This window comes from Ochlerotatus camptorhynchus, unplaced genomic scaffold (genome assembly GCF_037179485.1).
Source record: "Ochlerotatus camptorhynchus isolate MF236.1 unplaced genomic scaffold, CSIRO-AGI_Acam_v1.1 ptg000434l, whole genome shotgun sequence".
In the NCBI taxonomy this organism is placed as follows: Eukaryota; Metazoa; Arthropoda; class Insecta; order Diptera; family Culicidae; genus Ochlerotatus; species Ochlerotatus camptorhynchus.
Genome location: NW_027040920.1, coordinates 484,541 through 556,629, shown reverse-complemented (window position 1 = coordinate 556,629; position 72,089 = coordinate 484,541). Strand labels below are relative to the sequence as shown.

The 72,089-nt window shown below is 39.3% G+C and overlaps 2 protein-coding genes across 2 annotated transcripts; both read left to right on the top strand.

The window, feature by feature from the left end:
• Positions 1-24,241: 24,241 nt before the first annotated feature.
• On the top strand, positions 24,242-36,620 carry LOC135711533 (uncharacterized). The gene is made up of 7 exons (XM_065234402.1): positions 24,242-24,597; positions 24,675-24,807; positions 35,035-35,181; positions 35,240-35,367; positions 35,430-35,624; positions 35,841-35,917; positions 35,982-36,620. Exons 1-7 carry the CDS (start codon positions 24,535-24,537, stop codon positions 36,529-36,531), a joined length of 1,293 nt encoding a protein of 430 aa, XP_065090474.1. The 5' UTR covers positions 24,242-24,534; the 3' UTR covers positions 36,532-36,620.
• Positions 36,621-49,998: 13,378 nt separating this feature from the next.
• On the top strand, positions 49,999-61,869 carry ppl (pumpless). The gene is made up of 4 exons (XM_065234696.1): positions 49,999-50,328; positions 61,201-61,280; positions 61,342-61,537; positions 61,604-61,869. Exons 1-4 carry the CDS (start codon positions 50,211-50,213, stop codon positions 61,699-61,701), a joined length of 492 nt encoding a protein of 163 aa, XP_065090768.1. The 5' UTR covers positions 49,999-50,210; the 3' UTR covers positions 61,702-61,869.
• The last annotated feature ends 10,220 nt before the right edge of the window (positions 61,870-72,089 follow it).

Genomic DNA, 72,089 nt, shown 5'->3' with positions numbered 1-72,089 from the left:
GTTTTTAATTTTTTTCTAGGAAGTTCCCCGGATTTTTTCCCAACTTTTCTAAGAACTTTATTATTTACTTCAGAACAATGGCTTTACTCTCTCGATGAGTCTCATCGTCGCCCACTGGTCACCATAGCGAGCTCCAGACGAAGCTAGAACCGCACTACCGTTCATATTGGCGACAACGCTCTGATGAGACAACGAAACTTCACCCTCAAGCTCCACCCCTGATCCTATCCTTCGACAATGTACTCCTCTAACCTCGGGTAAGCTGCGAGTATTCGGCCCAACTCCTACTAGACATAGAATTAAGTAAATTTTGTTACAAACTAAGAACAATGAACTATCGGCTCCGTAAAGCTAACGCAATTGACCCATCCAAATAAACGAAATAGTTAAAAAAAATAATTTCATACCGATTTCTTGAGGCTAAAATTCATAAATGGTTCTTATGGAATTGTTACGTTCTTTTGCCTCAGTGTACAATGTGCTGATATTTTTTATCGTATACTCATTTACTAAAGGTGATGAGCTTGGCGAGATGGACCGTCACACGGTCTAAGCCAGGGAAAAGAGGAGCAGCAAAAAAAAAAAAAAAAAAAAAGGTGATGAGCAGCAAATGCCATGCAGGTGGCGTCAACCACCGAGCTTTCCCGTAATGGAATAACAAGAGCTGAAAATTCAAGCACAACCATGTGGATTTGGACCGGATAAAGTGGCCAGTCACGGCACCGCCATTTTCTGGGGACGACAAGAGCTGCAGTGGAGGTCAGAACGATTTAGGTTCGGCTTTGAGCAGTGTTCGTCAGGGAATTAGCAAAAAGGACAGTACTTACTTCACCGCTATTATTTTCAAACTTTGGAATATCCGATATGCGCAGCTGAGGAAGAGTTCACCTGTTAAATAATCACGGTGGCATTGGAGGAATCTTTGTACAACAGCAGTTAAATTTGACCAAACAAACAAGGCTGAAGTGCGTAAGTTTTAAAATTTGCTCTTGTCGTTTTAATTTTTAATAAAGACTCTACTTATAGGCATCATCTGCATTCATTCCTTTATTTAACGTCGGTCTCTGTTCCGCAATCTAGTGCCAATCACCGACGGACATCGATTGCCATCCATTGACGACAATCGAATGTGCAGGAGGGCAGCTTCCACACCTGCGTAGGATATCGCACCCATTCACAACACACATGGGCCGGGACCAACGGCTTTACTTCCCTTCCGAAGGAAGACGTGACCTGAGATTTTTATGCCTCAGATCCCACAAACCTCGGCTCATTGGAGTGAGGAGAAAGCAGTTACGCTTACCACTACACCACCGGCGCCGGCCTTATTAGGTACTGCAGCGTGACGTGAACTCAGTGTTATTGGCTGAACCTTTTTGACAGTTCAGTGGTACTGTTTACAAGCACTTAGTTGTTTTTTTTTCAAAAAAAAAATTGGGTAACTGATGATGGTTGGACCTATTTAGGCCGGTTTCACACGACGTCAACATTCATGTAGCATTTTTTTTATGAATTCAACATATAATTATAAAAAAATGCGTGATTAGGGGAAAGCAAAGAATTATGATGTTGGTTGGCCCTATACTGATCTTGGTTGGATCTAAAAAATGATGATGGTTGGACCTGTTTTTGCAAATGCTAGTTTAGCCCATATTTGTTCAAAAACTTTGCTTAGAGCTTACGAGGGGGACGACTCTATCTACGATGAAGGAAAGATTGGGTTTTGCTGTGGCTAGCTGCGCGCACGCTGAGTAGATAGAAAGAAGATTGACGTCGATTCTGAAGATTTCCTGGAAAAAATGATGCGCGATGCAAGTAGATGCGAGAAATGAAAGAAGATTTTTCGAAGATTGATTCGCTAGTGGGAGATTTGTTGAGCATCTAGACTTGAGATTTAGATGTGTCGCCCCCCCTCGAGAGCTTATTGGTATCATGAAAAAACCCTTTTTATACAGTTTTTATGAATTTGCTATTTAAAAACATCAAGAAATTTGAGTTTAACTTCATTTTTAAAAAAGTTCACTTTCCACGCATTAGCTATTCATCATGGCTCATTTTCTCGGAAATCATTGACCCGATTTGGAAAATTTTTCGCTATCGAATATTTTTGGAATCAGTCAACTGGTTCCGAAGATAAGGCCGGAACAAGTTCCAGGGTATATGGAACATGGACCTAATTTTGACATGGAAGGAATAAAACCTATCATGCGACACTTCACATTACTTCCAAATTCGATAACTAGATCAATAACAAAGTTGAGTGCCTTGGACCACATTGCCCACTTCCGGGCAATTTTTAGTTTGTTAACATTTTATTTCAAGTTAATTCACACACAGGTGGTGTATGAGAAGTGCTTAATGTAAATTCATATTAACAGATTCTTTCGGCGCTTTCGTGGTAGTTCGGAAATCGGTGGTTACCCTTTCAGCAAAGATATTTCATTAACAAGATATTCCACAAATCAATTCCTCGAACAAGGCAATGGATACACCACCCTTATGTGATCGCAGTGCCATCTCGTGAGTGCACATTGAAACTATTGTCACCCGCCAACTTCACCACCAGGGCTCAATAAATGACAGGTGTCAGTATGACATATGCCAGCGTGGACGTTGATGATCAGCCGAGGGAAGAGGATGATCGATGTCATCATCATTGTATTGCGATAGCAAGAATTTTACTTCGTTATAATTGCTTCGATTTTCAATCATTACCGCGTTATACGCATCAGAAAAGCTTAAGAAAACAATAATAAATGCAGATACGTCCATTCGAAAAAGTCATCGAGAATTGATGATTTATGAAGCTGTTGCTCAACATAATAGAAGTTGCATAGAAGTATACATGGAAAAAACGCAACGTATCGAAATCATTGCTAAACAAACGTAATAAAATATGCCGCCTTCCTTGGCCAACGCTGCACGCTACTGGCTATTCAAAAATTACGTTGGAATAATGATAACTTTTCTATTTTATAAAGAAGGCATTTTTCAATGACGGCGAATGAAATCGTAAACTAAAGCTGCCGAAGCTGAGTGATGACACCGCTTCGTGTTTTGATTTGCGCTGTGCCCTCCGCTCAATGGTGTGGGTTCGTACATGTATTGATGATGGTGTGCGTGTTTTCTTCCAACGCTGCAGTTCAACGTTGAATCGTCAAAGACCTATTGGCGCTATTATCTGTCTCTATAAATTCCAAAGAGTGAGGGGGTCTGCTTTCAGCCAACCTGACGATGGAGTTCCTCCTTAAAATTTACGCCCAACTAGTGACGCAAGGTCTTTAGCAGCTTCGAAGATCTTTTTGGACGCCTTGGGACTGCCTGAAGCAGCGCACATACAAACCCAATCCCCTAGCTGGTTCTCCAAATCAACACTCAACACTATTTCCCTTCCATATTTCTTGCCGTGGCTTCCCTTAATTTTTGCATGAAGTGTCGTTTTTGGAATATTGTACCTTTTCTGTGCCTGATACACGGTAAGTGATTTATTTCTTAATAAAAGAACAGCCTCTTGAAGATTTTCGACCGTATAACTCTTTTCTTTAGCCATTTTTTCAATCGAAGAAACTGATCACTCGGCCAAAACGAAATCGAATTTCAAATCAGCTGCGCATGAAGGATGTAGACAAACCGAAGCGCACCTAGCGGCCGTCTTATGAAACACATAGGTCCAACCATCATCATGCGTAGGTCCAACCATGATCATATTTATCTATTCGAATTTCGTCAATTATGCAAACATTTTAGTGAAACCAATGGATAAATGGCGTCTAACGTGTTGTTTACACCTTGAAGCAGTATTTTACTGCATGAAAATAAAAATAAATGGAAAATATATTGCTTTTTTGTATGTTTGAAAGTAAGGCATAATGACGAGCTAATGCGTGGAAAGTGAACTGTTTTGAAAACACATTGAAACTCAATTGTTTTGAAGTTTTTTCAATAAAACACCCATGCAAATTGAAGAAAAAGAGTTCTTTATGATAGTAAAGTGATATTTGAAAAAAAAAAATTAGCGAAGATTGACTAAGCTAGCGATTGAAAAAATAGGTCCAACCATCATCAGTTTTTGGATAGGTCCAACCAGAATCAATTACCCTATTCTAAGCTTTCCGAATTTTAACTTGAAAATTGTCGAGGAACAGCGCGGTGAAAAGATGTTGCTCGTGGACAATGCAGAAGTGTGGTTTACATCTCACTGCATTCTGAAAAATTATCGAGAAAATCTACCCAAGAAAAAATCAACTAAGTCCACATAAACAGTACCACTGAACTGTCATTCGATTGAGGTTAACCCCGGCGGTGCAAAACCTAATAGGCATCAGAATTGCCAAATTTAACTACAAGACTACCCTTAGTCAGCTGAACCAGATGCTCATGGTCAATAAAGTTTTTTTTTATTAAACAACAATTGAAAATTTCAATTGACATACATAAATGACAAACAGCAAGTAGCACTAATGTTCCTCGTGAGTTTCATACGATGTGCATTATGAAATCATTGGCCTCAAAATAGCAATCACTCGTAGCTCAATCTTATGAAATTCAAAATAAATTATAGTCGCAAAAAAATTGAAGATAAATATTGTTATGAAAATTGTTCGATTTATTTTCTCAGTGTACTAATTTCAATGTTAGTGTGAATTTCATGATTTGATCTCTGAACATGTTTTTGACAAGAAATGTAATGGTAGATCTTGCAAGGGATTGAAGCAAATGAGCTAGTTGTTTGTTTGAATTCAGCCCTGCCAACCGCATTACAGAATTTGTATATGTGGTGATTTATTTCAGATGTCGTAGGGGAAATTGATTTTATATCGGCCTAAATACCCCTAATTTGGGCCCATACATAAATTCAGCAATCGACTAAATTTTCAATAGCCACAAAAAATATCCATTAGTACCGTCCCAATGACGCGTTCATCTAGATAAAATTGATAAGTAGCATATTTTGCGATGGACCCCATCTTAGATCCATAGGCCAACATTAGAGCCATTTCCTCTTTATCTTAAACTCAATCTTGCATTTTCCCATCCCGCTTTACATCTGCGAATACAATCGTTCATTTAATTTTTTGAAAATTAACATGGACCGTAGAAGCTCGCCAATCTCCCAATAGCGTCTACATGGTTTAGGAACAGAATCGTATACCGTGCGGGACCGAAATCCGTACACCTAAGCACGAGTGTTGCGTGAACAAACAAGATTTATTTCCGATTTTATAACCCGTTTCAGAATGGTGAGGGAGGGTTAAAAAATTCCTTTAATGACAAATTCAATACAAGAATTCATTAGGTTTAAGTGGATGTCCTAATTGTAAGTGCCATATCTTTTAATTTAGATTTAGGCTTTAGGAATAAGGATAATTAATTGTAAACAGCTTCAATGCATGATCATAGTTGGTAGTTATACATATTACTCACGTTTAGTATCTTTTTAGCCTTCGCAACTTGTTCAGCTATTCGTACCGCTAGTAGGAGGCCTTTGCCTACAATGTTCAAATTTAGGTTAGTTTTTCACATTATTTTCACATTACAAATTTACCTGTTATATTAGAGTACAATTATCCGGAATTTCTTGCTAACGAATCACTTTCTTTTTAACTATAAGTATTACTAGTTTTTCAATCAAAAAATTAGAATTATAATAATTTCAATGAAAAAACTAGCCAGAAAATCTCACCGTGACTTTTGTTCACTTTTTCTTCTGTTTTCTTTTTTACTTACGGTTGGGCGCTTCGTCATTGACGATGACAGTTGATGACATCTTTAAGTCGGATGCAAGGTTGCTAAATAGAAGGAGGTTCGTCACACTCCGCAGGGGTGTAACACTCCCCCACAGTACGCCGCTGGTGTTGAAGTGGCTTACTTCCTTCTGAACCGACGTCCAGAATAGCGATCTTGATCGCTGGTCGCTCCAGCAGTCCGTGCTCCGTTTGCACGGTTACTCGTCTCACCTGTCCGTCGCTGGAGCGAACGACCTTCACAATGCGACCCCTCGGCCAGCAGTTCCTTGGAAGATTGTTGTCCGCAATCAAGGCCAACTCCCCTTCTTCGATGGGCTTCGTAGGTTGGAACCATTTCGTCCTCCGGGTTAGGGTCGGCAGGTATTCGGTCACCCATTTCTTCCAGAACTCGTCGGCGTAAAGCTGAGACATCTTCCACGACTGCTTCAGGATAACAGGTCGGTCGTCGAATGCGATCGGGGGCTTGCTTCCATTCGAGCACCCTAACAAGAAATGGTTGGGCGTTAAGGGGGGCTCAGTGTCAGTGTCTAGCGGTATATGAGTGAGCGGTCTTGAGTTGATGATCATCTCGATCTCCATGAGCATTGATCGAAGGATCTCGTCGGTCGGTAGCCGCGGAGGGTTGAACTCATACAGGATCTTCTTGACTGCCTGCACTAATCGCTCCCAACAGCCTCCGAAATGCGGAGCAGCCGGTGGATTAAACGTCCACTTGGTTTTCGGCCCGACGAAGGTGGTCATTAGTTTCTCCTCGTCGACATTCTTCGAAGCTTCACGTAACTCCCGCGAAGCTCCAACGAAATTTGTGCCTCGGTCGCTAATGATCTCGAGCGGGGATCCTCTTCTCGCGATAAAGTTTCGTAGGGCAAGAATACAGGAATCCGTCGTGAGAGAGTGTGCGAGCTCGATGTGAACGCCCCTTGTCGTCAAGCAGGTCAGCAGAACACCCCACCGTTTCTCAACTCGTCTTCCGACTACTACCAACATCGGGCCGAAATAGTCTATTCCGGTGTACGAGAACGGTCGCTGAAACGCCGCTAGGCGTGCGGGAGGAAGGTTTCCCATGGCAGGGGGCTGCGGATTTACTCGGCGTACCTTGCAATGTTGACAATTTTTGCGGACACGGTTGTACTCTGATCGAAGCCGGGGAATGAAGTATTTCAGCCTTACTTCGTTCATCACCGTTTGGTGGTTTTGGTGACGGTACTTGTTGTGATAATCGGCGATCACCAAATCGGTTACGTGATGACGCTTCGGAAGCAGGATCGGATTCTTGACGGTTTCATCTACCCACTCACAAGCTTCGATCCGTCCGCGCATCCGTAGTACACCGTGTGCGTCGATGGCCGGGCTAAGCTTGTATAACAGGCTGGTCTTCGGGATGATGCGTTCCCAGGGCTGTTTGTCCCAATCCACGTGGCTTAGCATTTGAACCTCGTCCGGATAGGCTTGCCGTTGCACTTGACGGTAGATGGTTTGTTCGGCACTATTCAGTTCCTCTTGCGTAAGCGGTCCTAGCTCGACGGGTATCTGGTTGGTTCGATTCTGGAGGTTCGTGATGAATCGGTGAACATATGCGACCGTTCTCAACAGCCGCTTCCATTTGGAGAAACGCTCGAAGCACACCAGCGGTTCCGTGATCATGTGATGAAGAACACTGGGACGAATCTCTTCTGCAGTCGTCCCCGGATCTCCGCCTTCACCTGGCCATTCGGTTTCCGGTTTCCATAGGAAGTCTGGTCCGCGGAACCAGCGACTTGTAGGTTGTAAGTCCGGCAGCCTCTGCCACTTCGTTCCGTCATCAGCCACATTCGATCTCGTAGACACCCATCTCCACTCATCCCCTCCAGTGCTTTCCAGCAGCTCACTGATCCTGAACGCTACGAATTGGCTATAGCGTCGGTGATCGGATCGTATCCAGCATACCACATCGCGGGAGTCCGTCCAGAATATTCGGCGTGAAATCTTGATCCGGTGTGAGCCTGCAATGCTGTCTGCCAAACGCGCTCCGACTACAGCAGCTTGTAGTTCTAATCGTGGAATTGAGAGGAATTTCAACGGTGCTACCCGTGTTTTCGATCCGACCATGGCGCATTCTATCACTCCAGCTTCTTCGAATCTAAAGTATGCCACGGCAGCTATTCCATTTTCGCTTGCATCGCAGAAGACGTGCAGTTGAACAGTGTTTGTGGCTTCAGCAGTCGTGATGTATCGATAACACCGAGGAACGCTCACCTTACGTACGTCAGGCAACACTGCGATCCAAATCATCCACTTCTCCGCCAGCTTTCCAGTGACTTCATCGTCCCAAGCACACCCAGAGCGCCAAATTTCTTGAAGGAGAATTTTCAAATACATCAAGAAATTGGCGATAAGTCCCATTGGATCATATATCGCCATCAGCGTCCGTAACACTTCCCGCTTCGAGGGCATTCTGACTCCGGACAACAGCTCCGCATCATGTTTTGGTGATATCCTGAACGTGAACGTGTCGGTGGCGGTGTCCCACCACATTCCAAGCACCTTCTCCGTTGCCATCTCCGTACATAGGCTCATGTTTTTCTCCGTGGTGGTGCCCTCCTGCAAGGACGTCGTGACTTTGCTTGAATTCGATAACCAGTTACGAATCTCGAAGCCTCCTTGAGAATGCACGAAACGCACTTCATTGGCTAGCTGCACGGCTTCCTCCTCGGTCTCCACACTGGATAGCATGTCGTCGACATAGTGTTCGTACTTGATGCACTCAACCGCTCGAGGGAACTGCTCCATGAACCTATCTGCGTTCAGGTTCTTCACATAGTGCGCGGAACTTGGAGAACACGCTGCGCCGAACGTCATAACATTCACTACGTACACGTCCGGATCTTCATTGGGTTTTCCGCTGCTCCACAGGATCATTTGACTTCGCTGGTCTTGCAGCCTCATCAGCACTTGGAAAAACATTTCGCGGATATCCCCAACTACGGCGATACGGAATTCACGGAATTTGAACAGAACTGTAAGCAGCGCTACCAGTTGATCCGGTCCCGTAAGAAGTAACGAGTTGAGGGACACGCCGTTCACCTTTGCAGCTGCGTCGAAAACGATCCGTATCTTCCCAGGTTTGTTCGGGTTAGTGACCGGGAAGATCGGCAGATACCAATCGTTCGGATGCTTTTCCGCCTTCTCAGCCGCTGAAAGCTTTCGAATGTACCCCTTTTCTTCGTACTCTGACATCTTAGCACGTATTGCTGCTGCTAGTTCGGGATCCCGTCTCATCCTCTTCTCCAAGCATGCTAGACGCTTCAACGCCATTGCTCGGTTGTCGGGCAATTGCACCTTATCGTACCGCCACAACAGGCCAGTCTCATAGCGGTTCCCTTTCAGGTGTGTTTCGGTGGATAGAATCTTCAGCGCTCGTTCTTCGTCCTTCGAAACTAGTGGTTTGGACGATCCAGAGATTCCCAGCGACTGAATCGAGAAATACTCCTTCAAAGCGCCGTTCAGGTCCTTATCCATTTCCGTACTACACGGGCAAATGTGAAAGCTGTGGTAGCCGCTGTAACCTGTATTTGCTGCTCCAGATATCATCGAACACGGTCCGCACACGAGCCAACCGAGACGGGTCTTCGTTGCGACCGGTCCGTTCACGTTTCCTTCGGTGCTTCTCAACGCGTGACCGAGGCGGCAATTGTCCATCCCAATCAGGATTCTTGGAGACACGCTTTCGTAGGATTCGACTGGCAATCCCTTCAGGTAGTTGTATTTGGCTGCCAATTGTTGTACTGACACCGACTGCTTCGGTAGAGAAAGGTTCCGTACCGTGTGAACCTTCGGGAGTTCGTAGACCCTGCTGGCGTCGTGTGTTCCGGAAATCTTCAGCGTTAGCTTCATCGATTCCTTTTCCTCCCTTTGTTGACCTCCCGTCCAGTTGAGGCACAATGGATGCGATGTTCCTTCAAGATCCAGTTCCTTCGCCAGGCTGTGCTCCATAAATGTAGCCGACGACCCATCGTCAAGAAAGGCGAAGGTTTTCACAGACTTCCCTTTTCCGTAGATGATCACAGGCACATATCGAAACAGAACCTTCCCAGCCGTATTCGAATGAGTGTTACAGCTCTGCGATGATGAATTTCCGCTCGTAGACGTCGTCGGTTCCGAAACTGCGGGCTTGTTGTACCGTTTGTCGTCATGCAACAATTTGCTATGCATAAACAAACAACCATTCTTTCCGCATGCTGTTTTAACGTGACAGGCGCCGAAATGCTTCCGCAAACACTTTCGACACAACTTCTGCTCCTTTACAACTGTCCAACGGGCTCCGATGTCCATGTTGAGGAATTTACGACACGTCTCTGGACCGCTGCATTCCTCCAGACATACAGCGCAACCTTTCGGAACTGGTAGCGAACGAGTCTTCGTGGCGAGTTCTTCGGTGGGGTTGCTATCCGAGTGTACGTTGAGGTAGTTATCCTCCTTTCGACCACGTCTCTCCGATTTCGGGACACCGATGGATGGAATCGTGACTACGCTGGCTGCTTCCACCAACTTTCCGAGCCAATCTCCAAAGTCCGACAAGGTGACCCTATCCAGCGTCTGCCGGTGGTACGCCCAGTTGAGCCTAACAGCAGGTGGCAATCTTTCCGTCAACTCTTGCAGTAAAGCTACGTTGCACAAATACTCGTCGAGACCCGATGCCTTGATGGTGGCACAGACGTTTTGAACAGCAACTCCGAAATCGATCAATGTGTTCAGCTTTTCTGCTTTCGGTGGTGGCATCTCCCGAATCTTGCTAACGAAGCCTTCCAAACAGCGTTCTCAGTGTAGCGATAACACCTGGCAAGTTTGAAGGATGCAGCAGTCGACAACGCACTGCTTCCAAAGCTCTTCCTTTAAGACATCGTTGAAGCCGTAGAAGATTTTCTTCGTCGCTGTATCCACAGATTCGAGTAGAGTTCTCGTAGCTTGCGAAGAATAGGGGCCACTCTTCAGGATTTCCTGTGAAGCTCGGAAGTTCCTTACTAACAGCTTGGCGCGCTGAAACCTGGCTTTGGTTGAGTGTAGAGACACCAAACAGATTACTCCGATTTGTTGGATGAAACGCGTTCACCTGAGGGTTGAGTCCGGATGCACCTTGAGCTGCACCTCCGTCGAACGCTCCAAACCGTTGAAGAAGCTGACTTTTCTCCTCCAAATGTCTCCTTTCTAACGCTTGCTTCTCCTCAAGCAACTGTAGCTCCTGTACCAGAACATTTCCCGCTTGGTCGGTACCGTTCACATGAACTTGCGGTACCGGATTGCCCGTTGAGCTCGCTGTTGGTCCTCCTTCGAACGCGTCCACTATTCGATGACGAGCCTCCATCCGTTCCCGTACACGTCGCTCGGTATCCTCCATTTCCTGTTCGTATTTTTCCCGTTGCTCTCTGAGGGCCCTGTATCGGTGCTCGTCCTTCTCCTTCATGACCCGTTCGAACTCCTTCAGCTGGTTATTCAACTTCTTCTGCATCGCCGCTAGCTGCCGTTGAAGACTGTCGTCCGGACCAAGCTCATGTAGCTTTGTTTTTGTTGCCTTTGCTGTAGCTCCTCCGGTGGTGGATGATGTTGAATTTCCAGCTGGGACTTGAACTGCTGCTCCGGCTCCGGCGCAATTCTCGCAGCTCCAATCACGGTCCTGGACACCATCATCAACTTTCACACACGCGAAGTGGTACCACTTTCCGCATACATCACACGTTACCATCCGACTATCATCCGGCATCTTGCAAATTTCGCAGCTGACATCGGCGGGTGGATTATTTGCAGGAGACGTTGCCCGCTTCTGACCGTCACCCTTTCTCGACATACCGACCGACTCACCAACCGACTACCGACTTTGCCTCCCGATCGCGTAAACGAATTTTTTAAATTGTTGCGTGAACAAACAAGATTTATTTCCGATTTTATAACCCGTTTCAGAATGGTGAGGGAGGGTTAAAAAATTCCTTTAATGACAAATTCAATACAAGAATTCATTAGGTTTAAGTGGATGTCCTAATTGTAAGTGCCATATCTTTTAATTTAGATTTAGGCTTTAGGAATAAGGATAATTAATTGTAAACAGCTTCAATGCATGATCATAGTTGGTAGTTATACATATTACTCACGTTTAGTATCTTTTTAGCCTTCGCAACTTGTTCAGCTATTCGTACCGCTAGTAGGAGGCCTTTGCCTACAATGTTCAAATTTAGGTTAGTTTTTCACATTATTTTCACATTACAAATTTACCTGTTATATTAGAGTACAATTATCCGGAATTTCTTGCTAACGAATCACTTTCTTTTTAACTATAAGTATTACTAGTTTTTCAATCAAAAAATTAGAATTATAATAATTTCAATGAAAAAACTAGCTAGAAAATCTCACCGTGACTTTTGTTCACTTTTTCTTCTGTTTTCTTTTTTACTTACGGTTGGGCGCTTCGTCATTGACGATGACAGTTGATGACATCTTTAAGTCGGATGCAAGGTTGCTAAATAGAAGGAGGTTCGTCACACTCCGCAGGGGTGTAACAACGAGAGAATCATTAACGGTCAATACTAAATAATGCTATCACATTATGCTCTGTATCACATCTTTTTCCTTTACATTTATCTTTATTTTTCCAATATTTGCAAACACCAGGTCTTAAAATTACCTTTAATTATTAGAAAAAAGGATTTAAATTGCACATATCTTGAATCAAAATCCGTACAGCGTTTTACGATTGAATCAAAATCCGTACAGTTTTGAATCGAAATCCGTACACTGTGTTGAGGATGAATCAAAATCCGTACAGTCATGAATCAAAATCCGTACATGAATGTAAATCGATCCAAAGCAATGAAAAAAAAAACGTGTTGCTATCTTGAATAAAGTATTTTTTTGTAGTTGCTTGGCTAAGAGTCCAAAACAGCTATATTCGTTTAAATACACTAGTTTACAGCATATTTGAACTTTGTACGGAGATGGTCATTTCCCATGTAAAATCGTGCGCTGAATCCAAAAATGTAGTCCAAAAAAATCTCGGTAGGATAGTTTTGGAGATATAGGGGTAAGAGAGGCATAGTGAACAGGTGGGGCATAGTGAGCATCGCGCGTGCTCCAGCTTGGACTTCCGGCCGTTCAGAACAAATTTGTTGGCTGTAGGATCAATATCTTAATGATATTGATCCTACTACCAGTTGATTTGTTTCATGCAGTTGGAGATCCAGAGCCAAAGTACGGGATGCTCACTATGCCCCACCTGTTCACTATGCCCCTCCTTCCCCTAGCTAAAAAATGAAAACTCACGTTAAATAAAACTAAAACACAAATATCTCTGGCTGCAATGAAGTGATATTAATTATTTTAACGCCAAATTAAACGTGATAAAATTTTATTTCGATCGTTATAACACTATTTTTCCGTGAAAGTAATGGTAGAACCACCATAAACATTTTAATTTACATTGCTTAAAAACTTAGCAGAAATTCAATTTTTCTTAGGAAAACTTAAAAAACAAACTATTAACTAACAACAATACCATCAATCTCACTGACAATTGATGTTCAATTGATCGAACGAAAAATGTCTTACCTCTAATTCAGCGTTAAAATAATTGATATAATCTCATTACAACCGGAGATATTTGTATTATAGTAATCAAACTTGTTTAAAGTAAATTTTCATTTTTAGCTGTATCTCAAAAACTATCCTACTGACATTGTTGAATTCAGTGCACGATTTTACATAAGAATCATTCGTCAAAGGTTCAAGTTCATTTATTTTACTTTTACTTTTTTAACTAATGATATCAGCGTTAGATTAATTGATGCTCCAATCGATTCAAAGTAGAGGTAACTGAATTCTTTTTATTTAAGAAGGTAACTGTTCTGGATTTTTATGCTTACTAATATCATGTTTAAGGATTAATTTCTTCCAAATTTTATTCTATACCAGTGCTTTGGGTTAAATATTCTTACTGGAGTTTTCCTCCGATCACAACTTCGAGGTTTTTGAAATTTACATGTGATAAATTAACCGGTTCCTAAGATGGTAGATGGTAGATAAGTAAAAGAAAAATACAACCATCTTAAAAACCAACAAAAAAAGACAATGGCAAGGATTAGTTTTTCGTTTTGTGCATTAAAATTAAAATTGGTAAAATAACGACTTTAACTTAATTTAATTTAATACGTCAAAAGAGTAATAATCCTAAAAATACAGATCTTTCATTGCTTCTTTTCCACAGCTTTCTTCTGCTTCTTCTCCATTGTTACCATTGCCTTTTCAAGTTATAATGCTTTCTTGCTTCCAACCCTAATAAAAATAACGATAATAGAGAGAATCCTGATGAATGTGGGCGTCTTAGTGGAATACCTGTATAATGAGAGAGAGAAGGATTAGTATTTTCCATTTAATTCCACTACTTTATTTGCTTATCCTTGACAGATACGCGTATTTCGTCTACAATGTGCAGACTTCTTCAGTGTCTTGTACTAATACTCGACTGGTACAAGTACAAGTACAAGACACTGAAGAAGTCTGCACATTGTAGACGAAATACGCGTATCTGTCAAGGATAAGCAAATAAAGTAGTGGAATTAAATGGAAAATAATAATCCTTCTCTCTCTCATTACATAATAGAGAGCTTAACGACGTGTTCGGGGTATCATCAAAAACATTTGTGGGAAAGTTTACCCCTCCGGGATAAAGTTCGTTCATGGTATTTGTTTATTAGGGAACTTTCTTTGCTCTTCTTCCTTTTCTTCCTCCTCTTCCTCTCTCGCTCAACCTTTTTCTTTTGTCGTTCCTCAATCCTTTGTTTCTTTGCGTTCTCTTTATCAATTTTCGCCCGCACTACTTTCATGTTTATTTCCAGTCATTCCTCGCTGGTAGCTACTGCTGGGAATGCTCTCTGTCCCATTTCTGTCTGCTCTCTGTAAGGGAGCATCCAAAAATGACGTATCATATTTTTGATCAATTTTATACTCCTCCCCCCCCCCCTCGTAGCGTATTTGGCTATATCCAATACATGGCCGGTCACAAATTCTGAAACCCTCACCTCCCCCCTCAAATGCTACGTCATTTATGCATGGTCTCTAATTTGTATATGCGTGTTGGTGATATCCTGTAGGGGAGCTGCGTTGTTTTACTTTTTGGCTGGTTCTTGACGCTCTTCATTAAAAGATATTAATAATATAACGTTTACAATACGAATAAAATAAGAGAGTAGCGATTCAATACGGCATCTCTTATGGTGGTGAATGGAACGGCAAAATCCCTGGATGCTTCTCGGTAAGATTTACCCGCACGCATCATTGCCATAGTCTTCTCCAAATCCTCCGGCGTGTATTTAGTTTCCATGATCTGCTGAAAAACATTGGATATAGTATAATCGTCATTAGTGATGCACAAGTGTACGGATTTAGAATCAGCTGTTATATATGGATCGAAATCCGTACAGTACTAATTTTGATAAATAAATACCATATGAACGATCCATTGCTTAGAATTGAGATATAAAACGATAAACACTAACCTTTTCGATCGACCTTCAGGAAACTACTTGCAAACATCACTGAAATACGCTTAACAAACTGAAGTAAATCCGAGAGATTTTCTTAGAAAATCGTTAAGAACGTAACCGATTGACAGAAATGCCCGACACGTGTTAAGGTTTTTATTTTTCTTATTTCAATTGCATGACATTCTGCTTAATTGTTGACGTAAACATTAAGCTAATGCATGAATGAACATGAATATGTATTCATGTATAATATTTACATTGTTATGATGCATATAAATAAACAAATTCAACAGGGTGTACGGATTTCGGTGCTGTACGGATTTCGGTCCCGCACGGTATGCTATCTTATCATTTGTAAATATTATGATAATGCAGCTCATCGTGACCACATACATTGCATGCCCACCGGGCGCTTTATTTGAAACTTTATTCGAGCAGCTGCTATTCTTGATATTGTTAGTCATTGCGATACCGTGAAAAGAAAATTATTTAATTTTTGCTACAGTTCATAGAAGGAGTTTTTTTTTTCCTCTGTTCGGGACCTAACACCACTGCGACCAGTAATTTGATCTATTGTAGTATATCCCGTGTCCTTAGTTTAATGCATGTCGTATTACTCCATCACTATTGACCACTTTGTCAAGCAGTTTTGGCGTGACTTTCTACCAGCGATTTCACAAAGCTGGACCAATTAATTTCTTTTTTTTATGAAACGCACAAATATTGACCACTTTTCTCGTGGTTCTAGAAGGAAAAAATCTAAAAATGATGTTTTATTTCAAAGTTCGAGTGGTAGTAAATGTCATTTGAACTACTCGAATAAAGTGGTTAATTGAGAAATTATGAAGTAGTCGATTTTTTTACAGTTGCTATTGACTCTAATTGAAAGGTCCCGCTATTTATACCCTTTGGAGTGTTGAAACACCCTCCAAAGGCACGCCCCTTTGTCAGTCAATTGGATTCCTTAGCAACAAAATTAAGGAATGACACCGATAATGACCATGCATCAGAACCCTAGTCTTAACCACTTCAAACTAGGGAACAACGAATAGAAGATTAGCAATTACATAGATGAAGACTAACTAACTGATTTTTTCCTTATTTCAAGATCATCCTCGGTGGACAAAACCGAGTCTTGTCACTATCAACAAGGCATAAAAAATAACAAGGACTAAGATGTGTTTCTTTGATTATCGAAAAATCTTGTTCCCCTAGTTAGAAGTAGTCAGGATCGGTGGTAGATCGGTGGTAGATCTTACATCCCGTAACGTAACACGAAAAGGTGATCTACCCACGTTAGTTCACATTGAATAACAATTAAGTTAACATGAACGTGGTCTATGTTTACGAGTTACATATTGTCTGAGCATATTCAATGACAAGGCAGTATTCCACGAGTAATTTTACGTACGACGAAGATTTATAGCAAATTTAAAAACTATAAAAGTGTGAACATGGATGTGCTCATAATTTATTACACCAATAATGCTCATGCTCATAGTTGGTCAGACAAGTGTATCCGTGGAAATACACTCCACACTGCATGATTCTCTTATAGATTTATATAAAAGATATACATAATCTGTAATAAATCATCATATATTTGTTTATTTGTTTATTTGTTTATTTGTTCTTCGTCTTCGACAGTGTCGTACAGACTAGTTTAACTTATGCTATGTTTTTAATCCTATTTTTAAAACAATTTTTGGACACATTAAAATCAAACAAATCACTAACATTGTTGAAAGCTCTGAGGCAAGAACTGAGCGGGTTGTTATGACCATAACATGTTCTATGTGCGGGAACTGCGATAAGTGCTGAGTACCGCAGCTGACGCTGTGGAACGTTCAGTGATACTTGCAGGAGAAGATCCGAACAGTCGACGTTATTCTGGACGATATCGAATATAACCAGCCGCTGCAATTTCAGCCGTCTTGCCGATAGCAGTTCCAGATCAATTAGTTGACATCGTTCTGGATATGCAGGTAGATGGACAGGATCATTCCACGGTAGGTGCCGAAGAGCAAAGCGAATGAATGATTTCTGCACACGTTCGATGCGGATCACCTGAGATGTATGGTACGGTGCCCAAATGGGAGCAGCATATTCCAGGATACTTCGCACTAAAGCACAGAACAAGGCTTTTAATGTGTGCACGTCGGTGAATTGAGATGCATTGCGGCGAATGAACCCAAGAACGGAGAAGGCTTTGGCAGTAACGGTGGATATATGTTCGTTGAATCGAACCTTACAATCCATGATAACTCCTAAATCACGGATAGACTGCACACGTTCCAGCGGAGCAGTGTCAATATTGTAAAGATGATTGATGAGAATCCAACAACGGCTAAAAGTGATCACCTTGCACTTATTGATGTTCACGCACATTCCATTTTCCTTGCACCATCGTGAAAGGGCATCGATGTCAATCTGCAGAGCAACACAGTCCAAAACAGACTTGATGACTCGATGATCTCTATAACGATTTACCAGACCCACATTAACATTATTCAGATATAAGCTGACTTCGATTTTTTTCCATGAAGGTTCGAGCCTTTCCGTTGGAATTGAAAGGGACAGATCTCAACAAATCCTACACGTTAAGATCCAACTACTCAAGTCGATGTACCCAAATTAAAACTCTTTTAGTAATAATTCATTTGAAGTAATTGATCAGATGCATTAATTTGTTGAGTGGTTGATTATGTTTTTATCAATGTTAAATTAACTCAAATGTTACTCTAATGTAGTCTATCTCGTCTTTCTTCTTCGGATAGGACTACGTCGAATAAATGCTGTGCTTGTGAATTATGTAGGAATTACTTAACTGCAGTGTGTCGGAAGCAATACAATCACTTGTAGGAGTGGATATTGCACATCACATCCTGCTTTTGATATGTCCACGTTGCTGGTTTCACCCGTCAGTTTTAAGCAGTCACATGATTGAGGTTTGACTATCGGCGAGCAACAAAAAGTTTCCCTACCTGATGATGCTGTTGGATTGCGTGTGGGGCCTATACGTTTTGCGAGGCAAGAGCTTACAAACCTTTTGGTTACAAATGCTGATTCTATTGTTGCTCCAGAGTTTACAATATTCATAGTCCCGTAAAACTTCAGAATTGCCTTTGTCCGAGACGGATTATGTTGGTTTGCCTTTGCGGACTTTGGTTCGCGAGAAAATGGCCTTACAAGGTTTGTTTACAAAATGGAGCTAAGGCCATTTCAATTGTTTATTTGTTTATTTGTTATGGTTGCATCAACAGACTAGGAATAGTCCCAATGATGTGTTGTAAAAAAAGTACAGATTATACAGACGACATACATATACTACAGTTACTACAGTTACAAACGAAAATAACTAGGAAAGCATTGTCAAGTTACTAAAAATTTATAAGTCTTAAATTTTACACTTAGCTGTTGGGCATCAAGCGCCTTCGGTCAGCAAAAAAGGCAGAGAATCTTCGGCGAAGCATATTCCGTGTCAAGTGGAAATCGAACATCGACGCTACTCGGTTGAACTGAACACTCGCTGCAAGCCGTAAATAGCGCTCCCTATGCTATAATTAGTTCGAAGAAGTGGAAGTCTCAGCATAAGACTGTTGCGTAGTGATCGAGGTTGAACATTAATGTTCACTTGTTGTAGAATTGCTTCGCAGTCGATTCTTCCTTGCAGAGTATCGGCGACGGTTAAGGCTCTGAAAACATCTCTTCGAATACGTAAGGGCTCGACATTGATCAATTGGCAGCGATTCTCGTAGCTTGGAAGACGAACTGGGTATCTCCAAGGCAGCTTACGGAGCGCGAAGCGAAGAAAACGTCGTTGAACAGATTCAATTCGCTCGGCCCCATTATTGTAGTTCGGGCTCCAGACAGCAGAGCAGTATTCCAACGTAGATCGTACGAGAGAGCAATAGAGCGATTTCAAGCAGTAAATGTCCGTGAAGTTCTTAGTAATTTTGAAGACAAAGCCAAGCGTTCTGGACGCTTTTTCGACGACATACGATATATGGTGTGAGTATGTCAGCTTTGAGTCTAGAAAAACGCCTAAGTCTTTCACGCAGTGCACCCGTTCGATAGTCGTGCCTAGTAGTTTGTAGTTGAAAATAATCGGTTGTTTCTTGCGTGAGAAAGTAATAACTGTACACTTAGCTGGGTTGACCACCAGTCGGTTTAGACTACACCAGTCAGCAAAGATGTCAATCTGGTTTTGGAGAGAACGGCAGTCGGCGAGTGAGCGGATGTGCAGAAAAACTTTCAGATCGTCTGCAAACGATAATCGTGGCTCTGTGATAACATGGTGAACGTCGTCGAAGTAGAGGAGAAATACCAATGGTCCCAGATGGCTACCCTGAGGTATACCGGACTTTGCGCAGAAGCTTGCTGAGCGACAAGTACCCAAAGTTACTGTCAATTGGCGCTCCGTGAGGTATGAACGAAACCATCTCAAAAGATTTCCACCGATCCCTAGCCTATCAAGCTTAGCGATCGCAATTTCGTGGTTCAGCTTATCGAAGGCTGCCGTAAGATCTGTGTAGATAACGTCCGTTTGGGTCCGAGCAATCAAACTGTCTGTGATGTAAGACGATAGGCACAGCAGGTTCGTAGTTGTGGAACGCCCAGTTATGAATCCGTGTTGATCTGTACTTAGATATTGCTTGCGATGTGCATTTAGAGACTCTATGACAACCAATTCAAAAAGTTTTGATACAGCACTCAGCGACGTGATTCCCCGGTAGTTGTTTACGTCGCGTTTGGTTCCCTTTTTACGAAAAGGAAACATATCCGCAGTCTTCCAGCAAGACGGAAAGATGCCGCTGGAAAGAGAGAGCTGGAATATGCGGCGCAGTGGATCTAAAAGACAAGTGATGTTCTTTTTAAGAATAATCGACGGAACACCATCGGGTCCAGCCTTAGTTGAAGTCTTAAGTTTAGATGCTGCTCTAGAAATCGTATCTCTAGTGGCTTCAACCATGCTGAGCGTTTGGTTGATCAAAGGAACATTGCTGACCGCGGAAGTAATGATATTAGCGGAGAGTTGCTCGTCTTCAAACACACTAGCAAATTTGGCTGAGAACAGGTTGCAAATGTCTTGTTGATTTCCAGCAGTTTCACCATTAAAAATCATGGAAGAGGGTAACCCGACTTCCCTGCGTTGCTCATTTACGAAGTTCCAGAAAGATTTCGGGTGTGATTTTAGCCGCCGTTGAATCCTCCTTTGATAGCGTTGAAAACAGAGACGACTTAACCGCTTATACTCGTGGTTGAGTCTGACATAGTAGCATTTCAGCGGCAGTGTGCGGAGTTTAGTAAATCTTCTGAGAGCAGCCTTCTTAGTTCTTTTCAACAAGCGAAGATCTTTCGTCATCCACGGGACGCGAGAGTCGATATGGATGATTTTTTTGGAAACGTGTCTGTGAATGACATATGTCAAGACGTGAGAAAAGGTTTGTGCAGCAATGTTGACGTCTACAGGATCTAGAATATGCTCCCAATCTAGGTTAGACAGCACATGGACGATACTGCGATGGTCAGCTCTACGGAAGTCATATGACACAGCGTTTGGAGTGGTGAAATCATGGACAATATTATTTTCGATCACGATAACTAAAACAGGGTGATGATGAATGATGAATAAAGGTTAGGGTGCCGTGGAGAGGAAAGGAGCTGTATCACGAGCACTCACAAAGCAGAGATCCAGAGTGCGGTTGTTTTCATTCAACAAGCCATTGATTTGTGACAGAATTGTGGTACTATAACTGTCCAGGAGCTGGATGGTTCCTACGTGTAAAGATGAACGCTCGTGATCAGGACAAAAGAAACCACTATAGGTTGGAGTCCATGCAATGTCCGGTAGGTTAAAAACGTCAAGAACAATTGTTGGTCTTGAATTAATTCCAAGAGACAGACTCCAGACATATGTGGTGATAAAACTTGGCTCTAAAAGTTCTTCGCTTTGCTAATCTAATCTAATCTAACACCAACCTAGCCAGTTCTTGAAAGCATGCAGGGAAATTATTGATAAAGGGTGTCCCACATCAAATTGCATCACGGAAAAAACGCTGTAGAAAATTACCCATTGGGTATTTTATCTTGAAAATTTGGGTAGTATTAGTTTAGAGTGTATTATTTTCACTGTATTTTTATCGCTGTCAGTTTGTCGAACGTTGGAAAAAATGGCGTCACCCAAAAAGCAACGTCGTGAATTGATTTTGTGCAAGCACCTGGAAAATTCTCAACTCTCTCATCGGGACATCGGAAAACAACTCGGAATCGTGCAGTAAACGGTGAGCCGTGTGCTTAAACGTTACTACGAAACTCTAAGCATCGAACGGAAGGAGAAATGCAGTCAGAATGGATGTTCTATTAGTGATCAGGATCACAAGCGTGTCGTGAAAGCGTTCAAGCGGAATTCCAATGCTTCGGCCAGGGATGTGGCCAAACAGTTGAATCTGTCCAAGTCTTTCGTTCAGAGAGCCAAGGACCGGGAGGAACTGCATACGTACAAAGTGTTAGGTAATTATTAATAAACGTTACCAAATAAGCCCAACACTGTATAAATAATTGATAGATTTATGATGGTTCAGCAGCCAGAAATTCAGAAACGTATCTCTTTAAATTGTGCTTTTAAAGCTGTTTTTTTCTAATATTTAAGGACATCTGTTCGCTCAATTTTGAGATACACCGTATGATTCACATCAAAAATGCGTCGCGGTCAGGTCTACTGTGCAGCATTTAAGAGACAAGATGATTTAGAAAACATCGGGCTTGTTTAAATCGAAGGATTAGATAACAAAAAGGAAAAGGATTATTTATATGCTATAAACATAAATAATATTTTTGATTAATTAATTAATTAATTAATTAATTACAATTCATAACGGGGGTGGTCAATACCCGAGTCACTATTAACAAGGCATGAAAAGTAACAAGGACTAAAATGTGTTTCTTTGATTACTGAAAAATCCTGTTCCCTTAGTTTGAAGTTATCAGGACTGGGGTTCGGTGGTAGATCTTATACCAGTAACGCAACACGAAAAGGTGATCTACCATTACTGGTTTGAAAAGATAAAGAATTGATTGAATGGTTGTAGTGGTTCATCTTCAATCGAATGATATGAAAATTAACAGCACTGATTTTGACACTGCGCATCGAGTTCGAACACATGAATGGGAAATGCCTTCTGAATTAATCAGTGTCCCACCAAACGGCATTCGGCCAAATGGCATTCGGCCAAATGGAATTCGGCAAGTGCCATTCGACCAAACAGAATTCGATCAAATGATTAATTAATTAATTTATCTTTATTAGGGAGGCTTTCAGCCTGGGGCTGGTTCGCCTCCAATTGGTCAAATGACTCGGAACCGTGCTATGTACCTGGGTACTGCGGACTCACTCATGACGGTAAGCTCCACCTCGGATTAACTTTTAATTCCAACCCTGCTTGGATGATCTGCCAAATGTTTGCGTAGAGTCGTGTTGATTAACTCTGATGTCGACGTCAAAGCGGCTTGATATTCTTGATCGAGATTTAATCCGAGGATAATACCGGTTGGAGCTTACCACCATCAATGTGCTTGTCATTTCGATCCAGTGTGAACTGCCAAACGGGACCCAAACATTCAGAAGCGACAAATGAAGTTACTATTATTACCCATCTTCAAGCATTGCCATCTCATAAAAATGATCCATGCTTTGTCATAACACATTATTAATTTTAAGCTCATAGACAAAACCAGCAGGCTCGGTGATGAAAGTATAAAATCCAGCATAGTCTTTATGACTCATCTGACCTTTCAAATGCAGTAAAACATACTTTGGCGAAGCATGTATGTAAGTAAACTTTGGTAGAGTCATGGGGGCTCGAGCACTCCTGGCTCAGAGCTTTTGGCGGGAATCAACTGAGAAAAAGCAAAACAATTTTAAAATTGAGAAATAGATGCATGCAATACTCTATCTAATTTTTTATTAGGGAAGTGAGTCAGTTTTTGGCCCTAACTCAAATTTGAAATAAATTGTCATGGCATTATTCATGTAGAGGTATGACAAATGTTCTAACCCTGCATGGAAATACATTTGGTTAACAATGATAAAAAATGATACTTAAGATAAGGCCAATAAGGGAACCTCTTGGGCCAAAAACTGGTTCACTTACCCTGCATAAATATTTCATACGTTGAACGAAATTACGATTATTTAGCTGTTTTCAAATTACTGCTTCCTCATCTCTTCCAGATCGTCAAACTTGCTGTCCCAGAAGCTACCGGGAGTCTGCCACCACGCAGCAGCCCGATTTACTCAACCACTGTACTTAAAATAGCTATGAGCCAATTTTTACATTTTAGTGTTACACGATTACAGAGTCAGTTAGTATGGAAAATTCTGGGCGATCCCAAGATGGACTTAATTTTAATATCTCACATAATTATTGTTTTAATGGGTACAAACGTTTTCGCATGATCCCTTGCAAGAATTTATAAATTACAATCTGGATAACACCGTATCTCAGATCGCGAAGCAAAGTAAATAAATAATCCTTGGTCACTGGGTACCGTCGGAAATTGGTCCAAGAGATAAACCTTATCAGCGCATTTTTATTTTCGGCTCGAACGAGTCATCCATCGATTCATCCTCCGTCTGTTCTCCTGTTCCAAAGTAAACTGAGTGAACTGGCCAAAGGGATCTAGTTTATCATTTTCTTAGAAGACATTTTTCAACAAACAATCCGGTTGAGGAGAGCAGCCCTGTAACAATATGTTCGCACAGTCAACTGTCGATAAAATCCAGATACCTAGCTGGAAAGGCGGAATCAATTTATGGGTCCGTTATCAGTTGGTAGCTGGTGTGAATTACATACTATCCAAACAAGTGGATGGGCCGGGGTTGAGACTAGGGCGTTTGGGGTAGATACTTTCGGAGAGGCGCGGAAGTCTAGATAAGATTTTTCACCTGCCCGGGCGGTGTGATGTGTTGTCAATTCCGCATCATGATTTGCCAAACACCAGCACACTCACTTGGCGGTGGCGTATCGGTCACTTTGGACAGACCATAATCGGCTGAACCGACCGGAGGGGTTCGTTAGTATCGATTGGACTGTGGGGCTGACAAATACGCGCGCTCGGATTTGGACTAATTCAACTTTTTGTTTCGTAATGTCGAAAATGTGAAAGCATTTAATTATGCTCGAAACGCAGTGAATGCAGAACGTTGTCGATATAGTAGATCTAAGCTTGTGCACCGAATATCCTAGAAAAGCAGTTGTGACTCGAATTGCTAGGACAAAATGGTGTTTCCAAACTATGGAGTGTTTAGGGCGTTCGCCATATTCGCCGGCATTTTTGGAATCGTGAGTAGTTTTTGTGAATGCATATGACGCAATGGAGTAAGGAATAACTAATGAATCCAATTTCTGCTTGAGAATAGTTTCAATCCCTCATATGGATTGGATTTGCGATTACCGGGATAGTGGCGTATTACTGCGATATGGATTTCACCGGTCAGACAAATACACTCGGATCGTTGCTCACCTTGACTTTCTTCCAGCAGTATTTTGAAGGTAAGTGTTTAATTATTTCCATCGAAATTTTGCTTCTAAAATCGTCAATTACTCACAGGGCTGAGTAAGACAAATTATTCATTTTCGCTTTTGATAAAAAAAAAAAAAACGTCCAACGATGAATCAAATATGAGACTTGACGGAATACCGTGTAAAAATTAGTGATTTTTGCTGATAACATAAATGGAGTAATCCGCTTTTCGCGAGTTTGTTAAAAAAAATCAGACGGTTGTGGACCGTGCATTGATGGATGATAAGGCCAACAAATCTGGTCGCTTATCGCGGAATATTTATTTCATCGCCGAAAGAGAAAAGATACCTTCAAAAGTGGCAAACCGTTTTGTTCTTCATTTCCCAAAACTTTTAAGGAACGCAGTCATTGTCAGTCAACCATAAAGATTTACAAGGAATGTGTGCCTATAGATAACGAATAGATCCCAATCCGATGCAAGATAGTGCGTAGTTGGGATGTTTAAACATGATTAAAAGCTATGTTACAGGTTGGCAACAACGATGCCCCCGATCTCATATCCAAGAAAGTATGTTGGACACTGATCTTAAGATTGATTTTTTGCTTTTGTTGTAAGTTGCTGTAAGAAAATAATTCATGAATTCCTGATCTGCGTGGTCGGTGGTGCCGTCTACCCACCGCCATTTCTCAACAATCTTTCAACGAATTGAGCTGATTTTTGTGTATATGATTAGGGCCAACCACAAACTGCACACTCACAAAAAATCATTTCAATTAGCATTGGCGTAGCTAACAAAATTATCTGGAGGGGGCCTAGGGGAGGCCTGCTGTATTTGTTCTATTTTGCTAAACTATGGTTAAATAAAAACGCTCGAAGATGCTATTCAATCAAATTGCGTCAAAGCAGCTTGTTGTTGGGTATTTTTTCTGTGACCAATGATAAATATGACATTGAAGCTTTTTATTATCACAGAGGTAACTCTAAGACCAGAAGGTCCCGAAGAAACACGACCATCCTGATCATCCAAAATCTTCTACTCAAGAGCCAGGTCTAGGCTTGGACTTTGCATCTCTTGCGTTTGTTCTACTTAGGGACCTCGAATTAAGTATGTACCGCTCTAAAGGGAAATCAGTGACAAGAAATGCAATGGAAGATTGTTCATCATTGTCGTGTGACATGGCTGTGCCATTATATTTCATGTAAGATCAAATTCATTGACATCCCAACCTCCGGGAATATGAATAGTGTACCTTCCATATGATCTTAACTGAAACTCATTTTAGAGAAACAAGTTGAGTTTGTTTGCAAAATAGCGTGATTTCATTGTACTTATTAGCAATGGAAGAATGCTTCGTTGAAAAAATCACTAAGGCCAAAAACTGGAGCACACCTACGACCAATAAAGGAACAACTAATGTCATAACTGGTGCTGGAACTAGAAGTTTAAAATAAATATACTCAGAATACTTAAAACTTCAACTCAGTGGTATCAGTTCGTACACATCTTGGAGGTTTCTATTTTATAATGTGTGTAAACCAAACATGCTTACTAAGTAATGCTAAAACAAGCTCACCTACTCTATTTTAAAGGATAATTTACTCCGTTAAAAAAAAGTTGTTCTTGTAGTTTCCTTTTTCCTTTTTATTATCTAAACAAACTACATGAGATATTGACATTTGAAGAATGCATGATTTTTGGATTAAAATCAAACGCAACTTTTTAATTTTAATTTATACCCAAATAGCTTGGTTGTGGAGTAATCTCTTCTTAAAGATAAACTTTCTAAAAATCTCGAAAATCCAGGACTGTAGCCCAGATGGATCTAGGAACTTAAGAGCAAAACCAAAAAAAGTCGTTTCTTTAGAATGCCAAACTAAGCGTGTTTCGTCCAGCAGTAGATCAGGACCCTACGTTGTGATTCCTTGGTGGTTCGATGGATCTACTCCAAACAGGGTGACGGCGACGGATACTCGATAATCGCGATGAAATAGGACGAAGTAAAAGCAACAATCAATACGAAACTAACGATTTTAAATTGGCTCACTACTTGACTAGCCTATTGGTCCCAAGCAAATCGATTATCCCGACCCCATACTACACTATTTTTGTTTTGATTCGCTATGAAAGTTTAACAGATAAAATGAGGGGTTCGTGGATTTCCATATGTTTCGAGGGGTGCATCGATTAGCTTGGGACCAAAGATAGTACCAGAGCTGAGCCAAAAAGTTGAGCTCGTTACTTCGGGACCCTCTGGTCTTAGAGTTACCCTAATAAAAAATAACCATAAACGAACGATAACCCAAATCATTGAACTATTCCACAAATGGTTTGGATGATACCCAGAACACGTCGTTAAGCAAATTAACCATACAATTTTTATTAGGGTACCTCTATGGTAAAAGTCCAGATTAACAGTACTCTGAGAGGCAGCGTGCCTACTCGGAGATTTTATTTCAACTGTGTGTATTTTCAGTTTGTGTTGAGGTTTTAATACTGTATCTTAACAATCATCTTTTATCTTAATCTTAATTACATATTACAAAACGGAACACAATTACTTTCAGTGCTCGCAACAATACAGGGGTTACTCAAAATAACTAGGATAGGCAATTTTTTGGTCAACTTTGGAGTGTTGTAACTTCGTCAAATATGATCCGATTTTAAATCTTCCAAGAGCTTTTGACTGGAAAACTAATATTGTTCTACGGTGTAGCCACGAACATAATCCTGGTCACCGGATACCGGATATATTCCGGGTTTCCGGAGGGCTTGTCTAACTTGCTAAATTTTTGGTGAAATTTAATATATAATGCTGGTTAAATATATATATGTTTTAGTAAATACAACGAAAGAAGAACCATTTCTTAAGCGAATCATATGCCAAGAACTAAAATCGGCCTAAATTCAACCGAGATATGGCCATTTCCCTGGAATCGGTTCTGGTGAAGGGTTCTGAATGCGGGCAAATTTTTTAATCACTCAAAACATGCCGTGCGACAGCTCTTTCTTCATGGTTTCTCGTCAATAGACTTTCGATAAACTTTAAATGCATCATTGACCACATTGGCCACTCTCGGAACATCCAGTATGCCCCCGGGGGAACCTGGAGCAGGGGACAATTGCGTTTTTATACACCAATACAAAAGCTTTTTCATGAGTAGGCTTTTGATAGACTTTAAATGGATTAGTGACCAAATTGGCCGTTCTCGGGACCTCCGGTATGCCTCCGGGGGACCTGGAGCAGAGGACAATTGCATTTTTTCACCAAAACATGCCGCGCGACAGCTCATTCTTCATGGTTTTTCATGAATAGGCATTCATTAAACTTCAAATGGATCAGTGACCACATTGGCCGCTCTCGGAACCACTGGGATGCCCCGAGAGAACCTGTAGCAGGGGACAATTTCGTTTTAACTCAGAAACGTGCCGTGCGACAGCTCATTCTTCATGGATTTACATGAATTTTCTTTCTATAGACTTAAAGTGAATCATTTACCACATTGGTCGCTCTCGGGACCTCCGGTATGCCCCCGGGGGAACCTGGAGCAGAGGACAATTGCATTTTTACACAAAACAATGCCATTGGAGAGCTCATTCTGGAACCAGCAGATGCCCCAGGATAACATGTAAGAGGAAAATTGTATTTTCACTTCGCAATGCCGTTCAACAGCTCGAACTATCTGAAGTCTTGAAATGGATCATTGACTACTAGCAGTGGATAGGGGGAGTAGGTCTTTAAACTCTGGTTGTAGACCAATAAAAGTCCCTCTCTTGTAGTAATGTACAACTCTTTAATGAACAAAATGACTGTCGACGTCAGCTCTGGAGATGTTCGCCAGCACTTTTGTGCTCGCTAGTAACCATCAGTAAGTGCCATCCCAACAAACAGCACAGCACAGCACAGCCGAGCTCGGTAGAAACAACTAAGTGTGTAAGTTCATTAGCTACAACATAAACCCTGTTAGAGCGCATCGTATGATTATTTACGCTCATTGTTCTCAAAACAATAGAAACGCTGCTAGCGAATCCCCTTTTTCTACGTTTATCCGTAGGACGAAGAAAATCTAATGGCGTTTCAATGCGTTAGGACGGATTTGAAACTTGTAGAACGAATTTAGAATCATTTTATTAGATTTTAGACAATATCTCACAAATTCTCTTTATCAAATTCAACGATACGTATGGAAAGGTGAATAAATTTAGAGGTCATTTTTGACAGAAAATACCGCGGGTCGTACTTAGTAGGACGGAAATTAGATCAAAAACCCTACCTTAAAATATCTAAACTGAAGAACTTTTTAGAAGGTTTTCATGATTTTCTTTCTGAAATTAATGGGACTACCTATTGATCTTCGCTGAAGTTCCCGCAATTTTTTTAAAGTTCTCGAGTATGCTCAAAGATTCCACAATTTTTCAAAAACTCTTGGAACTTTGCTTAAGTTTTCGGAAATTTCTTGAGTTACTCAGAATTACTTTGAAAGTCCTTTGACATTCGATGTTAATTGAACTGCCTTTAGGTTATCTGATCTTCTCTGTTATTATCGAAGCTTTCCTGAACTTCCCGCAACACTCCTGAAGTGCTTCTCCGAAACTCTGAAATGAAATGAAATGACCGAAACATCCTGAAATTCCCAGAACTTATTTAAAATTTTCCTGAAATTCTTGGAACCGACCAGATTTTTTTCAAAACTTGTCCTTATAGATTCCTAAACTTCCAAAAAGCCAGGACTTATTGGAACTGCCCTTACAACCTTTGAGTTTTCCTGCAGATTGCCTGGAGTTCTTGGAACAACAATAAAGTTGTTACAATTGTTCTAAAGAAGAAGTTCTGAAGTTTTCGTGACTTCCTGGAAGTTACCACAACTTTAAAAGTTTGCTGTAGTTTTCCTCTCTTAGGTCAGTCGGTAAAGGCGCAGCTACAAAGCAAGACCATGCTAGAGATGTTGGAAAATGTTACGCCTTCCCTGGGCATTGAGAATGACTGTACTCGTCACACAATTATACTAATGCAAAAATGGTACAGGCATCAAAAGCTCTGAATCAATAACTGTGGAAGTACATCTAGAGCACTAAGTTGAGAGCACGCAACAAACTAATAAGCGATAAGCAATATGTTTGAAATGAGAAGAAGAAGTAGAAGTTTTCTTGAAGCTAATGGATGTGCTTTAAAGTTCTGGAAGCTTCCTGTATTTCTCCCCCGCCACTACTGGCAAAAGAGATAATCACCGATTTGCTCACGTAAACTCGATTGTGCTTTAAAGTTCTGGAAGCTTCCTAGAAGAGCTCTAAACTTTTCCAGAAGTTTCCGCAGTCTGTACAAGAAACATACCTGAAATTCTCGGAACATCATTAAAGTTCCTTAAATTTTCGTGAAGTTGAGAGAACTGCCCTGCTGTTCTCTTATCTTTCCAGCAGTTGTTGGAACTTTTCTGAAGTACCCACACATTTTATGAAATTCACAGAACTGTACTGAAGTTCTCAGAATTACCCAGAAACCTCTGTAATGTTCCTGTAATTTTCCCAAATTCAATGGAACTGGCCTGAAGAGACCTTCACAGATGCTCTAGACGTTATCCTGAAATCTATAGATCTGTACTGAAACTATTGGGACTTTCTCTTCAAAACGATCTTTTTTGACGTTCTTCGTAAACAATTTACATAGTTGGGGAGATGCTTAACGTCAGATATCAGACTTAAAGTGGCCATTTTATACGATATATAAGGAGATGAAAGTATAGAGTTGATAATTCCGTTAGAGTACGGCAGTAGAAAGCGAGCAAAGGTCAATTTTAAGGAAGGCACGAATCGGGTTGATCATCTCCTTTACCAAACTCCTACATTTACCCCCCCCCCCCCGCCACTACTGGCTAAAGAGATGATCGCCGATTTGCTCACGTACCTTCGATGTGCGAAAATAGTTCCGAAGTGTTCCAAAACTCCCTGGTCATGCCTCATGATCTTTAAACAGACATCATGATCTTAAAACTGCGTTGAAATTCTCGAAAATTACTTTTTAAATGTTTAAAATTCCCCAAAGTTCTGGATTATCCTGATGACCGCGGAACATTCCTGAAGTTTAAAAAAAAATTCCTGATGGTTTCGGAACTTAAATGTATGAATTATGTTCCCACCGGTAATTTTCACATGTTAGGGTCAATTTAGTGATATCACAGAGAACAGACATGGAGGCTCGAACAAAATTTCTCTAAAAACTTGTGTAAAGATTCCTATTCGACTTAAGTGCCACTAACGGCGACTTCCCCACTTAAAAACCCTCTTTGACAACCTGATGGCGCTGGCGTTGCACAACGTATACTAGACACTAAGTGCTGGTAGCGCCAAGCGGCAATTTTCAACAGATACTTTATCGATACTAGCGCCAAATTGGCCGAATGTGCAAAATTTATAGAGGAAACCAGGAGATGCTTGCGCTACGTAACGGCGACGTTTCCACTTAACTTTACACAAGTTTCTGGCCTATTACCGGAAAAGCCTTTTCTCAAAACTGCTGTCTTTAAATTTGGCGTATCAGTCAAATTATAGAATTCAGAATGATATGTTTGCTATCTGTCCTAACCAGTGTTGGCAAAATCGTCAATCAAATCATATTTTTCCTCTTTCATACACTCTCAATATCACGCGTGATATTGGAACAAAATATCATGCTTGATATTGATTTTACAAGCTCCTTTGATATTGCGAGACTATTCACAACGTTCAAAAATCAAGCTGAGAGTTGACTCGACACAAAAATTATTCCATTGCACATCGTTTTCTTAGAAAGAGAAAGCATAGTTAGCTATCTCTTTTCAATCTTCACCGATGGTAGACGCGAAGGGACTGCTGCAAGCCGTTATGGAAGTTTCGGTTGCATTCGGGTGTAAAGTAAAAATCATTAAACTCAATCTCACCACAGTTTGGTGAGATTTGCAGTTGGTGATTTTTTGACGTTGGATAACGTCTTTCGGCAACATACGAGGGTACAAAATTGAAAACAGTCATTTTGGATGCGTTACGAAATTGAAAGATTTTGAACGATAATAACTCAACCGTCTCTCGATAGATTTACGAGATAATGGCATCAATCGATTGAAAATATTTCTAGCAATTTGCTGAATGTTTCAAAACAATTGATTTCATTCTGTAAACTATTGAAAAATGGTTAAAAGTAAACCATTGTCTAAAGATGGTGAAAATCGATTGATTTTTTTATATTCTTATACATTCTCCAACCAAGACATCAGATGCGAGTATCTGACACCTCTGATATTTTCTGTTCTACTATATAAGCGTCCAACAAGGTCACCCGTTCCATCATTGTCTATCCGATCGTTGACCCAGCAGCAGAGCAGCAGAGCTGCAGTACCAGAGCAGCGGAAGCAGAGCAACGGCAGCAGAGCAGCGGCAGCAGAGCCTGGGGTACTGGGGTGTGGGAACGCTGGAAGGGGAGATGCTGTCTGTCTTCGAACTACCAACATCATTCCGAAGCTCCTCCAGGGCGACAGAGTAGAGCAAACCCAACAACATCAGCCCAACAAAACGGCCCTTTTCAGGGCCACCAAACTTTCGCAAAAGAGTTATTAAGTACAACACATAACAGACGTTATCCAACGCCAACCCTGCGGTCGTATCTAGTATACAACCCTTCCAACTTTTTTAGCTTGATATTCCGAGCTGCGATATCACAGTTCGCAAAATCAACCGCAGTTGTTTGCTTGTTGATTTTTGTCTACGAAAATCAAGCGTGATCTTGGGCGTTGGTGAGATTTGATTTTTTGATATTTTCCCAACACTGATCCTAACTTTTAAAATAGTTAAGGTCAGGTAGGTTTATCCCACCCCGGGAGCAACTTAACAGCTCCAGTGTAATGCTAATGTACCCCGAAAATTCTGGTACTCTGGTTCTGTCAAATCGAATAATGATGGAGTAAATTTACAATTGGTCTTATTTTTTTATCAACTTTTTTTCCCGTTTTTAAGTTTTTTGTTTTTTTTTTTTACTTTTTATAAAAACATTGATATTTTTTCTAATAGTCTTCCAATCGACTCAGCATGACGGGATCGGAAAATGTCTGTCTATTTATGTGTGTGAGAGAGCGCGTAAGACAATTTTCTTATATGTATTTCTCGGTAACCACTCTACCGAATTGAACGCAACAACAACCAAATGAAAGCTACCATGATTCTATAGAATGTTAATTAATAGACTTTCAATCGATTAACTGGTTCCGGATATATGGACGGAACAAGACCCTAAAATCCGGGAACTAAGTGATGTTTGTCGGCAACCACATAACCGAAATAAACGAAACCCTTTAATCGGGTTACTGCCCAGTGCCCACATAGGAAATAACCATAAAAAGTGCTTAAAAACCTGTGCAGGTTCCGAACTATGTGTCGGGGTAATTTTTAAAAAGAATATCAGAATTTACAGAAATAAGAAGTGCCAGATCACACCACTGGTGGATTAATAAAGTTTTTTTTATTGTGACGCTTATTGAACGATACAGTAATCAATTCTCCTTCATTCTCCACGGAACAGTATCAGTTTAGTAAGTTTTTTACGTAGTGAAATCTTGATCCCACCGAAGTTTTTGGCGTACTGCTCCAGTCGATATTTAAGATAGAAATCAATGCATAATTTGATCAACATATTTCGATGGTTGTTGACAGCATCATGATCTAAAATGTGCAACACCAGTCATACGTCTCACTCAAAATTTATTCTTGGTTTGCTTTCGACGTCCACATGAAGTGAAACAAAAACATGTTTTCTGATGTGAAAAAAGTTGTGCCACCAGCGATGGCTGACCCCATTGTTTACGTACGGTGGAGACATCTACAATTTGCAAGTGGGTACGTGAAACTAAGGTTTTCTGTCTAGATGCTCGGGGGGTGGTTTATCCCTACCTATGTGCATACTTAGAAATACCTAATCTTACACGTGACGGAATCCATCTTTGACATAAAGAGACGTAAACAAACATGTCATGTAAAATTAAGTACTCTGAGCTGGAAAGTTCAAAAGTAGGGTAGAGAACTACTTCGGCCTAATCGCCCATTTTTGGCCTATCGAGCAGAAAACTTCAAATAAATCCATGATTTCAGAGTTAACAAGTCAATTATGCGTTTGGTACTATACTATAATTAATAAGCTACCGAACGAAGTCAATGAGAACGCGTGATATGAAGGTTAGCACCCATTATTCCCAAAAACAAAAGAAGCGCTCCGACCGAATCATGTTTTATCTTCATCCGATAGGCCGAAGTGAATTCATTAGCGTTTCAAAGGCGTTTCAATGCGTTAAGATGAGTTTAGAATCCGTAGGCCGAGTTTGGCGTCAAGAAGCAGTGTTAGACTTTTGACGATATCTCAACGATTGGTTTGTCTTTATCAAATCTTAAGGTACATACGGAAAGGTAAATAAATTTGAAAGCCATCAGTAATAATAACTTTCTATTTGGTGCTAAACTGCGCTAGATTAAGAAAGACTAAGTGCGGGATGTGCTTAAATGGGGGCCGGAAATGGGGTAGTTAACCCTACGTTTGATTGAGCTGAATTTCGCGTCTATTATGACTCAAAACTTGACACTTGTATATGTCAGTCTCAGAGCACCTAAATTTACATTAATTTTTCTAAGTGTGTAGACATGTCACTATGCCAGTATTCATGCGACGTCATACACTTTGGTCGCAGATGTACTATCTGTTTTCACCCATTTTGGATCATTGTAGGTTTATCGGTAGGATTATGACTAATCCACTTCTTGCCCACACACACTTAGAATTAACTAATTTTACACGTGATGGAATCCATATTTGACATAACAGATGAGACGTAACCAAACATGTCATGTAATATTAAGTGCTCCGAGACTGAAAAGTTCGTTGCTCGATGAAAAGTACGTTTGATTGAGCTATATTTCGCGTCTGTTATGACTCAAATTTATGTCAAAATTGTCGCTCGTATATGTCAGTCTCAGAGCACCTAAATTTACATGAATTTTTCTAAGTGTGCATCATAGCCCAATAAAGTCATATCCAATCACTATACTCTACTACTAGTGATGCACTATTTGGCTATTCGGCGTTTACACCAAAATGTTATTTGGCCTTTTTCAGCTAACAAGTGGCCGACAACGCGTTTTAGCTAAATTTCTAGAACACATAGCTTGATACTACAGTGGCCGAATACTATGCCGGCCGAATATTCAGTGCATACCTATCTAATACGATACTTATTTTGATTTCAGGAACATGCGAAATACAGATTCCCTTTATCGACATGACGGCCGTTCGGGAACTGAATCTTCTTTCACCGGGCGACCTGCACGCATGGATTTGGGTGTACCTAATTCTGCACATCTTCTGGGCGATCAGCTCTCTCACACTACTCACAAGTATGGATCAGGGAGACCGATCTTCCGCCAATTCACGAATCTACCGTTTCTTTTACAGATGCTCGAAAAAAGTACGTCCGTTACATAAACATATTTCTGTACATTTGGATTGCCTTTACCGTCACGATAAGCGTCCTGGACTTGGCTCTGGGGATTCAGTTTGCCGTGGACTATGATACCATTATTGTTCGTATTTGCACGTGTAGTTAAGGTGGATTGTTCATTCCATGCGTTCTGTCCCTTTTCAGCATGCCCTCTTTCTGCTTCCCTATCCAGCGCTGACTCCAGCGGATGAGGTCCTCGTGACGGCAGTGACCACTTCCGGTATAATGTTGGTGATGGCATTCCGTGGATTCATCATATGGGTCATGAACGTCACATTGGCGGTGTACTTGTTCACACAGACCTTTACAATCTATGACTTCAACCAGCTGCGGCGGAAGGTGAGTAGCTACTAGGGGAGTTGTCAGCTAATGGACTGAAAGTGATAACTAAACGTGACGTGTTACAAGTGCACTGATCGTCTCTGGCTCATCAATCAATCAGTTTTCAGTCAGCTAAGAGTGCCTTCTGTAAAACTGACAATGACGATATGGTATTGTTTGTTTGCGAGACGTTTAAATAATACAGTTTCAATGTTTGATTACTACTTTTTGCAGAGCGGCACGACGAATGCAGCCTTCGTTGCGGATAACGGCGGAATGCGGCGGGCGCCAATCGATGCCTATGACATGGAGTGAGTAGGAAATATTGTCGTTTGTAATTTGCCAATCAATACTGAATAAAAACTTTAGTTACAGTCCATCCCAACAGTACGGCCAGGAAGAAATCCGTCGACCGTACAATCCACCGATCAACTACCGTCGGCCGTTGGATCGCATTCCCGAACAACCGAGGGAAACCGTGATCATCGAACGACCTATACAGCAACATCAAGAGTATCAGAGTCAACCTCGAACGTACACACCGCAACCGAACACGTCCGTAACTCGAACCTTCGAACCTCTCACCAGGCAACCTTCCGTGGAACCGGAAGAGATCCGACCGGACCCACCGAAACCCATTCCCCCGCCTCCGCCACCGAAGAACTTCAACTTCAACACAGTAGTCCGGCGGGATGCCGCCGCAGCAAAGGTCGCTCAAGAGCTGAACTACCGGAACAGCTTTAACGTGGCCAACGGTAACATCGGACCGAGTAATGGCTTGCGATCATTTGCGCCTGTTGCTCCACCTCCTGCCAACGACGCGGATCTCCCGACGCCCAACTACAGTCCACCGATGCCGAGGGTAAACCCCTTCGAGAATCGTCCTCCGTTGCGATCAGTTCTGAGAAACTCTAGGTTCCAGTAACGTCGTGGTCGTCGTTGGCTAGACGGCAGCCTGTCGAATGTAACAAACTCGTTTATATATTTTTATTAGTAGTTGTTAATAAAGAAAGAGACGATCGTGGAGAGATGTTTTCTGATTTCGCTCGAGACGCGTAATAACAGCGATGAGTAGCATTGCCCTTCACGCCCCTAGCTCGTAGCGTAGAGATAACGGAAGGGTACGCTCGATGTAGTGTAAGCCGTAACCCCCGCAAAGGGTCAATCCGTTACGGTGTGGTTTGTTTATACGATTGAAACATCTGTCTGATAACTGCGGCGGAATGGTGTCAGTGCTAATAAGTTGGATTCCCAGTAACGAAGGAAACGGTCGGATTGCTACATTGTCAGTAAGAGTATGAGTTCATTTCGAAAAAAAGAATGGAGAAGTCATATTTAATTTGATTGGCAGTCTGGTTTCCAATGTCAGCTGAGTATTATTTAGTGATCTTATTCTTTTTCTTAAATGACACAGCGTATTCGCTATAATTTATCATTAAGTTCACTGTTCAGAAAAAAATAATTACGTTTTGATTTTTCTATATTGGAAAAAGGCATCAGAAATCTAAAATAATATTTTTTTTTTCCAATTTTTCAAAGAAAATACACGTGCAAAAACATTTTTATAAGTCACTAGCTCACTAGCTGAGTGTGCCCGGTCTTGCTCGGGATTCAATATTAGCTTGAGTTTATGCGCCGATTTAAAAAAAAAGCATGCTATATTGTACGTAGCCCCCCTCCCTATTATCTAAGGGGCTACCCCCTATGATTATCTCCTTATACCCCCACACTCACCCCCACATGCCTAATTTGGTTCCATTTGCTTGATTAGTTCTCGAGTTATGCAGAAATTTCAGTTTCATTTGTATGGGAGCCCCCCCTTACAGAAGGGGGAGGGGTCTCGAACCATCATAAGAACCTTCCACGGCCTCAAAAACCACTGTATTCACATTTTCACGCCAATCGGTTCAGTAGTTTCCGAGTCTATAAGGGTCAGACAGACCGACAGACAGACAGACAGACAGAAATTCATTTTTATATATATAGATAGATATAGAAGAAGAAGATAGAAGATTATGGCATAAAGTTGAACTCAAAAAACCACAAAACATCAATCTTTCGGTTTTGCTGAGAGTCCTTCTTTCATTATGAGATAGAAAAAAATATTTTTACATGTAGTTTTTGACAAAAATCTGAGAAAGAAACTGATTTTCTTGGATTTTTGATAATTTATATGGGTCATATATTTTTAGAAAAATAAAAACGTACCGAAATTTTTTTTTTATTTTTGGGTCTGTAAGGGGAAGCTTATATTTTTTTAAGAACTGTTTTGCCTAATTTCTTTCATACTGTCTATTTGTTTCGAGTCAAAAGCATTTTGGATCGTGAAACATTTGTTCAGACCATGTTTCTCTCTTTCCGCTAGGTTTTTCACACAGTGGAGAATTATGTGTTCAAACTATCACATTAATTACAGAACTATTCATCCTTGATTTTCATCTTGCTCAGCCAGAAAGACGAGAAGTCTAATTTAGTGTTCAAGACGTATGAAGTAGTCCCTAATGAAAGTTATGTTACTTAACCCCGAAGAACACATAGACAGATTGTGACGGAAAATTAATTCTTATCAATGCGGAAGGAATTTTTGTTCGGCTAGCATTAATCGCAACATTACTCATTTTTACCGTTGAATCCATTCAGCGGATTTCATGACGGGATGCGTATTAAGGCACGCGTCGTCCGATTAGTGACCTCATGGCGTACGACTGAACTCTGATTTGGCTGAAGTCAGTGTTTAAGTCAAACCGAAGGTTGAACGTCATGCAACACTAGTTATAATCTCAAGCTTGGTAGATAGTAAACAGTTTGATATGGTAATTACAATAGAAAATATTTACGTGAGCTGGTAATATTCAACAAAAAAAAAATATATTCGTGAGTAATTTGTTGGAAAGTTGTAAACCCATTGCAAACGATTGCACTTATGAAAATTGTGCCAGAACCTGATCACTGTCACTTATAGTTGACAAAAGTCAGTGAAAAAAAACCTGTTCTATAGAACACAAATAATATCAATTGGAAATTAATAAAAGGAAACTTTACAAAGCATGGTTCCTCTCAATTTTTAGAAACAAAAGAATACTAGATCATATATTTTTAGAAGCCACCATATCATGCTACAATATAAGCCTAAGAAAGAACCAATTACATCATGTACGTAGGAGAAACAATTGGGTAGTTTAGGGGTTATGAGGTTAATGCATATTCGTAATCTGCATTAACAAAGGGAACCAAAATCAAAAATTTCATAAATTTTTGAAAACTGGAACTATTTAAAATAAAAGCTGGTACATTAGCATAAATTACCCTCTTAGCGCCCCTTGGTGTGACTTTGTATGGGTGCGAGCTGTCAACTAATAGATTTACATATTGTCAAACATTAGAATTATAAATCTTGATTTAAAAATCGAGGCGAATATCTATGGGATCGTTACAAATATCGTTGTGCTCAGTAAACGAAGCTCTTTCAGATAATGTATAAAACCCGGAAAGTTTTTCGAAATTAAACAACCCATTTCGAAATGTGATTTCTACTTCGGACGCAGAAATAAAGAAACAATACAAAAATGGGAAATTGGTCATTTTCGAAGCATGATTCAGCACGTTAAAAAGTATTGTGGCACTAAAATAATCAAAGAGTTAGTATAACTAACCATTAAACTAAGTTTTTGCAAAGGTTAACGAAGATCAAATCAGTAGAAGTTCTTTAAATTCCGAAAATCCTTGGTTAGCCATTCGATGATCACTGTAGATATACTATATCTATTATGTTCATAAATGAGAAAATAACTAAGAGATCATCCATTCATTATGTCACACATGGAGGGTGGGGGGTGTAAACTGTGACGAGCAATTCAAAAAAAAAAAAAATTAAGGTCCACACAAAAACTGTGACAAAGGGGCCAAATTTGCGGGTCATAATTAATGGACCTTCCCGGGTACACGACGTTAGGCATAATGTACGGTAGGCATAATGGACGTTAGGCATAAAGGACGTTAGGCATAATGGACGTTAGGCATAATCTACCCGATGAATTCCAGAAGGATGATAATGGGGACCGTCTATTGATTGCTGACATCGGTGACAATAATGAAAGAGCTTTAATTTTTGGGACTCATGAAAACTTGCGACGTCTTGGACAGGCAAAGTATTTGGTTGCAGACGGTACGTTTGCCACAGTTCCTTGTTTGTTTCGGAAACTCGTCACTGTTCATGGAAGTATCGCTCCCTCACATCAGCAGACGGTTCTGCTAGTATTCATTCTGATGACAACAAAATCATAATCGTTGTATCGAAAAGTATGGGAGTAAATCCTGGAAGCAGCAGGTATGTGTTTTGTTATTGAATGAAAAACCACAGAATTCACCATTCTTTATTTCATGAGCTGTTCTTTGAGGAAAACCTTTTCTTCTTTGACATTTCCGGAGAACATTTGACGATTTTTCGCGAATTAAAGCTCAATCCCAAAAACTAGCAACACAAACAGGTAGATGAATGGTTCCTCTATCATTTGATATAGTTTGTTCACGATGTTTTTCTTTTATCCACGAGAAATCAGCGATTGACATATTTGTTTACAAAAGCAATTACGCCCAAATCTCAAAGTTCTCCGGATTTGCCATATGTGTGTAAGAATATATTACAACAAATGTGTGCTTTATTATTTCTAGATGCGATTGATTTCAAGATTAGTAAAACACTATGCTGAGTTTTCATTGCCAGATTACTTCCACTATCGCTACTAACCTTAGATCTGAGCAAATATGTAGTTACGTCACTTATGATATGATAAATAATGGACTTCATTGTTTACCATGCTCGAAACAGGTTTCTAGAGTTGCACCGCAGCAAGGTATTTTATGCCTAACGTCCGTATGCCTAACGTATTTATGCCTAACGGGATACACTCGACCTTCCCTAGTGTGCCTTGCACATGAAAGCTGTAAAATGCTACAATAACGATTTAGTTGGCACAGTAACTTTTACTAGGTATATCTTACTTTTAAAGTGTGCATCATATTCTTCATAGGCCCATACATAAATTCATCAATTGACTAACTTTTCAATAGAGACCAAATATATCCATTACTACTGTCACAATGGCACGTTCATCTAAATAAAATTGATAAATAGCAGATTTTTAGCGATGGGCCCAATCATAGATCCATAGGCCAATATTAGAGCCATTTCCCCTATACGCCGAGATCATGTCGTTAAATAAAAACTGGAAAACAAGAAGTCAATTTTCGTTTGAGCTTAACTTTCAACGCAGTAGCCACATAGAGGTAACTCTAATAGCGAATTTGTTTATTATCGGGGTTGGAACCAGTTTCAACCCAGTGTGAAACCGAAATTTTTGTCAGTGCGAACCTCTACCTGAGGTAGGTTTAAAAAACAAACGATCAAACTGAAGTTTGCCAGAAAACAAACAGATCAAATCTTGATACCCGATCCAGGTTGGAACTGAATAATAAACAAATTCGCTATAAGACTAGAAGGTCCCGAAATAACGTGCTCAACTTTTTGGCTCAGCTCTGGTACTCTCTTCGGTCCCAAGCTAATCGATTCACCCCTCAAAACATAGGAAAATCCACTACATCCTCATTTTATCTGTCAAACTTTCATAGCGAATCAAAACAAACATTGTGGAGTAGTAGAATTCCGGCTAGAATGGGGTACGTTAATCGTTTGCTTGGGACCAATAGGCTAGTCAAGTAGTGAGCCAATTCAAAATCGTTAGTTTCGTATTGATTGTTGGTAGCCATATCTTCATTTAAAAAGCTAGAGATATCTGACAAACGGTGTGATCTTTTCATTTATCGTGTCAAAAATATCTGCACTAAATGATGTCGTATTCTCGCATTACTTGCTTCCGACAAAGTGAATAGAGCTGGATCAACCGGTGAACACTCGTGTTTATTTCAGTTACCATGGAGACGTAATTTGTGATTAGCCCCGGCCCCTTTCAAATTGTATCATTATTTATGAACGGCCTTATATTTTAAATGACGTTTCACATTCATCTAGTGATGTCCGATTTTCATTCGAATAATCGTTTAATCGATTAACGAACCGAAAAGTAAACTATTTATAATCGGTTAGATCATGCCGATATAAGCATTAACATCTCCACAGGATCATCACCGATCATTACAAACATGTGCTGCACTCTCATTGGTGGAAAAATGGCAGCACAGCGAACAAAAAATAATCGATTAGTTGTTAATCGAGTAATTAAAAAATGGGACATCTCTGATTTTGGTGTGATTGTTTTGATAAAAATGAGCGCAAAATTTCATCTCTTCCGAGGGCGCAGCAAAACCACAAAATTACCTTGAATACGGGGGGTTCTCATTGGATGAAAGGGACCGTGAAAGAAGACACTAAAATAGAAAGTTTTTCTTCCGACAGTTTCATCTTAGTATTCATCTTTGGCTGGATGGCGTAGCGATGAGAAAAGCTACCCCTGTTACGCCCTTTGGCGATAATGCTCCGCCAATGCGAACGTCAGCCACACCCGTGGCAATCGGAGGGATTGAATCTGATTGACATTCAGCGGGAAAACAATGCAATGCAGGACATAAACATAAAACAATAGATGAAGTAGATTATTATTTCTTTAGCATTGTTGCGTATTGAGCATTGAATTATAAACTAATTAATACTACAAGTAAAAACATAGAAAGTAAAATTACGATGTAATTCTTATATTTGAGTTCTAGCTGTAACAGGACGTTTTTTATACGGACGAAACTGATATAATCATCTATATCTAAATTTTGATTTCTATCAGGTAAAATACTTAACCTAAACATTAATATGCTAAACCTAGAAGAATGATCCTATGCTTAAATTAACTTTAAATACCTATATTTCTAAAGGATACAGTTTTGCTGAAACGGTTTATACCGTAGAGGACCAAAATCCAGATACCGCAAACGATAAATTAAAGCACTAAACGTAAGTGGAGTGACTGTATAAGAATATCATTATAACTTAACCTAAAATTTATGAACAAACATTTACAGGAAAAACTTAACATCATCAATAAGAAGTTAAGCTTTCGGAAATTGTTTCGATTGATTCGTAACAACCCCAATCGTAAAACAGGCCTTCTCATCGCTAAAAGAAAGGACACACTGTGATCCTCGCAAACTGTCACAGACAATTATCGTTACGCATTATTGAGCCACAGGTGAGCAAAGTTATTTGCATATCAAAAAGCTGTGCTAAAATAAAAATCAGTTAAAAAAAACGACTAGATCTCTGAACCGCATGATTACTAAAATTACACCTTTAACCGCTAGGCTTCAAGGTTGCTGCGCTCGGTTTCAGACTCATCATGCACATTATACCCCATTCACATTACAGCGTATATCACATGATATACGCTATCTTGCAATGAGCACTCATATACTAGTTTTCACTGGAAATCCTATGTATGAGTGCTCATTGCAAGACAGCCTACATTACGTGATATAGGCTGTAATGTGAACGGGGTATAAAAGGAGGATTACAATTAAATCTCAGAATAACTCCAGGACATCTTCAAAGGAATTCGGAAAATAAATTTAGGAAAGTTTGCCAAACAAGTTATGAGAAGAAATATAAAAAAATTGTGAGGATAATGATTCTTTGGAGACTTTTAATGTGAGTAGAATTCCAAGGGAAGGACTGAGATTTAAGAGGAAATCTGAAATGAATTCAATGAATATTCAGAGAATCTTTCGAAAGGGTTTCCCATTGTAAGTTCTCTACAATTATAATAGGTAATTTCGAGGAAAACTTAAAGTAATTTGAATTTGGAGGTTAGCTTCATCAAAATTTTGAGGAATACTTGAATGGAAATTTCCGATGAATATGAAATGGACTATTCTAAGGTCTCCAGAACTAATTGAAAGTTTTCCTGAAGCTAATGAAACTGCCTTGAAGTTCTTTTTTCTTCCCTGAACTTTAAGTTTTTTTCTTCCCTGAACTTTATAGAACTTCCTAAAGCCTCCTATTTTTTCTAACGATCATGGATCTTCTCTAAAGGTTGAACAATTCGCTGAATTTCTCTAAACTTCTTTAACATTTTGCCCGGAGACGAACCAGCCCAGGGCTAAAGTATCCTTAATAAAGATTAAAAACGGAACTGCTATGAGGTTCTCTGTTCTTTTCTGAAGTTCTCATAACTTCTCTAGAGTTTTTGCAGTTCTCATGAAGTGTTGTACTGCGCTGAATTTAATTGAACCGTCCTAAAAAATTTTAAGCTTCAGTAAACTTCTGAACTTATGCGAAGATCTCAGTTAACTGTTTAAACGTTTCTGGAAACTGGTTTGAATTTCCCACTAATTTTCTGAAACTAATGGAACTGACCTCCCCCTGAAATTCCTCCATTTTTCGGAGCTTACTAAACTTCTTTCAAATACTCCCGCATTTTGCTAAAGGGTGATACGGTCAAAATTTGGTCAATATCAACTTGACGTGTTTCTTTCAATTTTGCATTTAAAAAACCTGAACACCCCTCATTTTGAAGGTGTGTGTGTGTAGAATGTTGCTCCTATTTTGATTTTGGAAATCACTCTTCAGTTGTCAAAATGCCGTCCAAGCAAGAAGAGCAGCGTATCAAAATTTTGCTCGCGCATCGCGAAAATCCGAGCTACTCGCACGAAAAGTTGGCAAAATCGCTAAAAGTTGCCAAATCAACCGTTACAAATGTAATTAAAGTGTTTGGGGAACGTTTGTCGACAGCCAGGAAGTCTGGATCGGGGGGAAATCGAAAACCGGAAGCCGCTGAGACGACAAAGAGAGTTGCCGGTAGTTTCAAGCGAAACCCTAACCTCTCTCTCCGAGATGCCGCAAATAAGCTGGGTGTATCGTCTACAACCGTGCATCGAGCCAAAAAACGAGCCGGACTATCGACTTACAAGAAGGTAGTAACTCCAAATCGCGATGATAAACAAAATATGACGGCCAAAGCGCGATCCCGGAGGCTGTACACGACGATGCTGACGAAGTTTGACTGCGTGGTAATGGACGACGAAACCTACGTCAAAGCCGACTACAAGCAGCTTCCGGGACAGGAGTTTTATACGGCAAAAGGAAGGGGAAAGGTAGCAGATGTTTTCAAGCACATGAAACTGTCAAAGTTCGCAAAGAAATATCTGGTTTGGCAAGCCATCTGTACCTGTGGCTTGAAAAGCAGCATTTTCATAGCTTCCGGGACTGTCAACCAAGAAATTTACGTGAAAGAGTGTTTGAATAAACGTCTGCTGCCTTTCCTGAAGAAACACGGTTGTTCCGTACTGTTTTGGCCGGATTTGGCATCTTGCCATTACGGTAAAAAGGCCATGGAGTGGTACGCCGCCAACAACGTGCAGGTGGTTCCCAAGGACAAGAACCCTCCCAACACGCCAGAGCTCCGCCCAATTGAGAAATACTGGGCTATTGTCAAGCGGAACCTAAAGAAGACCAAAAAAACTGCTAAGGGCGAGCAGGAGTTCAAGGCAAACTGGCTTTCTGCGGCGAAGAAGGTGGATAAGGTGGCTGTACAAAATCTGATGGCAGGGGTCAAGCGTAAGGCCCGGCAATTCGGATTTGGAAAAGCGGAAGCCTAACTGAATATTTTTCCTGAATTTTATACTAATTGAACTTGAAAAAGAAATTTAATTTGATTTTTTAAATAAACGATTTCACCGATTTACACGCGTTTTCCCTTGACCAAATTTTGACCGTATCACCCTTTAAGGTTCATAAAAATTCCTGAAGTTTGTGGATCTCCCCTTAAGCTACATAGACTTCTATGAAGTTTTCAGTATTTTTTAAAAATTCAAAACTTTACTGAAATTAATTGATTTTCCTTGCAGTTTCGACAAATTTCCTTAAGTATTATAAGCATTATTAAAGCTCACTAATTTTCCCTGAACATATCTATGCCTATCTGAAGTTCGCTAAATTTGTTTAATAATCTGGCAAATTTTCTGTTGCATATTTATAATTTCCTGACGCTTCTGACGTTTTCGGATCAATCATAGAATTCTTGGAATACCCCATAATTCCACGGAACTCCTTGCAAGATGCTGAAAATTTGCTGAAGTTAATGGGATTATTTTGAAGCTATCTGATTGTCCTCAAAATACTGCTGAATATCATGAAACCACAGGCAAACAGACATAACAATCGCAAGTTATTCATCGAACAAACATTTAAAGGACACTTTAAAAGTATCGCAGTTGGTAGTACCGCCACCTGTGGCGCGCATAGTCAATTCCGTTGCGTTTGACGTTTACACACTACCGCCATCTGTACAGTGTAGTGCCCTCCACAGTGTGCTCAACATATGGCGGCGAGGGGCACGCAATACAAAGAACCAGTGTGTTGAAGTTAAAATGCAATCAAAAGTAATTAAAGTAATTAATGCGTTTTGAAGTAGTACTAATAACTGATTGCTAAAAGTTCTTGCATTTTTTTAATTAATGGAACTTCGTTGATTTTCTCTAGTCAACTTAGCTAAATTTTCGCATTTTTTTATGTTCTTGGAATCTCCATGATATAACACCCTTAAAATACTCTTACATTTTCCGGATGTTCATATTATTTTTATCACGTTCCAAAAATTCTCTCAGAGCTTTGCTGAAGTTTCCGGAAATTTCCTGAGTTTCTTGAAACTTCTTTAAGGTTTCTACGATTCCCTTGAAATTATTTGAACTGCTCTTTGATTCTCTGATCTGTCTTGATGTCTTCGAAGCTTCCCTAAAGCTCTCAATTCTATTGAAGTTCTCGGTTCTGCTCGAAAATAAATGGAATTCCCGTAAACACCATTAAATGTCCCTGAAATTCTCTGGACTTCTGTGGAGTTCCTGAAATATTACTGAAGTTTTCATAAATTCTTTGGAGGTCTCTATACTTCCCTGAAATTCTCGGAACATATTAAGGGTTCTTATTTTTTCATGGAATTATCCTGAATTTATCTAACGATTATAGATTTTTAAACTGCCCCAAAAGTCTGGATTAACGTTACGGGAACTAGTCTCAAGATCTGAAACTCCTTAAAGATCTCTAGATCTAGCTTTTCTGAGATGCTTAGACCTACTCAAAAATTTACACAATACCCCTCAAGTTTTCTTCTGACACATTTGAAGTTCTTTGAAATTCTAGGAACTTCATAAAGGTTCCTTAAAATTGATGCTAAAAGAAAAAAAGAACCGCTTTGAGGTTCTTAAATCTTCCAGTAAGTTCCCCATATTTTCAGCGTGTTAACTTCCCTTATGTTCCCGCAGTTTGTCTATGGAGCTTCACTGAAATTCTCAGATATTCTCCAAAGTTGTTGTGAAGTTATTGGGACTGCAATGAAGATCTTTAATCTTTCATCTAGGGGCATGCAATAACCTTTAACTCCAATGCAGGCAACGGCTGTAATTTAATTAATTACATTAGCTACTTTTTAACTCCATTAATTACAGTTGAAATTTCGTAATTAAAGTACATTAATTACATTTTCAATAATTTTAATTACATTAAGAGGGGAAGTACAATTAGAAGGGTTAAAATGAGGCCTATCTTTGAGAGTGGATTGCGAGTAGGGAAATAAATGAATGTTAGCGATTCTTTATGTATGTTCTTAAGGATTTAATGAAGATTAATTATCAGTGACATTTTTTTTAAATTTTGCAATTTAGCCCAATTATTATAAATAATGTGAAGTCAATTTTTTAAAGCAGCGCTTCGCGCCGTGCAGTCCCTACGTCCATGATCACGTCTGAAACAAAAAAAACAGGACATTAAATTTGAAGGTATACAGCGCACAACATGAATTAATTCGTATGTAAAAATAATGTTTTTTTCACAAAAAAATTTGAAGTTTGAAAAAAAAAATTTAAAAAACCCTATTTTTTTCGACTTTGTTTATAAAAAAAACATGTTATAACAAACAAATCTAAAAAATCTTTCTATTCATGTTGTGGAGAATTTAATTATGAACATAAAACAGAAAACCGGAATCGGTTTTAATGAAAACTCTGACCTGTACATTGCACGGCGATTTTGAAAACACTACTTTTCAGTAGAAGCATTTAAAGTTCAACTTTGACATGTTCAGCCATTTGACATGCACTCACTGAATTGCGTATAACTTTTTAAATAAGTTCCGGACGGCTTTATGCTTTTAAAGGCTCATTCCCAGATACATATAGAGTAAATTAAGCCAACAAAAATTTTCTCGAAAAAAAAATTCTAATTGTACTTCCCCCCTTAATTACGGATAGATAATTTTAATTACCGTCAGTACTACTTCAAAACGCATTAACTACTTAAACTCGTCTTTCATAAAGTTAATTACGAGCTTGAAATAAATCATTTATTTTTTTTTCCTTGATTCTGCAACATTGTGTATTTTCAATATCTTTAACTTGTACATGGAATACGAAACTTCAAGCATTGCATATTTTTAGATGTTAGACTTACTCAAATTATGTAAATTTTTCAGTGATCTACCAAAAAAGCATATTTTTAAAGCGTTTAAAAAATGGCTTTCTTATTATAAGCCTGGAATTATCCCTTCAGGTTCTGGAAACACCTGGAAAATTCAGGTAGTTTTATTTCAAAAAATGAGTTGAAACCCTGTAGATAGAGAAAGACGATTAAACGGCACAAAGCAAAGAATGATCAATCTTGAAATAGATTCACGCTCAAAAAAGCTGAAAATAGTGACTGATTAAAAAAAGTTACTTATGTGACTTGGCCTTAAAAAAGGAGACTTTTTAGTGACTAGTTTGAAAATTCCTTAATCCTTCGGGTTGTTTTGCAAGCCGCGAAGTGATTTTTTTGGTTCAAATGAGAAGCGATGGTTGAACTACAGTTAGTGCTGATTGGCAAACGCGGTAAAAGAAAACAGAAGAGAACGAAGATCCGAAGATCCGCGTACGAAGTTCGTTGCGAGTTGTGTGATGAAGACGAAGCGTCTGGCGGAGGACAACAGACAGCAGCTAAAGGGCTATTGAAGAACATGGTGGAATAGAGAAGTCCAGGAAAAACCACAGTCAAGAAGGCCAGTTTTGGTGAGATCATTCCATTTTTATCTATAAATTTGGGATTTGAAGAACATTGTAGGCATTTTATGAGATCCTTCAATTATACTCTATTATATAAACCATTCATTACATCACATTTGATTGTTAAACTCACTCTTACATAACTCGGAGCGTTTGGTACGGTATGTCCACGCATCCTTCCACCCCTGTAGATTCACGAAACGCATCGCTGTTTAAATATATTTATTTAAATTCGAATAATTTCACAGAATCATCTTTGCGGCAAATGCAACGTAGTAGACCCGGCCGTTTTGATATTTGTGTCAGATCTCAGATATGCTGCAAACATCAATGTTGACAAGAAAAATGATTGGGCGTTATCTAACCTAATCATTTTCCAGGATGCTTTCTCGTACTGGCTGCGTTTGTATTAGATTAGATTATATTATAACACCATTCAGCTTTTGCTGAGACTTGAGTGTTCGGTTGAACAACATCGTCAAACAATGCCATCCGTCAGAATTACTAAGGCTCTGAACCATTTGGCGATTTTTTTTAACTCTTGGTTAAAATTTGACAGATGGAAAGTTATCGATTAACCCTGCTATCCGAGCATGGTTATTTCTGACAGACAAGAAGTTAACTTTTGACGACCGTTGCTCGAAAACCGGTCGATCGACAGCACGGGGATTTTCGAACATAAGAAATAACTTTCGAAATGTCATTTTTAACCACGAGTTAAATTTAACTCGGCAAATGGTTCACAGCCTAAGTAGCATAAAACAGAATTTAGAACACTGGTGCTAGGGCTCGCTTTGAACCTGATACAAACATTTGAAATGCCCTAATGTCTCAACGCTGGGAATTGTATCTTCATTTCTCAGCTACGATTATGGCTTCTTGAACTGCGTAGCACCTTTTCTCCGTCAGCAGAAGCTCCTTGTGCAGCAGTAGATTTTGGACACCACAAATGGGTTCAGGGATGGTTTCTAAACTACGTTTCGTGTTCTGGCACCTGACCGAAGTTTATTTCACTGTACTTTTGTTACGCCGAGGTCAAGCAGCCATATATGTATACATTCCCTTCATCGATTATGACAACAGTAATATCCCCCTGGTTGCAACCCATACAACCAACCGTTCAACAGCGTGACACACCCTGTTCGACTAGCATATTATTTCAAAACACACCATCTCATTCGCATATGTTTTGACAACAGTGGGGAAAAGAGTTTCGGTGAGATGAAGTTTGCTTCCATCGTGTTATTTCCATCAGAGTGTCAATAAATTTACTACTGATTCGAGTGACCTTCCTTATCACTCCGAAAAGCAACGGGCAGTGTGTCGAGTCGATGTGTGTGATGCAGGCAGACAGTTGAAGAATTACCAGGGGGAAAGTAACAATAGCAACAATAAGCAAAATAGCAAACGATCGTGAGGTCCATTTGGTGATAAGGACGATTTTCTACCGCCGTAGTTGAGTTGTTGTTTGCCGAGCGGTTTGTAGGTTCAGTAAGGCGAAAATACTCATCGAGATCAGTGCACATCTCTCCCGGGAAGAGAAGGAACCACCACAGCTTTTCAGTGTCGAAAATGGTGTTATGTCATATCCGTGCGTCTCTGCGGCTTGGCCAGCTGATGAATGTTGCTTCAAAATCACATTACGGATACCAGTGGAGGTTTCTGAGCAGCAGCAGTTTGCTGTTGAAAGGTAATTCGGGAGGATTTTTAGTGCAAAGAAGAGTTTGTGCATTGTACCGGTATGATATAAGGCAGTGTTAGTCAAAAGTAGGGTTAGCAGAAGGAAGATAAAAACAAAAACAAACGTATGAACTTGTCGCAGAGAGCAGCGCAACAAAACGGATGATGCATTGCGATAAGCATATGGATACAACACAAATGTCGTAGCGGGTGAATAATGTTGCGCACTTGGACACGTGTTGGCATGCATTAACGGAACTAAGGCTCTGAACCATTTGGTGGATTATTTTAACTTTAGGTTAAAATTTGACAGATGGAAAGTTATCGATTAACCCTGCTATCCGAGCGTGGTTATTTCTGACAGACAAGAAGTTAAATGTTGACAACCGTGGCTGAGTTCTTCTCGGAAACCGGTCGATGCACAGCACAGGGATTTTCGAACATCAAGAATAACTTTCGAAATGTCACTTTTAACCACGAGTTAAATTTAACTCAGCAAATGGTTCACAGCCTAAGTAGATATGATGGCAATGTTGTGAGCTGTACTGAGGTTTAAGATATTTATATATAATAGTTCATAAAGCTTATAAACCCCATATTAGCTTTAAATACCAATAAGGCAAATCAGAGGGCTGTATTGTAAAACTAGTTGCATTGTTTTCCATATATCTTGGAATTTAATCGATTTGAAAAAAAAAACTAACTAAACTGATACTGTTCCGTGGAGAATAAAAAAAATATATTGGTGTCGCAATCAAAAAACCTGAATTAATCCACCAGTGGTGTGATCTGACCCTTCGTATTTCTGTAGATTCTGATATTCTCCTTAAAAATTACCCCGAGAGCACCACCCTAATGTACCAATAACGAACCGTAACTAAAATGGTTTAACCTCTTGGAGGCGAACCAGCCCCAGGCTGAAAACCTCCCTAATAAAGATAAATCAATCAATCAAATGGTTTAACCATATCACACATAGTTCGGAAGATGGAGCAGGTAAGAGATGAACTAGCCTCAGGCTAAAAATCTCTATAATAAAGAAAAAAAAAAAAAAAAAAAAAAAAGATGGAGCAGGGGCAGGATTCCAACTAAAAGTGGGCTATTTGGTCCAAGGCACACAAAATTACCACCATTGATATCGTTATTAAATTTTTAAGTACTTTGATGCATCACATGGTGAGTTTTAATTCAAAACTGGTCTGGTTAATTCTCCGGGGGCATCTGCGACATGCCCGGAACTGACCAATGTGGTCTGCGGCGCAGGAAACGGACACAATTGATTTGGTTATCAAAGTTTGATGTAATTTGTTTTGTAGCATGAAAAGTTTTATTCCTTAGTGTTCAAATTTAGTATTATGGCTTACATACCCCGGAACATGTTCCTGTCACATTTTCACCACCAGTTGACCGATTCTGAACCTGTTCAATAATGTTCCATGGGCAAGGCTATGGGATCATGATGCTTTTCATTTGGTGGTTGTTGCGTGCAATTTGCATTAGTGGTTACCGAGAAATTCTACATAGTTCCCAAAATCCAAACTTGTCACACCATTTCCGGAAATATAATAGTTGAACGCTTCTAAATTTGTTCTACAGCATTCAATATGATCATAATAAATTTTATTTGCTGGCTGTATCGTTTAATTCGGTTATTTGATTGCCGACAAATACCACTTAGCTCCCGAATTCCGTGATTTTCGGGTCTTGTTCCGTTCATATCTCCGGAATCAATAATCGACTGGAAATCTATTGATTAACATTCTATAGAATCATGGTATCTTTCATTTGGTGGTTGTGGCGGTGAATTTGGTAGAAATACGTTAAAGAAAATTGTGTTGTGTGCTCTCACACACACATACACAGACAGACATTTTCCGATCCCGTCAAGCTGAGTCTATTGGAAGACTATTAGAAAAGATATCAAAGTTTTTAACGGCGCCGGTGGTGTAGTGGTAAGCGTGATTACCTCTCACCCCAGCAGGCCTGGGTTCAATCCCAGTCGGCGCCACCGGGATGTTCGTGTTCGTTGGTCCCCGGTTCATGAGTTGATGGGTCGATAGGTAGGGTCCAGGTGTGGGAGCTGCCTTCGTGGCACGTCGGTAGCATTGGTGCTCAGAACGGAAAACAAGATCGACGGAAAAAAACAAACCAAAGGAAAAAAAAAATCATAGTTTTTATAAAAAAAAAATAAAAACTCTGATTCACGTTTCTTAAAAAGAGTTATTTAAAAATAAGACCGACTGTAAATTTACTCCACTATTATTCGATTTGACAGAACCAGAGTACCAGAATTTTCGGGGTACATTGACATTACACTGGAGCTCCCAGGGTGGTCTGAAACTACTGAACCGATCGGCGTGAAAATTTGTATGCAGGGTTTTTGGGGCCGGGAATGGTTCGTATAATGGTTAGAGACCCCCCCCCCTGTAAGGGTGGGTTCCCATACAAATGAAACAGAAATATATAGCATGTTTTTTTGACCGGTGCATAAACTCAAGCTTATATTGAATCCCGAGCAAGGCCGGCACACTCAGCTAGTCAGTTTATAAAGATAAACTTCAGTAATGTTAGCAGGGTTGATAATGACAATTCTCATTGAAGACGTTAAAATACGACTACGTATTCAAGCGCATGCACATTAGTGTATAATAATAATCGAAAAGCAAAAAGGGTAGATGTAAGAATCCCATAAGCCAAAAGTACGTATGAATTTTAGCCACAAGAAATCGGTATGAATTTCATTAATTTGCCTTATGAAAAATAATGTCGACAAAATAAAACGGAGCAGACCGAACCATTGACGCAATTACAAAAATTATGATGCACTAAAAAAATGTCATGCAATTTGACAGATGTCAATACGTCATTACCATTTTTATCCACTTGCCATCTGTGAGTCAATCGTCACTTTGATTCTTCAATAGGAGCTATCTCATGTTAGACGAAAATCCTTCATAGGACATTCTTATGAAATTCATATGTGTCGATAACAAGTTGAGCCTTCTGAAACTCTTAAGGTGAATCGCTGTGACATCCTTATTCTCGGAACCACTTCGAAACTTTAAGTGCACAAATATCAGCTTCTACGACACGTGCCACATTCAAATTGTTACTCCACGTTTGCTGAACTACAGCATACATGAAGTAGCAATTTCTAATGAAATGGAGCACTGATTTCCGATATTTGTGTAAATAAAAATTCGAAGTGCATGTGCATGTATAGCCTACGTGGCGGCCATTAGTGGATTCTACAAGGAATCACCTTAAATTTATTTGACTTAGTGCACCTTAATAGGAACGTATAGGACCAGACAACCAGACATAACACTCACCATCCCATTCTTTGCAAATAAGGGTTAAGTTGGGAATGTGCTTGCATTTGTCATGGTGGCGCCACTGAAGCGTTAAGCAAGGCACTACATACCAAGCTTATCAGTGATGCCAGTTCTTTTTCAGGTTAATTTAATATAGGTCTGCTCTTGATAATGATAAGGGGACCAAGGGATCCCACTGGAGACATATACAACAATGACCCGATTTTGCCAGCCCCTTTTTTGAAAATCTTTTCTAATGTTCTGCGCAGTGGCGTTTCCGTAACCTCAATCTACCTGTGCACCAACTCTCAAAACATAAACAATTAACAAAATATTGCTTGCAATGGATAGATATCGAGTAAACTAGAAGATTAAGTGTATTTTTCAACCGATTGGAGTATGAATATGGCATTAAATCTAGACTGACATTTGAAAAGGGCGGAACTCCAAAATTACCATATCGAGAAAATCGCTTCCGAATTTTGATGACCTAAAAATTAATCCTATTTCACGACTTTCCATTTTCTGGATGATTTTATAAGCTTGACATATAGTTAATAGTGTAATCTATCATCATGCATCACTTGAAACTCAAAAAAAGTTTTCTTTGTCGTGAAATTGAGAAGAAAACATCATACGCCCTGATAATTTATTACATGTTGTTACCCCCAGATCTTCCATCCTTTGAACTGCCAACACTGGTGATACGCCGTGGAAGTCGAGGGGGACGACTCTATCTACGATGCAGAAAAGATTGTGTTTTGCTGTGGCTAGCTGTGCGCACGCTGAGTAGACAGAAAAAAGATTGATGACGATTCTGAAGATTTCCTGCAAAAAGATGATGCACGATGCAAGTAGATGCGCCAAATGAAAGAAGATTTTTCGAAGATTGATTCGCTAGTGTGAGATTTGTTGAGCATCTAAACTTGAGATTTAGATGTGTCGCCCCCCTCGGTGGAAGTACACCATCGGGATTTTTTGTTTATTGTTCCGCCTTGGCTCTTCGTTCGCAAATTTTGTGAGAGTGGAATTACGCCCGGAGATTTTTTGGTTTTCTTTTTGTTCGTTGTTTACACGTGAAATATCAATCGGATGCGTTTCAAATGAATCGGGCGTGACTAGATACTACAGAATCAATACGTTTGGCATATTAAAACAATATAATTCGTTGTTCTGGTGCAAGGTGTAACAACCAGTTGCATCATCGAGTTGAAAGTTGGAAATACGCCATATAAGAAGAAACGTTTTTGATGATATGAAGTGATATTTTCTTCTACTTTTTCGTGTTTATCGAGTAGTTTGTGAACTGTTCTCTCTATATGTGCCAAAATATGGTTTGTTTACATTTTGGCTCTTCCGCCCCTTTCAAATGTTAGTCTAGAAATCTGGTTTTGAAGGTGTGCACAGGTAAAAAGTGAGGTTACGCGACGCCACTGTTTAAAACTATGGACACTTGAAAATTGGCAGAAACCGTCAAATTGTTGAATCATTATTTTTTTCTGGATTCCATGATACCTGTTTTTTTTTTTTGGTAATACTGTGAAGGCTCAAAATCTTGACACTCAGTCAATAAATCCGGACACTTTTAAATTTCGATCATCTCTATGGTGCTATGCTAAAAATATCACGAACATTTTAGCATAGTCTTTTAGTATCGTCCAGAATCGTCACACAATAGCTACGTGTTGCAAAGTATACGCAATATTAAAACAAAAACAAACGCATTATGGTAAAGATTTCATTTGCGGTTTGTATTCTTACTACCAAAGATCAGCCAGCTAGGAATTGGGAAAAAGGAATACAGGCTAAAACTCCATCCGTAATCGACGATATCTCTCTCCAATACAATTGACGTCTTGTGCAAACTTACTTGACTTAGTTAGGAATATAATTTGGTGGATAAAAATAGTTCAAGATTTTGCCGCAAAGATGGCGCAGCGATTCAAACTTTTGAATTTCGCAAGCTAGAGATTTACTGTCTTGGGAAAAGTTGTAGAGTGGGAAATTTTATGAAAAGTTGCTCAAGACATACAAGCTGTATACTGCCGCTCTTCGCATGTCGGTCCCATAGCAGTTTTTGTCAAAACTGAGTTTTACAATGCAAATGGTAGTTGATCACTCATATTTTCTTAATACTGGATAAACTCAATAACTTTGTTCTGAAAAGGTTTGGAAAGACAGCCAAATTGGTTGTCTCATCACATAAGAAGCAATGGTACGAATCAAGCTAAAAATGCGATTTTCTCGGCTTGCTGATTTTTGCCATGGGACCGACATGCGAAGAGCGGCAGTATATCTGTGTAGCTGTATCATTTTTCTGCGATCGGTTTTGGACCAGTCAATGTTTCCCTGAACAATACCTTTAATTTTTAGAGTTCTAAACAATAATTATCACATTAAATTTGAAAAAATACACGATTTTTTGAATGACGTTTCTAAAAAAGCGCAATGTTATCAGTTATTCAAAATGAACATAAAATAGATTATCATTTATTGTTTCAAAATATCTCAGGGGTATATTGGGATATAATTGAAATATTTGGATATGAATCAAACAAATATATTATTTAACCCTGGGATCATCTTCACAATCGACTTGTAATTTTCCAAAGAGCTACTTAAAAATTCTACTCTGAATCTGAACTCACACAAGTGACTTGACGTTAAAGTTTAAAATTCCCAAGAGTTCTCTTTAAAACTTCCTTTAATTTTCTTTTAAATACATTAGTGTTATCCCTGTCATTCATTTTAAAATGTAAAATCTTCTCAAAATTTCTTCTGCAACATAAAATAAAATCATCTGGTCCAAGAATCTTAAAATTGTTCACAGGCCCAAAACCCTATTTCTTCTCTCTGAAAAACATTAACAGTTAAGTCATTTTTTCCCGATTTGTCACCGAAACTCACAGGTTTTTCCTGGTCTTCCTAGTCATCCCACACCTGCCCGATATCATGCGATCATATGATGTTTTATTTAACCCGTAAAAGCCTGGGACAAACTTTTTATTTTCAAAAATTTGTATGGCCAATTAAATTGAAAATTTTTAAATATCATTCCGATCAGTGGTTCTTACATCTGTAGGGTGGTACGCCTCCCAAGCCCCCTTCCTCTTTGTTATTATTTTCGTGGAACTTTCGGAAATTATAGTGAACAATCATAAGATCGCATGACTACCATGGAATCGGTTCCGGATGTTCCGGATTATGGTTCCGTATGGTCAAATTTATTATCTCAGATAACCAATCATGCGACATATCAAATCACATCTACTCGATGAAATATGACCAATGGCACTCAAAATGATAACCATAGATCCATATGGGTTGCATATGGTCAAATTTAATATCTTTCATAACCATATCAACAGTTGGCGCCGGTGGTGTAGTGGTAAGCATGACTGCTTACTCACCCCAATGAGTCTGGATTCAATTCCAGCCGAGGTCGGTGGGATTTTTCTAAAAATCTCTGGTCACGTCTTCCTTAGGAAGGGAAGTAAAGCCGTTGGTCCCGGCCCATGTGTGTTGTGAATGGGTGCGATATCCTACGCAGGTGTGGAAGCTGCCTTCCTGCACATTCGATTGCCGTCAAAGGATGGCAATCGATGTCCGTTGGTGATTGGCACTAGATTGCGGAACAGAGACCGACGTTAAATAAAGGAAAGAAGAAGATAACCATATCAAGCGACATATTAAATCACATCTACTCGGCAACATATTACCAATGACACTCCAAACAACAACCATGGAACCATATCGTCACCGTAGGACCAGTTTTGGATACTCCGGATCATGGTTCCACATCGTCAAATTTAACATCTCTCATAACCATATAAAGCGACATATCAAATCACATCTACTCGACGAAATATGATCAATGTCACTCAAAACAACAATCATAGAGCCATTTGACCACCGTAAAAACGGTTCTGGATATTTCGGAATACAATTCCGAATTGGTAAATTTGATATGACTCATAACCATATCAAGCGACATATTAAATCACATCTACTCGACGAAATATAATAAATGGCATCCATAGATCCATATGGTCACAGTAGAACCGGTACTGGATGTTCCGGATTATGGCTCCATTTGGTCAAATTTGATATCTCTCATAACCATTATCAAGTGACATATTAAATATCATCTATTCGACGAAACCAACGGCCATATGGCCATCGGTTCCGGATATTCCAGATTATGGTTCCGAACGATAAATTTCGTTATCTTTTGAAATTATATCAAGTGACATATCAAATCACATCTATTCGACGGAATATGACCAATGGAACTCAAATAACAACCATGGCCACCGTAGAACAGGTTGCAGATATTCAGGATCATGGTTATAAACCGGTAAATTTGTTATTTATCTTAACCATAGCAAGCGACACGTCAAATCACATCTACTCTACAAAATATGACCCATAGTTCTAACAATTAATAACAGAGCCTTATGGCCACTGTAGAACCGGTTCCGGATATCCAGAATTATGGTTTCACATGGTCATCGGTTTTTTTTTTCTTTTGCTGCGTATTTTTCGTAAGCGAATTAAACACATTTTGGCTCTAAATTTGTTAATTTGTGTGCTGAAATTTAGCTGCAAGTGTTCATAAAGTTATCATTTAGTGATATCGTGTTTTTCCTGTGTTTGCCTAGAGTGGCTCGGTTGAACTTGAATCTTACCTCCAAAATATACAACGCAGATTCAGTTCCATTGTTCGGTGTCAATTTTCATTGCCTCCCGGGAGCCCGTTTTTTTTTGTTTTTTTTTGTTTTTCGTCGATCTTGTTTTCCGTGCTGAGCACCAATGCTACCAACGCCAGGGAGTCAGCTCCCACACATGGACCCTACCTATCGACCCATCAACTCATGAACCGGGGACCAACGGCTTTACTTCCCTTCCGAAGGAAGGCGTGATCAGAGATGTTATGGCTCAGAACACACCCAGCGGCGCCGACTGGGATTGGAACCCATGCCTGCTGGGGTGAGAGGTAATCACGCTTACCACTACACCACCGGCGCCGCTGGGGAACCCGGTTCTCCGAGTTCGGATGCTACACTTTCGGCGTGTAGTTCTATTGAGAGATCGGTCCGGTTGGTGAATTAGCCCAGGAACGTGTTGATAATGTGTCCGCCGCGAGTTTTGGTTAGGTTAGGTTATCGTTATTAGCGAGACTTTCAGCCAGAGGCTGGTTCATCTCTTGCGAGTTTTGGTGGTGATTCGGTGGCCGACGTTGCCGGCAGCAAGTTTTCCGCTTGCAAAAGTGCTCGGCTGCTGGTCTCTCACCGGTGTCGGAGATTGCGAGCAATATGAAAGACGCCTCGCTGGATACGCCCAAGACTGGACGGTGGCCGCGAACTGTTCCTGGGGAAAGCACTACACGTGAACCTCCTCCCAGATGACCATGACAATGCAAGAAAATTTGTGTTCGTTAAAGGAAGTATTACGACAAAGGTGCATCACGAAATGAGATGCAAAGCTTTTCTCTAAGTGAAAGTAACTTCGGAATGGGCGTGACTCTCCAGACATTCTGAAATGGGTTGCTGGATCTGCAATAGAGCTATTTCTTTCTAACTCCCGGACTAAAGCTGTCTACAATGACCATAAATGCGACATTGTAGAGAGGGTTCTTCCATAATAACACTTTCGGCCAGTGGGGGTTAGAGGGAAGACACACACACACATGGTCAAACTCGTTATCTATCATTGCCATATCAAACCTACTCAACGAAATATGGCCAATGGCACTCAAAACAACAATGATAGAGGCACATGGTAACCTAAAAGCTGATTTAAGATGTACCGAATATATGTGGCATAATATAGCGGGACTGAATCCGACAAATCCGAAGTCGATATCAACAGAATTTCAGAAACATAAGTGAAGGTGAATCGACGATACACTAATACCCCGTTCACATTACAGCGTATATCACGTGATATACGCTGTCTTGCAATGGGCACTCATACATCTAGTTTTCACTGGAAATCCTATGTATGAGTGCTCATTGCAAGACAGCCTATATTACATGATATAAGCCATACACAGCAAAAAATTAATTTTGATATCACATCAAAGTGAATGCACTTCAATCGTGTCAAAAATATGGTGTATTTAATATTACTTGCCAAAAAGGACAACATTATCATTAATACCGTGCATGAACTGACATTACGCTGCTTTTAATGCATTTGTTTATTTTTGTGGCCATAAAAATTGCATGAGATTTTCGACATGATTGAAGTGCATCCTCTTGGATGTAATATTAAAATTTATTTTTTGCTGTGTAGTCTGTCCAGGGTATAAGGAGGAACGGAAACAAAAGCAAGTGCTGAATTAATTAGAACCAGGCAAGATATCGCAGCAGCTCGCTAGTCATGGCAGTTGAGCTGAGAGAAGAGCCTTAACAAGAACGTCAAGCTAGTCGGTAGAATTTGGACCAGGGCTCAGGTCAAAGTAAAAACAAGTATCCTCCCAGGATGGAAATATTTCATGTTTATAGGGGGAAGGGAAGTCGGCGAATTAACAAGGAAGGGAAGTTGTATGTATGGGAAACGGAACAACACTATTCATTTGCTTGCGAAAAGTCAAGAAACTTTATTTAAGACGTCAATCCCAGAGGGTTACTTTTTCCCCTGCTAGATTTCATTCCTCCTGATTGGTTGGTATGGAATAATCGCATAAACGATTGAAAAGTGATAAGTGTATTTAATCGATTAGTTAATTGTTCACATACAATTTGTTGACGTCAAAAAGTTTAAATCGAATATCAAGTTAATGGAATGATGTAATCGAGAAGTTATTAGGCTTTTCGTTAATCAAATTGATTATTTCATGGATAGTACACTATGTTGCATCATCACAATTGCAACATAGTATACTTTCCATGAAATAATCCATTTGATTAACGAAAAGCCTAATAACTTCTCGATTACATCATTCCATTAACTTGATATTCGATTTAAACTTTTTGACGTCAACAAATTGTATGTGAACAATTAATGCACGCTACGGTAACGTGATCTCATCGAAGGAGCTGAAGATGGTGGCTGGTCGTTGGTTCCCATCGTCCGCAGGACTTTTGATCAACATGTTTCGCACGCTTCCAGCACATAATGCTCGAGCCCGATAACCTTGCACTAGTAGAATGGTGACCCTGGCGCAAGTTCACGCCAGTAATCTAATCGGTTCAAGGTGATTAATGAATCTACGACACTTTTTTTTCGTCATTTCATCATCATCGTCACGGCCAAGCCACGAGGATCATGTTGATTTTTCTTTTTGGGTAATCTCCATCGTAAAATGTGTGTGCTTCCGAACGAGCTCCGATAGAGGCCACCATTTCACGAGGTCAATGTGTCTTCGCCGGCATTTCCCCCCTGTTTCGATTAGCGTAGGTTAGAAACAAAAAAGAAGTCAATCTTCGAGGACTACTTTTTTCGCTCACCACATTCAATGTTTAGGTTTAATCACATATTGTTGACTTAGGCAAATTATTCCAAACATGCAGTTTTGATAACGGAACGATAATGTTCTCTTTTTGTTGCGCTTTCATTTTCAGAGAGGTTATATACTGATAAACACGAATGGGTCTCCGTTGAGGGTGAAGTTGGAACGGTTGGCATTTCGAACTTTGCACAGGTAGGCAATCTTTACGAGCATGCTATTGATGCATTTGTAAACACAGCATTCGTTTATGTAGGAAGCCCTCGGTGATGTAGTATTCGCACAACTCCCGGATGTTGGAACCAAGCTATCGCAGAAGGACGAGTGCGGTGCGCTGGAGAGCGTGAAAGCGGCCAGTGAAGTGTACTGTCCGGTGTCCGGAGTGGTTACGGAGAAAAACAGCGCCGTCGAGGAAACTCCCGGTTTGGTCAATTCTTCCTGCTATGAAAATGGTTTGTTGCAACGACGTTAGGTACAAGTTGGGAGTGTTTGAAACTATCATGTTCGAATCATTTTAGGATGGCTATTCAAACTGAAGCTGACGAAAACGGACGAACTGTCGAAGCTGATGAACGAGCAACAGTATGGAGATTTCCTCAAGAACGACGGACATTAGCTCTTATCGGAGCTAATGTTTGTAGAAGGTCAAAGCTTGTTGGTTGGAACCGAGCAGCTAATCGATTGTTGCCATCATCTATGCATTAGTAACTAGTTGCTACGCCTGATAAGTCCTATGTTGATCGAATGTTTGTAATTTATAAAGTAAACATATTTTTATTGCCAAGATCGTTCCGAATGTATCCTTATTTGACAGTCCAATGATATAGGGGATGAGTGATTGACGATCCTGGAATAAAATATAAAACCGGTGCGGAACGATCGAAGAGATCAATTCAAACACATCTCGTTGTTTTCAGAAGGGGATGGTTATCAACAATGAGACGCCAGAATCAATGAGCCACTAGAGTTTTGCACTTGTTTAAATTGTAGTTAACCGTGATTGACCACCTTGTGGAAAATTTTCAAAAATACAAAACAAATGGTACCGTTCGGACGCTTTTAAAAGGTAATTATTAATCTCACCATGCGTAAAATAGCACCAATTTTTTATGATGGTTCATATTCGCTTTGTGCAAAAGGTGATGAATGATAAAATGTCCGGATTAATAAACCGTCAGTCAGCCGGTGTGCTACGAGACATGTAATTTAATTATAAAAATAAAGAATTCGTAAATTTGATAAGGTCTGCCTAATGTTTACAAAAAAAAAATAAGTTCGATTCGATTTGATATCAAAAAATTTTAAAAAGCAAAGATATGTAGTTGTCGGGGGCCTCAGTTATGGCTCGGTATTGTCAAGCCAGCCGGTCCAGTCTCGGAAATATTTGTCAGGCTAGAAAATATCTTGACTTTCCCGGGCATAGAGTGCAATTGTGCTTGCCTCACAATATACAAATTCATACATTGGTTGGCAAAAGAAGCTCGCAATTGATAACTGTGGAAGTGCTTGAAGAGCAATAAGTTGAGAGCAGGTGAAAGCTCGCTTAGGAGCGTCATAGCCCAATAGAAGAATGTAGCTGTCCAGTAATAGGAACAATAAGACATGGCATATTTAGTTATGTTAACATTTATGATTATTAATACATGTTTTCAATTGTAGATTTTGAAAAATAACAAAATTTTAGTCAAGTTTTTTGAGCAAGAAAATACGAAAACCAATGCATTTGCATTTTTTTTATGCTTCATAAACTAGTCAAAAATTATGTCATGTTTCAGAAACTACACTTGAAATTGACCATATTCGCAGATGCACTTTCGTATGAATAGCATATTTCTTCATAGCACTTATTGACCCATTCCTATACGCCTCAAATATAAATCATGGATGATTTGAAACACGATTGTTTATTAAATTGCACATTTATTAGGAGTTGTTTAAGTGTCAAATAAAGGAAAATATCCAAAATATCACATCAAAAGATACTTATCCACAGCGGCGAACAAAGATATGCTCATAACCTTTGAATATCAAGTTTTCATATTGTTTTAATTTCCGAAGATAAGTTGTCCATTGCAGCCAATGGCTAATAGCCTGTATCAGTGTTTTTTTTTTATCTAATTCTTTTATTTGGAAGGCTCAATCGCGAGAGCTTTACAGATTCGATAATTCATTATTCATTGCAGGGTTCATTGTTTGTAAATTCACTTATTTATATGTCTAGAAGGAGTTGGGCCGAATACTTGCGGCTTACCCGAGGTTAGAGGGATACATACATACGATGCTAGAGGGGTCAAAGGATAGGATCAGGGGAGGAGCTTGGGGTTGGGGTTTCGTTGTCTCATCAGAGCGTTGTCAGCAGTATGAACAGTAGTGCGGTTCTAGATTCGTCTGGAGTTCGACTGGCTATGGTGACCAGTGGGTGCCGATGAGACTCATCGAGACGGGGGACAAGCAGTGTTGGGAAAAAATCAAACAAGCCGTGATATCATAGCTACGAATATCAAGCTAACAAATCTCAACAGCTACAATTGTAACCAAACAAATGATTTTTGCTTTACATCCGACCGCGACCTGAAACTACCATCACTGCTGGTAGCAGTAGCTTCGTATCTGCCATCGGCGAAGAGTAAAATGAGTAAGCAGGCTATTTTTTTTTTTTTTTTTTTTTTTTTTTAACTCTTTATTTGTTTCAAATTCAAAATAAATTACATTTCATTTTTAACCTAGGTGCTCCAGTTACTACAGTAACTTACCAGCCTTAATTGTTATGATATATATCTAAGTGTTTTTACATTGTTCCTGTCTTGGCAATTCAGTATTTTAAACAGGTTTTTTAAACCTGCATGTCAGTATAACAATTGATAGCTTAAAACTAAATAACTAAAACTAAATCTTATCTAAGTATAAAGGGAATTAATCGTTGCAATTGAGGATTGTAACGATTTTTGCCGGAAATTATTAATTATTTTGTTGGACATTTGTGCTAAAGTCTCAACATTCGAAATTCTATGTACTTCGGTAGTACTGTACCAGGGAGGCAACTTCAAAATCATCTTCAGAATTTTGTTCTGAATCCTTTGAAGTGCTTTTTTCCTGGTAGTGCAACAACTAGACCATATTGGCACAGCGTAAAGCATGGCCGGTCTAAAAACTTGTTTAAATATTAGAAGTTTATTCGTCAGGCAAAGTTTGGATTTCCTGTTTATAAGAGGATACAAACATTTTATATATTTGTTACATTTGGCTTGAATGCCCTCAATGTGATCTTTAAAAGTTAATTTTTGGTCAAGTATTAATCCAAGATATTTCACTTGGTTTGACCAGGAAATTGGAACTCCGTTCATAGTGACTATGTGACTACTACTAGGTTTCAAAAACGAAGCTCTAGGCTTGTGTGGAAATATTATAAGTTGAGTTTTGGAAGCGTTGGGAGAAATCTTCCATTTTTGTAAATAAGAAGAGAAAATATCTAAACTTTTCTGAAGTCTGCTGCAAATAACACGAAGACTTCTTCCTTTAGCGGAAATGCCTGTGTCATCAGCGAACAAAGATTTGTGGCAACCCTGAGGCAAATCAGGGAGGTCCGAAGTGAAAATGTTATACAATATAGGCCCAAGAATGCTACCCTGAGGAACTCCTGCCCTAACAGGTAGTCGATTAGATTTGGAATTTTGATAATTTACCTGCAGAGTTCTGTCAGTTAAATAATTTTGAACTAATTTCATAATGTAAAGTGGAAAATTAAACTTTTTCAATTTAGCAATCAAACCTTCATGCCAAACACTGTCGAATGCTTTTTCTATGTCTAGAAGAGCAACTCCAGTTGAGTGGCCTTCAGATTTGTTTGAACGAATTAAATTGGTAACTCTCAAGAGTTGATGAGTAGTTGAATGCCCATGGCGAAATCCAAACTGCTCATCTGCAAAAATTGAGTTCGTATTGATGTGAAGCATCATTCTATTCAAAATTATTTTTTCAAAAAGTTTACTTATTGAAGAAAGCAAACTTATTGGACGGTAGCTAGAAGCTTCAGCTGGATTTTTATCCGGCTTCAAAATTGGAACAACTTTTGCATTTTTCCATTTATCAGGAAAGTATGCCAAATGGAAACATCTGTTAAATAATTTTACCAGGAAAGACAAGGTACTCTCTGGGAGTTTTTTGATGAGGATATAGAAAATTCCATCATCACCTGGAGCTTTCATATTTTGAAAATTTTTAGTTATAGACCTTACTTCGTCCAAATCAGTCCCCCAGGAATCATCAAAAATATTTTCCCGAGAGAAAATATTCAGAAAATCCCGAGCAACCTGATTCTCAATAGGACTAGTAAGACCCAAACTGAAAATTATGGGAACTCTCGAATTGCTTAGCAAGTTTCTGAGCTTTTTCCAAATTTGTGATCAAAATTTTACCACCTTCTTTAAGCGCTGGAATTGGCTTTTGAGGTTTTTTCAAAATTTTTGTGAGTTTCCAAAAGGGTTTGGAACTCGGGTCTAATTTAGAAACATTATTTTCAAAAGTTTTGTTCCTCAGGGCAGAGAATCGCTTTTTAATTTGTTTTTGCAAATCCCGCCAGATAACTTTCATGGCAGGATCGCGTGTTCTTTGAAATTGTCTCCTACGGACATTTTTAAGACGGATCAAGAGCTGAAGATCATCGTCTATTATAATTGAATCGAATTTAACCTCGCATTTTGGTACTGAGGCAGCTCTTGCTGCAACTATAGAAGTAGTCAGAGATTCAAGAGCATAATTAATTTCATCTTTGGTTTGCAAAGGAATGTTTGGATCGAAGTTATATTCCATAAATGTTCGATATTGCTCCCAATCAGCCCTATGGTAATTGAAAGTAAAGCTGTTGGGATTACAAATTATTTCTTGGGATATTTCAAAAGTTACTGGAAGGTGATCAGAACCGAAGTCAGCATGGGTAACCAATTGGCTACAAAGTTGACATGAATCAGTTAAGACCAAATCAATAGTGGAGGGATTTCTTGCAGAAGAAAAGCATGTTGGGCTGTTTGGATATTGAATAGTGTAATAACCTGCAGAACAATCATCAAACAGAATATTACCATTGGAATTGCTTTGAGCATTATTCCATGAGCGGTGTTTTGCATTAAAATCACCAATAATGAAGAATTTAGACCTATGACGGGTAAGTTTCTGGAGGTCACCCTTGAGAAAATTCTTTTGCTGGCCTACGCATTGGAATGGCAAATAGGCAGCTATAAACGTAAGTTGTCCAAATTTTGTTTCAACAGAAACTCCCAAAGTTTCAAAAACTTTGGTTTCAAATGAAGAAAGAGTTTTATGCTTGATTCGTCTATGAATAATGATGGCAACGCCACCACAGGGTCCATCAAGACGATCATTTCTATAAATCAAGTAATTTGCGTCCTTCTTAACCTTATGGTCAGGTTTAAGGAACGTTTCAGTTATAACGGCAATATGCACGTTATGAACTCTCAAAAAATTAAATAGCTCGTCTTCATTATCTTTAAGAGATCGAGCATTCCAATTTAAAATGTTTAATGCTTTAAAATCCATTACTGAATTTTAAAGTCATGACAATATTATTAGCAAATTTTACTCCAGTTTGAATAGCATCAAACATGGAGTTAGATTTAAGCATATCAGAAATCATGTCAATTAATGAATTCTGTAAAAATTCCATTTTAGGAGCAGTAATGCTTCCTAAGTCAAAATTGTCAAAATTTCCGTTAGAACGTTGGTTAGTATTTTGATTTCTACCCGCTGCAATAGCAGCATAGGTAGCTCCATTAACTCGCTGAACATTGTTAGCAGCGAGGGGAGTAGGTACAGATGAAACATTTGAAGCAGGGGTGATATTTGTACCTACGGGTACGAATGTAGAATTTGTTCCTCGCTGACCGTTGTTAACAGCAGAGGAATTTATACCGTTCGGAAACGTGGAGCGTTTCCTACCTGTCGGTTAGAACGAGATTGTAGGATCGCTTTGCGAGTCTTACATTCCCAAAAATTGGATTTGTGGTTTTCACCACAATTTGAACATTTAAATTTCTTAGGATCTTCCTTCACAGGACAGTCGTCCTTTGCGTGAGAGGAATCACCACAATTCATGCATTTAGCTGGCATGTAGCAATTTTTAGTTCCGTGACCCCATCCCTGGCACTTACGGCACTGAGTGAGGTTTTGAAAATTTCCTCCAGTCTTCCTGAAGTGTTCCCACTTCACTCGGACATGGAGCATAAGGCTAGCTTTTTCTAAGGCCTTAAGGTTATTTAGTTCACTAGACTTGAAGTGAACTAAATAAAAATCATTAGAAATCCCGTTGCGCGAATCGCCAGGACGGGATTTCATTTTCATTTTGATTACTTGGAGTGGCACAACTCCAAGTAATTTTGCCAGTTCATCTTTGATCTGATCCAGGGATTCACCACTGGGCAGTCCTTTCATGACAACCTTGAACACACGTTCAGTTTTGGTGTCGTAAGTAAAAAATTTGTGCTTCTTCTCAGTAAGATACTTGAGAAGACATTTAAATCCGTCCAAGGTTTCAGCCAATACACGGCATTCACCCCGACGTCCAATTTGTAGTGAAAACTTAACTTTCACGAAATTCAAAAGTTCCATGCGAAGAGCATGAAAATCGGTAGTGGTTATCACAATAGGGGGAATCTTTTCCTTCTTGGCATTAAGCCGGGAAAGTTTACTAGAATTTTTCTTGGATGATGGATCATTCTCATCATCCGTGAGCAAATCAAATTGATTACTCAAATTAATTTCTTCAGAAGGGGGGTCAAGAGTTTGCCCCTTTCTTTTGCGTTTAGGCGCCATGGCGGCAGTAAATTTTTTATCCAAATCGACTTCGAAGCAGATTACTATAAGAATCTGAAGGATCGAAGAGGAATTTTCCAAATCGATATCCAAGAAGGATTACCTCGGGTAGGGTCCAAACAAGGATCGAAGAGGAATAAGAGGAGTTGAACAAGGTAGAAAATTTTTACAGGTTGAGCACTGAAAAGTGCTGTTTAAATTTGTTGTAGCTTTAGGTAGTAGTAACACTTCCTTAAGCAAAAAGCAAATAGATCCGCACGGCAAGAGAGCACGATGCGGACTGAGTAAGCAGGCTATACTTTCCGTTTCTACAAAACGATGTGCAACCAAGGTTGCAAAGACTCATTTCAGCTAAAATAATGTTTTTCGGAATAATAAAACCAAAAGATGGTATGATGGCATGTTTTACTTGTAACTTACAAGAAGAGGTTATAAAGTATGCGTTGGAAACATAAAACCTGTAAATTTTGCCTTCTATGAGTCACAATCAGCGATTTGCTGATCACTGAGTGAGTGAGTGAGTTTGTGAAAAATCGCTGATTGTGACTCTCATGAAGTGAAATAAACAGGTTTAAACACATTCTTTGCAACCTCTTCTTGTATCCTACCAATTCAAAATTTGATCATGGCATCTAATTATTTCATAATTTAGAAAAAAAACATTGTTTTAGCTGAAATGAGTCTTTGCAACCTTGTGTGCAACGGAATCATTCTTGTGTCGAGTCAACTCTCAGCTTGATTTTTGCACTTTGTGAATAGTCTCGTAATATCAAAGAAGCTTGTAAAATCAATATCAAGCATGATATTTTGTTCCAATATCACGCGTAATATTAAGACCGTATGAAAGTGAAAAATATCATTTGATTGATGATTTTGCCAAAACTTGGGACAAGACAAACAAAAACTAATAAAGAGAGGCAAAAGACAAAGGAATTAAATTCTTATACTAGACATTTGCAGAAACACATAAATTGACTACATATAGCAGAGATCGTGGGTTCTCATCACGTCTCTGATAGCGATATAGGATTGTACTAGAAAAAATCAATGAAACTACACAAGAAAACATTCTGAGTTTTGATGTTTTGGTTCTCGCCCTTTTACTTTAGTCACAATTGAAATGCATTAAAAAAATGACAAAATTATATACTCTTTGCACACTGTCCCTGGGTCAGATCAAAGTTAAACTGGCAAAATTACATGGAGTTGTGCCAGTCCAAGTAATCAAAATGAAATCCCGTCCTGGCGATTTGCGAACGGGATTTCTATTGATTGTTATTTAGTTCACTTCAAGTCTAGTGAACTAAACAACCTTAAGGCCTTAGAAAAAGCTAGCCTTATGCTCCAAGTCCGAGTGAAGTGGGAACACGTCAGGAAGACTTGAGGAGCTTCCAAAACCTCACCACGGAACAAAAAATTGCTACATGCCAGCACAATTTTTTTACTTACGACACCAGAACTGAACGTGTGTTCAAGGTTGTTATGAAAGGACTGCCCAGTGCACAGTGGTCCAGAATGCAGATTTAGGTGGAATGATATGTTTTGAGCCTGAAATTGAAACTTTAGACAAAAAGTCTCTTCTACAAAGTTATTCCTTATAGTTAGGCCCTCATTTTTATGACAATGAATTCTAGGGTGGTTCCTATTATCATTAAAATCAAAAATCTAACTTTTTTGTTTGAATAAATTAAGGTATACATTCTTCGACAAAGTTATAGCTGAGCTAATTTCAAGCAACTTTGTTGAAGATAACTTTTTTGTATCTCTTAAATTGAGTTAGGGTGGCTCTTGAAAAAACAGTTTTTTTATTCTAGTTTTCTTATTTCAAATTTCTCAGCAAAGATGTCTTCAGATAACTTTTAGATCTTAATAAGGCGCAAGTTTTTGCTGCAAAAAGCTTGTCAATATCTTTCGCCGATCAAGAATTATTGACTTTTTTAAACTAAAAATATGCACTTTTCAAATGTTAATATCTCTGGTTGGGGCAAACAAAAAAAAAATTTTTTTACGGCATTTGAAAGGGCGTATGTTATTCTCAATAATATGACAAAATTGGAGGTATGTTATTTTTTAAACTCGTATAAAATCAATTTGAATTTAGTCATATTTTTTACTATATTTGGGAATATCTTTTTACTAGAAGAGATACAGGCAACAAATTCAAGTATAAAACATTTGTCTAAAAGAGTTTTAAAATTCTCTAGAAGATAACTTTCATGAGAAATTTCAAATAAAAAAGTTATTGGCATAAAATCGATTTCATAGGACCACTCTAATGACAAATTTATATAAAATGTGCTAGTACATTTGTTTCAATATTTGGACATTTAGTGTCTTCGAAGAAGTTTTTGTTCTTGAAAATTCCCTTCTTTTGGTGTTTGCAAACGTCAGGGTGGTCCTCAATTTAGGGAATTTTTAAAACCAACTTTTTTGTTTTACAAAATAAAAACATGTGTTGTTTAAAAAAGTTGTAGCTAAGTTAATTGCAAGCAACTTTTTTGAAGAAATTTTTTTTCTATCTCTTATCGTTCTCATTTTAGAGTATTTTTTCGGAGTTGACTTAGGGTGTTCCTGGAAAAATAGTTTTTTAACAATAACTTTTTTATTTGAAATTTCTCATGAAAGTTATCTTGTAGAGAATTTTTAAACTATTTTAGACGAATGTTTTATACCTGAATTTGTTGCCTGTATCTCTTCTAATAAAAAAGATATACCCAAATATAGTAAAAAATATGACTGTTTTTTCTAGAGCCACCCTAACTCAATTCAAGAAAATAGCTCTAAATCGGCCAATCTAAGAGATACAAAAAAGTTGTCTTCAACAAAGTTGCTTGAAATTAGCTCAGCTATAACTTTGTCGAAGAATGTATGCTTTAATTTATTTAAACAAAAAAGTTAGATTTTTTATTTTAATGATAATAGGAACCACCCTAGAATTCATTGTCATAAAAATGAGGGCCTAACTATAAGGAACAACTTTGTAGAAGAGACTTTTAGTCTAAAGTTTCAATTTCAGGCTCAAAACATATCATTCCACCTAAATTTGCATTCTGGACCACTGTGCAGTGGTGAATTCCTGGATCAGATCAAAGATGAACTGGCAAAATTACTGCGAACCCGAACTTTTTGTCAGTGCGATCCTCGACCCGTGCCAGGTTTCAAAAACAAACGATCAAACTGACGTTTGCTAGAAAACAAGCAGACCCAATCTTGATACCCGATCCAGGTTGGAACTGAATAATAAACGAATTCGCTATAAGTAATCAAAATGAAAATGAAATCCCGTCCTGGCGATTTGCGCAACGGGATTTCTAATGATTTTTATTTAGTTCACTTCAAGTCTAGTGAACTAAACAACCTTAAGGCATTGGAAAAAGCTAGCCTTATGCTCCATTTCCGAGTGAAGTGGGAACACTTCAGGAAGACTGGAGGAAATTTCCAAAAATTTTCTTCCGTTTTCTTCAGCGCTCGAACATCAATGTTCGCACCCAAGCGCAGACGCTGGTTTATTTTTCAACATTTTGTTTTCGAGTAAACGTGTGTGACGAACGCGATAATAGTTTAGTGGTGATTTAGTAGCGTTACCTATTCAGATATCTTTTATCATAAGAAGTAATCGTCGGTAAGTAAGACTGTAAAATTAAAAATATAGGGGAAATGGCTCTAATGTTGGCCTATGGATCTAAGATTGGGCCCATCGCTAAAAATCTGCTATTTATCAATTGTTTCTAGACGAACGCGTCGCTGGGAAGGTACTTATCGATAATTTTGGTCGTTATTGAAAACTTAATCGATTGCTGAATTTATGTATGGGCCCAAATTAGGGGCATTTAGGCCTACATTACATCCATTTCCCAAATATATATATTCCAGCCGATGCATATTTAGCCGTAGTGCTGGTAGTGATCCGCGCACTACGTCGTATGGCAGCCATTTCCATCCAAAAATTCTCAAAGTAAATTGCAACTAAAAAAACGATTTGTGTTGTATTGTTTGCACAATTTCTTCTTTATATAAGAAAGCTCTTTATGGGTTGTATTGGTATTTTTGTCACACTAATTTGGAATTCACGATATATTTCTTGTGTGAATGGATATACTTATTTTTACGACATATACAGGGTGCGTGACGAATTTTTGCAGTAAATTTCAAATAGTAATTTCTCATGCTTGTGCATCA

What these genes read in the sequence shown, in the direction of transcription:
- LOC135711533 (XM_065234402.1), top strand. Translation starts at nt 24,535, where the DNA reads ATGGTGTTTCCAAACTATGGAGTGTTTAGGGCGTTCGCCATATTCGCC. An exon ending in TCGCCGGCATTTTTGGAATC is followed by an intron (nt 24,598 to 24,674) that starts GTGAGTAGTTTT and finishes GCTTGAGAATAG; the next exon opens with TTTCAATCCCTCATATGGAT. An exon ending in CTCTCTCACACTACTCACAA is followed by an intron (nt 35,182 to 35,239) that starts GTATGGATCAGG and finishes TTTCTTTTACAG; the next exon opens with ATGCTCGAAAAAAGTACGTC.
- ppl (XM_065234696.1), top strand. Translation starts at nt 50,211, where the DNA reads ATGGTGTTATGTCATATCCGTGCGTCTCTGCGGCTTGGCCAGCTGATG. An exon ending in GCATTTCGAACTTTGCACAG is followed by an intron (nt 61,281 to 61,341) that starts GTAGGCAATCTT and finishes TCGTTTATGTAG; the next exon opens with GAAGCCCTCGGTGATGTAGT. An exon ending in TTCTTCCTGCTATGAAAATG is followed by an intron (nt 61,538 to 61,603) that starts GTTTGTTGCAAC and finishes GAATCATTTTAG; the next exon opens with GATGGCTATTCAAACTGAAG.